The 61,232-nt window shown below is 37.8% G+C and overlaps 2 long non-coding RNA genes across 2 annotated transcripts; one reads left to right on the top strand and one right to left on the bottom strand.

Moving 5' to 3' along the window:
• Window positions 1-10,136: 10,136 nt before the first annotated feature.
• LOC140846605 (uncharacterized) lies at window positions 10,137-30,816 on the bottom strand. Its single transcript, XR_012125883.1, has 4 exons — window positions 30,505-30,816; window positions 30,273-30,340; window positions 23,100-23,229; window positions 10,137-10,359 (listed from the first exon to the last, which is right to left on the bottom strand). It is a non-coding gene; the product is annotated as an uncharacterized lncRNA (long non-coding RNA).
• A 2,957-nt stretch (window positions 30,817-33,773) lies between these two features.
• Window positions 33,774-53,591, top strand: LOC140846400 (uncharacterized). Its single transcript, XR_012125436.1, has 4 exons — window positions 33,774-33,939; window positions 42,443-42,555; window positions 51,454-51,552; window positions 53,313-53,591. It is a non-coding gene; the product is annotated as an uncharacterized lncRNA (long non-coding RNA).
• The last annotated feature ends 7,641 nt before the right edge of the window (window positions 53,592-61,232 follow it).

Raw genomic sequence — 61,232 nt, 5'->3', positions numbered from 1 at the left:
GTCCAAAGTTATGCTATAATACCTTTTTTTAATGGTATTCTCTATGGCAAGAGAAATGGCTGAGGAAAAGAGAAAAGCAATCCCAAAGAGTCAGCAAAAGTGTTATGGTTATGGATCAACTTCAGTTCTTGAAACAGTTGTGAGAATAATGTGCCAGAGTCTGTACAAAACTGAAGGAGCGGATAGGCCAAAAAAAAAAAAAGACAAAACTACACAACAGAAAACAAAAATATCCTAATATCAAAAAAATAATAAAACAAAATACACACCCGAAACCAAAAACCAGAAAAGAACATGCTGATACCTGCAGAAATTACTACTCTTGGAGAAAACTACTTCCTTATGAGTCTATGTGAACTAGAAAGGCAGTCACACTACGTGTAATAGTTAATAGAGAGAAACCTTCAACACAGGAGGCAAGAACTGGTCCACACATTGTGCTTGAACAAGGTATTTCCTAAATTGTCACAAGCCTTAGGCAAAGACAAGCTCTTGTGTCTCAACTAAACTCTTGATCATTGGAGAAATACTCAGCAGCCCAGTCTATCATTTATTCCTAAAGAGTCACGGGTTTAAACCTTGATCATCTCAGCCCTCATTAAACAGGAGACAGAGTAGTGGGATATAAAAGGTTCACAAGACTCAGGTTTGAACCCCGATGTCATCACTTCCTAGCTGTGTGAACTTTACAGGGTAACTTAGCTGTTCAGGGCTTCAGTTTCTACCCCAGGGGAATGAGGATGATGCTGTTACCTGGCTTGCCTTACAGAGTTGTCATAGACTCAAGCAGGATGGTCAATATTGGGAAGATCTTGTAAGCAGTTGGGATTGGGACTATGAAGTTGAATATAGTAGATACTGAAGTCCATATCTCACATGACTAATTCAAGGAGATATCCATAAAATTTTCCAGGTCCAAACAGTCAGTTATATTTTAATATCCCTAGTGTCTGGAGGGACTGTAGGGCCCATTTTTGTAACATTTTAAAATAACTGCCAAGATCAAATAAGGGTGTGTCTTTCTGCTGTTTAGGAGACGGGTCTTAATATTCCTTGGCAAACCCATATTACAGCTTGTGGAATGTGTTGGCTCCAAACCCAGCTGCCTGCATCCCCAGAGTGTACCATATCCTTCCAGGTGCACTTCCTTCCAGGTGCCTGGCCTCAAACTCCCGAGTCCCTTGATGCTTGCTTGTCACTCCCATCTCCTCTCACTCTATAAAATTAACTGAGAAAAAAATCCTTTCAAGAAGATATATATGAACTTCTTTAAAAGTTGCATCAGAGCCACCAGATTAGCCATATGATACCCCAATGTTCAAAGTTATAATAAAGTTTCAATTTAAGTATAGCTTGAGATGCTATATTTTCAGTGTGAATGATAATTTGCTCTAAGGCTTATTTACTATTTTGCAAAATACAAAATTAATGTCCTTTATGAGTTTTCTTCTCTCACATTCAAATTGAATAATTGATGTTTGAATTACACACTGGCTGGTTGAAATTAGCTAGCCCTCATAAATTGTTAGCTTTTCCTGTCGGTTATCAGGTCTCTGGCTCACCTTGAGAACTTGAACAAGTAATATGAGCACATCGAAAGGGCAGTTATCTGTAACTTCTCAGTAGTTGATACCTCTTTGCTGAATGGCTGTGCTATCAAAATACCATCTGTGACTCTTCGTCAAAGGAGGTTGTTTTTGCAACATGAAAAAGATGCCTGATTTATTCACTTGTCCACTGTTTACCATGCCCCCGCAACTACTATAAGTACTGGAACATAATTCTGAACCAGATAAAGTTCTTGCTGTCATGGCCTTGTATTCTAGTGAAAGAGATTTATTATAAACAAGTAAAGCAATGACTATATAATGCAACCAACTGTTGAGTACTGTGATGGTTAAAGGTTACATGTTGACTTGGTAGGTAATAGTGCCCAGTTGTTTGGTTCAAAAACTAGTCCGAGTGTTGCAATGAAGGTATTTTGATTAACATTTAAAATAAGTTGGTTTTAAGTAAAGAAGATTAATTTTGAGAATGTGGTTGGGCCCCATTACCCATTCAATAGATTGAAGATTTAAGAGTAAAAACTGAAGTGAGTCTTCAGAAAAAAGGAATTCTGCCTCAAGACTGCAACAGAAATCCTGCCTGGGTTCCCAGCCTGCTGACCTGCCCTACAGATTTCAAACTTGCCAACCCTCACAACTGCATGAACAAATTCCTTAAAAATCAATCTGTACATTTGTATGTAGATAAATTCTATTAGTCCTGCTTCCCTGAGAGCCCTTACTGACGCAGGTGCTCTGAGGTAAGTGTGGCAGGTGAGGTGGGGCAGCGACATGGGAGTGGGAGGGGGCACAGGCGGGAGAGGTTGGCAGGGCAGGGCTCCCCAGGGAAATGGCAGATCAGCAGAAGCCTGAAGCCAGTGAGGGAGTGAGCCAGGCAAGACAGGGAGGCAGGACCTTCCAGGCTGAAGGAACGGCAAGCGCCACAGCGCTGGGGAGGAACTCCGCACATCTGAGGGGAGCAAGGATGTGAGGCTGGGCAGAGAGAGCGCAGGAAAGGGGGAGTGGAGTGGCGGTCAATGAGCTGAGGGAAGTGGGCAGGGGAAGGTCATGTGGATGCTAGGTGGGCTAAAGAACCACTGGAATGTTTTGGGCAGGGAAGCAGTGTTCTCTGTTAAAATTATGAAATAATTGCCACTCCAGCTGCTGCTTGGAGAATTGACTAACAGTGAAGAATGGTAGAGCAGGGAGACCAGGTGCAGCACCTTCCAGGCCAGCTGTGACGGTGGCTTGGCTGAGAGAGCGAGGAAAAGAGATGTTGATGAGTGTTCAGATTTGAGATATATGTTGAAGGTAGAGTGGATATCACCTTATGCTTTCCTGTCTCTTTAACAGAATCTGTAGTAAAAAGAGAACTGAGGTTGATACCCAAGTTTTGAGCCAAAGCATCTCAGCAAAAATGATGTCATTCAAAAGGGGCAGCCTAAGTTTGCATGAAGTTTGGAGTGATAGGGAAATCAAGAATTCTGTTTCGAACAGGACCCCTTTGAAGACCTACTAGACATCCAAGTGGAGATGTCATGTAGGTGATTAGCTGCTCTGGAGAATTGTGCAACTTAAAATATTTTTGTAAGTTTAAATCATACAACTCTATATTTCTTTTCTGGATGTCAGTAATCCATCAGTGATCACCATGTTAGTATATTGACTGTTGATTGTTCTCCATAGTCCCAATCTAATAGTTGCTCATTTAAAGATGGGTTCTGTCCATGTTAGCTATTCAAACATTGAAAACAAGTGGTTTAGGAACAGTCATAAATTATAATTACTTTATCCTGGGGTCAGGATATCCATATCCTTTCAATATGATAAAAGCTCTTGATAAATGCAATGATTAAACATATACTTACAAGGTAAAAAAGAGCAGGGGCAATATCAGTTTGTTAATCACAGAGAGATACAGGTAATGTACATCCTACCTCTAAGCAGGTGTTTCTGAAATTTCAATAAAGAGACATTGGATGCAAATTCTAGGGGAGTGTGATCATAATTGATGCAAAAGGGGCTGCACTACTAAGGTGCTATCCAAATGTTAGTCTCAGCCATGATCTAGAACCAACTTCTCTTGAGCGACAATGTCCTTTATGAAGTGATCCCAAGAAAATTCCCAGTAAAGCAAGCTGTCTACCTAATTGACAGAGCTGTAGGATTGAGAAAAAGTTTATCTTCAACCTAAAAATAATAACACCATAAATGATCCTTTACATTGTTAGGAAGCAGGTCCTACATCAAGCCTTTCAGTGTTTTTCATGCCTGCTCTGGACAAAGGACCAGAACCAGAGTTTGTCACATGAAATACGGCCAATTGCATCACACTTTGCAGGAGTTCAGACTCACTCCCACCGCCGACTCCTTTGGAGCCACGAGCCCTGTCAGCCTGGCTGTTGTGGATGCCCAACACATGGCAGACCTGGAAGTAAATGTTATGAGAAAGGCCACAGGGCTGTCATAGACTTGTTATTAGAGCTGAGCTGAGTGCTGCAGAATGATTGGACATCCACTATGCAGAGAGGAACAGAAATTTCAGAGCCTGTTTGGGGGTACATGGCTGATGGAGCTGGCTGCTTCCAATTTCCATTTCTGCAGTAAACATCCGGAAGCTGAATAAGTGGAATGTACATTCAAATACCTTAAAAAAAATACAAACTATGATTGAGTCTAGTTTCCAGTCAGCAAAGGGTGAAGAAGAGATGATTTGGAATGCCCTTCTGCTGTGTTCCTCTTTCCTGTCAGGGATTCTGGGTTCCCAGTAAGGGAGGGATGGTGCCTCAGCTGCCCTGACAGATGAGCCAGGAGGGAGTAGGGTGTGCCCAGAACTTTAGGACTCAGATCCTGCAAAAAAATCAGTATTCCTCTATTCGATTCTTTCTTTATAAGTGGTAATTTTGAAAGGGAAGCGTGAGTTGGAGTTTTTCTTGAAGATCGACTGTTCTCTGCCAAATGGTGCACACTGTCTGCACCAAAACCTTTGAGGACCTCTTCATAATAGCTTTTTGAACTCAAAGTACTTTTTCCTTGGAGTATAGACAAGTTCTTCTTTTGCTTTTATTGGCTTCTCAGGATCCAGTTTTCAAAATAAACTAAAGCTGTTTTTGTGATCACTATACATTTTGCTGAATGTCCATCCAAGCATCTGATTGACCCAAAAGTTCTGAAAAACTAATTTGCTGACCCTTCCTTGAGTGTCAATCTTAATTCTGCCTCCTTGACACCGTGCTGACTCCTTCAGGATGCAGTGTTAGGAAGAGTGGAAGTGTGTCAACAGACAGTGTCGTGGGCGAACATGCTCCTTGGAAAACATTAAACTTTAATGGGTGTGTTTATATATTATACATGTGCAAGTCAGCACCTCTGTATTAGAAATAATCTGCAGAAGCAATACATTAAGGCTGTATTATTAGTGTTCATTCACATGTTCCACAAATGACTCCACGTTTGTGGCCCAAATCCCCCTGATCCTGAGCTACCAAACACCACCGTGCCCTGGTGCCCATTGCTTACCAAGCTGACGTGGTGATGCGCCCTTGTCAGCTCTGAAAATCTCCGTTTGCATGAAGAGTCTCAGTCTTCTCAATTATCTTTGTTTCTGTGTGGAATTGTGAAGGCTGAGTCGTGAGGGCTTAAAGAATCCTCTTAAATAATTAACTGGAGTAAACAAAGCAACATCCTGAAGAGTGAGTCTTTGTCTCTCCCTTTGGGGGAGAAATAGCAAATACCTTAAGATAACAAATTAGACAGAAAGGGGCAGGCATCCTTAAAGGATAGAGGAAGAGGCAGCAGGAACAGCACAGGCGTCAGATAGAGGGTTTTTTGTGGGCTTTATCAACCCAGAGGCAACACCTATGAAGGGAAGACTTTTAAAAAATACATGCATATTTGCTGTAGAAGACACTAAAGATACCCCATTGATAATGTAAGAGTGTGCACCTGTGTGTGTGTGTGTGTGTGTGTGTGTTTATGTGTGCACTTGTATACATAGGAGAAAATACAGTCATCTTTCTCAAAAGTGTTCAATGAGAAACAAAGAATCTAAGACATAAGGGATTTTCTGAGGTATCAAGCTACTCTCCCTACCAGATGATGAAGAAACTGCACATGAAGTTTAATCACAGAAAGTGAAAATGGGGATATTTTCTGATGTCATTAGTTTTTAGTGAAAATACTTAGGTGAAGCCAAATTTTATCTTCCAAGAGATGAAGGGGAAATGTAGACTTTCAGAACAGGTTCATTTTTGCAGTGAGAAGTACCACCAAGTGAGGTCACTCGGTATGACACCTAGGTCCAAGGGCTTTCTTCGTGCCTTTCTAGGGTGCCTGTTGGGAGCTGTGACTTTGCAAGACAGCCTCCTGTGCACTTGAACACTCCAGGCACAAGCACGTGCAGACCCACTGAGGCGTCTGTCGCTCCTTGGCATGGCTGGATTCTTCTGCCTAAGTGGCTTCATACTAAATGTCCCCCAGTCACCTCCTGTATTTGGCTGCCCTTATTTCCTGTTTATCTGAAAAGTCAGACCTTAGCTAAACAAAACAACACACCACTCTATGTATATCTTGTTTACTTTCTCATTTCCCCATGGAAAACATATCTTTTTACTCCAAACAAGGCATTCTTTAAAATTCTGCTTAAAACTCCTTCTATAAATTCCATCCAGTTTCTTTTCATTTATTCCTTCAGCATTCATCCATTTGTAGAACATTTTTGAGCACTTCCTACATACAAGGCAAAAAAATAGGTTGGGGGCCAGAGAGATGAACAGTTGCTTTCTCTGCGCCTCAGTCCAACTGCACAGGTGCATGAACTGCAGTGAACGGGAGGGCACCTAAGGGGGTGCCAGCAGGGGAGCTGACATGGTCGTTTCTGGAAAGATGCAGGGCCTGATGAGTCTTAGAAGGTGAGTAGAAGTTAGTCAGGCTGAACTCAAGGCAATGAGGTGAGTGCCAAGCCTGGAAAGAGCACAACAAGGCTCACTGATCACCATAGCTTCCAGAGCCTAAGCATTGGTGAGTCTGTCTTCTCCTTTCCCTCACACTGACGAGGCCTTTGGGCAGACCACAGATACCTGAGGGGGGAGTCAAGGACACAACACACCTCCCCCAGAGTAGTACCAGGTGGCTTCCAGAATTCTTATTACAGCAGCCCCCCCTTACCCACAGGTCCTCTTCCCACAATTTTAGTCGCCCATGGTCAGAAGCAGATGACCCTCCTTCCGGCGTGTGCTTGGAGGGTCATGAGCAGCCTAATGCTGCACCACAGCCCAGCATCATTCACCTTGCATGCCCTCATCACATAGCGATTTCGTCCTCTCACATCATCACAAGATGAAGGGTGAATCCAGTACTATAAGATATTTTGAGAGAGACCACATTCATGTAACAATACAGCATGCTGTTATAAGTTTTCTATTTCACTATTAGTTGTTGTTAACACACTATTAGTGTGTCTAATATATAAATTCAATTTTCTTATTGGTATATATGTATAGAAAAAAATATAGTATATATAGGGTTTGGTACTGTTTGAGGTTTCAGGCATCTGCTGTGGGTCTTAAACCATATCCCCCTCAGATAAAGGGAGATAACTGTATTTATACCTACTTTTCTGTTTATCTTCCAGAAATACCATTAAAGTGCTCTTGAAATGAATATTCAAATCTTGCTGTTGCTACTCTAGTCCCTCTGGTAGCAGGCAGAGCATGAGGAGGCTACTGACCCTAGAAAGAGGACTCAGTGAGGAAGTGAGAGAGGGCCATGGAATCCAACCAGGACGTGCAAACTTCCTGTTAGGAGTCCTCTTACTGTCACCAGGGCATTGACAGTAATTTCTAGGGAATGAAGAGGGGGAGGGGCAGCAGTGGGCTGTGAAAAACGCCACCGCTGGCGTCATTTCTCTGCCCCCAACCAGGCTGGAGGGAAGTGAATGCTGGGCAGGAGAAGGATGTCACCAGCGTTCTAGGGCAACTGGTTTGGAGCTCAGCTGGGCTTTGCAATGTCCTGGTGGATCACAACCTACCGATATAGGAACTCTGGATAAAATCTTTTACTTCTTTTCTAAGCATTACCACCAGTAAATATAAGTTTTGTTCTCTGGCTCAAATGTGAGGAAAAAAGAACACATATGATTTTTTAAAGTGTTAGGTTCTTGAAGTCTTTATTTCCTTTTAAGCAACTGGATTATCACCAAAATCGCAGCATTAACATGAGTGGTAAAATATACATATATAATTTTTAATATAAATCTCTGCCTCTTGATCAGTTTCCACATCTCCTGCACATTTATATCAGATCTCAGAAAGCCCACTGAAAATTAGCAAGAGAAGAAGTGTGAAAAGACAGAAATAGTCTCCAATCCTCACAGAATGTCTCATTAGCAGAGTGGGGAAGCTGAAGGGAAGAAATAATAGTACTACATTTTTTTGTGTGTGGCCCCATTGCTTTTTCAAATTATTTTCCACCTTTCATTCAGCTGTGACCTCCTGGATGTTTCTGACAGATAGAAAAACAAAGACAGGCAACACCTGATTGAGTAACACTGAGGCCACACTTCCCCAGGCGGCTGCACCCCAGGCTTGGGTCTTGCTGTTTTCTGCCAGATCCCCAGCTTTCTTCACAGTGAACCCAAGTCTTAGAATAGCCAGCACATTCCTCACTCCGGCTTTTGTGCCCAATGTTAGGAGTCCAGAAAAGCTCCAGGCAGAAGTCATTAATTCCAGAGTTCACTGGGACCAAGAGGGTGGGACCAGGAGAAGAGCAGGTGAAGATGCCATGCAGAGGTGGGAACCCAAGAGAGGGGCGCTCTGCTGGAAGACAGTGCCATGCTGGAGCTGGCTCACAGGGGCACCAAAACCCGCTGCACATCTCTCTTCCCCAATACCTCTTCCATGTTCTTGTCTTGGTAGCTCAAAATCATCTACTTACACCATGGAAATTGGCCAACACTGCTTGTCAGGGCTTCCACCCTCCCTCATTCCCAGAGCTGGTTATAAAATGTTTGTGTACTACCACCTCAGATCGTTCAAATTTGGTTTGGATCACTGCTGTATGAACCAACCGAACTCAGTTTGCTCCTGTATCCAGTCCCGATTTGACCCCTGCTTCAGGGGCTAGGCTGTGGGCCCTGTGCCAGATTTGAATCCTTGCTAGTTCCCACTTTCTTTTTCTTCTCTTCCCTTCTCTCCCCTCCCCTCACTCTCTGACTTCTGGAAGAAGACACCAATAAAGTGGCCCTACAAAATTATTACAAGGAAAACAAGTAGAAGAATCTCTACAACTTGCCAACAGGTGTTTGAATAACTCCAGGCTCGGTTACCACTCTCGGTTGAAACTTTTCAGCCCACCTCTGTTGTTAACCCCTGTGAAATTGTTCAATAAAACAATCCCACAAGCCGTGTTCTGGCTCTCAGATGTGTAGACTGTTACATTTCTTATCAATGAGGCAGCGCATAATTCATTTAGAGGGCCACATGAAGTGTTCGTGAATAAAAAATTAAGATTTAGTTCAAACATTCCTGCTGGGGGCTTGGTGCACTTACGGGCTTTGTGGATCTGTTCCATGGGAATGCACTTCACGAAGTTGTACTGATGAGTTGCTTATTCAGTGAATGTAGGTGCCCACTATATTTTTGTCACTGCTGTGCACATGAATGGAAGGGAGGAAAACAACAGCTAGACAAAGCTCTTTCAGATTATGCATGTTGAAATACAGTGTTAAAAAAATGGAATAAACTGTCCAGCACTAGACATTTTGTTGGATAAAATAAAATAATCATATATATCACTGTTTTTCTTTTTTCTTCATGGGACAATTTTCAGCCAATATTGGAAAAGCTTGATACATAAAACCATGAACCAGCTAAAAATAGATTCTTAAACTGGGTTCACACACCTCCAGAAGGTCATTAATAGAATTCAGGATGTCTGTGAACTTGAATGTGAAAACAATTCCAACATTATTTTCACTCAGCAGCAACTGAAATTGAGCACATCCTTCCATTCCGAATATGGACAAACCCTGTAGTACTATTAGCAGTACCTGTGTCTATCACCAAAGGAAACCACAGATATTTTCCTATCAAAGTACAGTTGTTGCAGATATCTGAAAACATTGTTTATACTCATCACTTCTTCAAAATTATAGCAATTATTCAATCTACTGCTAGATTTTATTTTTTAAAAGTACATTTATTATTACATCACACATTTGACTTTTATATATTTTGATAACTATAATTCCATATAATTGGTTTCCTTTTGTAATCTCCATTCATTTTATTTTATGCATTTAAAAATAACCTGAGAAGTGTTCCATAACTTTTACCAGAAGGCCAAAAGGATAGGAATCATGGCACCCAAAAAATGTAAGAATTTATGCTAAAATCAGCCCCAACTTTCATTTATTTCACTCGTTCAACAAGCAACAATGTTTAAGTACTTTCAGTATGTTCTAAATGTTACTGAGTCCAAGCTCATGCTGCTCGCTGTATGACAGGCCAATAAATAGACAAAATGTTCCGACAATGAAAGTGACTTTATTCAGAAAGTCATCAGACCAAGAGACAGCAGCAGGCTAGTGCCCTAAAGGTTGATTTCTTAACTTAGAGTTGATTGTAAGCTTCATTCATATTAGGGAAGTGGGGTGACAGTCCACCCCAGACATGTGGACATCAGCCAGGGTGTGGGGAGGGTTGTCCTAATCCTTGGTTTGCTCACTCCAGTCATAGTGTTGATGTAGGTCTGGTCATGATGTTCTAACCAGTCCTTGACAATCTAGTCGCCATCTTTGTACATCTCTCTTTATCTCCTGTGGGAGGCAAAGTTTCAGGTAAGTCTCATGCATCTTAAGTCATGAGCAAAATTCCTTTTGATGATTAACAAGACTACATGTAGGGCTGCAGGGTTGAGCAGAAGCTTTTTGACCCAAAGATTAAAGCAGCAAAGTGACAGATACAACATGAAGGCAGATATGCCAAGCTTTTTCATTCCTGTTACATAAGCACAAGGCTATAAGAACAAACAAGACACAATTCCTGCTCTCAGGAACTTTATATTCTAGAGATGCAACTTATTTTTTTTTTCAAGTAGAGGGATTTGTTAAACATTTAGTTTCAAAAGGAACAATAGAAACTCGCAATTAGTATAAATTCTTGCTACTCAAAGCTTGGTGCTTGAAACAGCAACTTTGACGTCACCAAGAAACTTGTTAGAAATGTGAAATTTCAAGCCCCCTCCCACAATCTTCATTTTAATAACATCCCAGGGAATTATAAAGTTTGAGAAGTGCTGGCTTGGCTTTTAGACCCCAGAGTACTATCCTTTCTACTCCTTCCCACTTGCCCTGAACATCTAAAAGAGTGAGTAAAGCCTCAAGGCACCAGCAGGCCACTGATAAAGTGAAGTCTAGATCAAACCGACTCTTCCAAAGCTCGTGCGAAAGAGGGTGGTTCTTGAGAATTCTATTTCTAGTAGCATAGAAGAGTAAAAATTCAAGCTGGGAAAAAAAAAAGTCATGATTGAAAAAATCTTCTCACACTCTCCCATGCTTAATTTGGTGGTTCCTTTGTATGAAACAAAACAAGCTCATCTTGTTTCATGTTACCTCAATGGAGTGAAATTGACTACACCGTTCTTTCACTCAAAGCACTATTCATAGATTTCTATTCTCAACCGTGTTATTTATACTCTGCCTAAAAGTAGGTTTCACAATTATTTAAAATCATGCAGCACTAACAGAGAACTTCTTTAATTCTGATCTGAAGAGCAAAACACATTTGAATTTCCTAATATAATATTTGGGGAGAACCCCAAAGTGTGAAGATTGAGAGAACAACAATATGTAAGAAAAAATATTAGAACCCAGTGATTGCTTAAGAGCTTGACATTGATTGAGTTCTACGTATGGTGGGAGGTTCTGAAATTATATGCAAATGGCAGAAATGTGGTGTGATAACTGAACCTTATTTACGGTCTGGGAGCAGTGTTCACTGCTTGCTGCAGTCTTTGATCCTGTCTTTATTTAAAAGTGTGATTTTTTCCCATTACAAATTTTTGGCATAATTTTTTATTTTAAAAATACTGCATTAAAATGATATTTATCTTGATGACTGAGTTTTGAGGCACCTCTTAAATTGTACACCCAAGGTCCTAGTCCCAACCCTGCTGGACATACCATGGCAGAGGTGAGGAAATAATTATAATTAGAATAAACTCTACAGAAAACAAAAAGTGTTCATTTTTCCCAAGCAATTGTCTTACTCTTCGGTATTACAGATGGCATTAGAATACTTTTCAACCATAATACTTGTGTCATACTGCATTCATATATCACTCATAAGTATAATTAAGATGTGTTATTTTCTGTATTTTATAGTCTTATTTTATAGTCAAGAAACTCTTCCATTTAATTAACAGGTAAACTGAGGCTTGGATCATTAACTTGTAGACTTGTGGTTTCTCTGAACTGCTCCCGAGTAAAATGTTTGCCAAAAGATATCCTCAGTATAATGTAAGAAGCAGAGTTTAATGTTTGAACATTGTGTGCAATGCTATTGTTATCAAAGTTAATCACCAAGAAAGCTCGGGCTAATAAATGGCTTAGATGAATTGGAAAATTTGATCTTTACTTGGATTTAAGTTAGTGAAATTATGTGGTATCAAAGACAGCACCTCGCTAGGGCAGTTTAATGTTAACAGCTTTCATAATAGTCTCAAAGGGCATTGTTAAGAGGAACTCTCTGAACTGCCTGATGAAAAATAACATTGTACCAGTATTCTTGCAAACAAAATGCAACATCAAATCAAAAGGGGTGTATGATAGGAAAACAAAAGTTAAGCCCCATCATCTCATAAAGCACACATAATCCCAAACATCTCCAATGGCACATAGCCGAATAAAAATAGTCTGATATCATACCAAATAATTCATTGAAAGACTGGAAATAAGTAAGACACTTATGAACATCCACTTGCTATTGTATGTAGCTTTGCTTGGTTGTGAGAAGCAGAACCCAGCTCAAGCTGATTCAAGGGAAGGGAGGTGTATTTTAAGGATGAATAGGACACAATAAGGAAGATAGGATATAATGGAAATATGTCTAGTCCTAACTGAGGTATGCTCTAAGTGTAAAATACACATTGGATTTCAAAAAACAGTATAAAAGAAGAATGCAAAATATTTCATTTTTGTATTGATGACATGTTGATATGATAATATTGTGGATATACTGGCTTAAGTAAAATATATTATTCAAACTAATTTCAGCCATTCTTTTTTTTTGTAATTAGAATTTTGTACCTCTTAATCTCCACCTATTTCAATTATCCCCTTACCTACTTCCTCTGGCAACCACTAGTTTGTTCTAGTTCTATGTATTTATGAGTGTGTTTCTGGTTTTTGTTAGTTTGTTCTTTAGTTTTGTTTTTTTTTAGATTCCACATAACAAGTGAAATCATATGGCATTTGTTCTTCCCTGTCTGACTTATTTCACTTAGCATAATGCTCTCTAGGTCCATCCATGTTGTCAAAAATGGCAAATTTCATCCTTTTTTTGTCTCAATAATATTCCAATGTATATATGTATCACACTTTCTTTATCCATTCATCAATGGACACTAAGGTTGCTTTCCTATCTGTTTTGTAAATAATGCTGTAATAAACATAGTAGTGCACATATCATTTCCAATCGTGTTTTCATTTTCTTTGAGTACATACCCAGAGGTTGAATTACCAGATCACATGGTATTTCTAATTTTAATTTTCTGAGAACCCTCCATATTGTTTTCCATAATTGTTGCAGGAATTTACATTCCCAGTGAAAGTGTATGAAGGATCCCTTTTCTCTACATCCTTACCAACTCTTGTTATTTCTTGTCTTTTTGATACACAACATTTTGACAGGTCTGAGGAGATATCTCATTGCGGTTTTGATTTGCATTTCCCTGATGATTAGTGACCTGGAGCATCTTTTCGTGTGCCTGTTCGCTGCCTGTATGTCTTCTTTGGAACAATGTCTATTCAGGTCTTTCGCCCATTTTTTAATCAGTTTTTCTTTTTTTTTTTGGTGTTGAGTTCTTTGTGTTCTTTGTATATTTTTGATATTAAGCCCTTATTGTATGGATCACTTGCCAATATAGTCTCCTGTTCAGTGGGTTGGCTTTTCATTTTGTTGATGGTTTCCATCACTGTGCAGAAGCTTTTTAGTTTGTTGGCCTTCTAACTTTTCTTCATGTGACTACTAGAACACGTAAAATTGCACATGTGGCTCACATCGGTGGCTACCATTGTATTTCCATTGGATGGCACAGATCTTGATATTGGGGTGTAGGTTAGGGGAAGGGGTTCTCATTGCATAAAACAAAGAGGCAGGGGGAGTAGAAAGCAGGTAGTTTCCTTTCGGAGGGAGTATGGGCCTGATGAGATGCAATTTGCTGCCGACCCACTGAAAGGCAAGAGAAGCCACGAGGAGAGAGACTGTCCAGATGCCACCAGCCTGGACTAGAGAGAAGGAATCTCCCTCCCTCCCTCCCTTTTTATACTTCCTTCCCCTCTTCTCTCTTCTCCATCCTTCCTCCTTTCCTATCTTTTTTTTTTTCAAGTAAAAGAAGAAAAGAGAAGAAATCTTGATTCTCCTGAATGGCTAAAACAGGAAAGCAAATCGTGATTAACCACCTACTATATAACACTTTTCAGAAATTCTACAAGTGAAATAAATAAAATTTAAAAACTAAGCATTTATTAAGATAAAAACTGAAGAGGACTTCCTAATCATCTCCCAGCAGTGACAATATCTGCTTGCTCTGGAGAGCCTGTTGCCAGTGCCTTACTGAATCCTTCTTACTGATCAGTTCCACGGCATTAGAGGCACTTCTTAAAGGTTTGTGGAGACCATTGTTTATGTGGATGTCAAACAGATTGCACTGGTAACATTTAATGCCCACAATAACAATAATAAAACATGCTGGCGTGTGTTCTTTGTGTAAACACTTTCTTCTGAAGATAGAGTCAGTGAAATGTTTTAGGAACTTTGACATTTATGGCTATGTTTATAATCTTTTTTGGATCATTTCCTCACAGAGTCACATGTTTCTGTATTTCAAATTCTCTGGAGAAATAAAAATGTTTAAACATGATATAATGATGTGATACGCATTTTATGAGCCCTTGCTCACCATCTAGACATGAGAAAAAGAATTGCATAGTGAATCTTGAGAGGGGTTCCTCTGTCGAATTTTCTAGATAAGTGCCTCAATGCCAAGGTAATTAGGAAGAGAAAGGGGAAGTATACATTCAGTTCTGACAGACGTTTTTTTTTTTTGGCTTGAAAACAGACTATTTTCAAAGTTGGAAAATAGACACGTACCCAGTTGGGAATATGTCCTGTGGAGAGTTCTTTGGGCAGACATGCACTTTTTCTACTTTCTAAGGTGAAGAAGACCCAGGAACTTTATTACCACTGTATTCGTACATCATTACAAATTTGCCTATGTATTTTTGAAATTTCCTGGTCTACTGCACAGCAGGTCAAGATACATCCATTATAGCCATAGACAAGTTTAATATTATGATTAAACAACAAAGAAACCCTTTATTTTCAGCTGGAGCAGTGAAGTTAACTTTTACTAAACACTTAATTTGTCAAGTATCTTGCACTAAAAAGCCATGACAAGTGCAATCAATCAGTAAGTGAGGCAAACCAGGAGATGCCTCACACCTAACGCCATTTCCACTCTCATGCACCGTACTGGAGAGAGAGAGTACAGAGAATTTTTAAATGTCTTCACATTTTTTGGCATTCCTCCTAAAGAAGGTGAGATCTGTAAGTATTCCCCTTGAATTTCAACCAGCTTTACTCATTGGTGGACCAACAGAGTATGGCAGATAAGATTCCAGTGTCGTCAGGCGTTAGGCCGTAATCAAGGGCCACTCAGTATCCACCCTGTTCATTTGAGACACTCATCTTCGGAGCCCTGAACTGTGATGTAAGAAGTACGAGGCTGCTATACTGTGAGAAAGCTCAGATTAGTTTTGGAATCCTTTCCTGTGCAACTGGAATGGAAGATTTTAAGTTTGCTGAGAGTTAATGGTCCAATTAATATAATCCTTCTCTCTTATTATTTTTAAAAGACCAATTCTTATGCATGCTTGCTTACTTTTCATTTTTATACATAAATAATAGTTATGGCTAATACTTATAAGCCAGACTTCTTTCTATGGATTTTTTAATGTATCAATGCATGACATCCTCATAGTAGTCCAATGAGGTAGCTACCATAATTATATCTAAATTTGCATATAAAGAAGCCTATACACAGAGAGGCTAAGAGCTTGCTCAAGGTCAGTCAGCTATAAAATGAAAGAGCCAAGATTTAAAGTTGGGTCTTCTGGCTCCAGATTCTGTGCTTTTAACTACCTCTCTTACTGCCACAAGTACATTTTCAAATTTAAAAAATTACTTTTCAAGACAAGATTAACAAGAAAGAAGCATTTCCCCTCTCTGGTGGTTTTAAAGTATGGCCGCAAATTCTGTACCACTCCTGCCATTGAGAGGTGGGATCTATATTCCATCCTTTTGAATTTGGGTGGACTTGTGAATGTTTCATCCAATAGAGTGCAGAGGAAGTGATGCTGTGTGACTGCCAGGCTTTGGCTGTCACAGGTCATACACCTTCTACTTTGCTCATTGGAAAATTTCCTCTTGGAGCACTGAGTGCCACATAGGAAGCCCAAGTGCCCCAGAAGTGCCATGCTAGACAGAAGCCCGAGCCACCTGGAGACATCCCAGCCCAACAGCCCTGAGCCATCCTAACCTGTCACGTGTGATTGAACAGGCTCCAGAGGATCCAGCCCCTGTCTTTGAGATACCCTCATCCCTTGAGGGCCCAGCCCAGGCTTCCACTAGGTAGGGCTGACTCAAACTATCTCTGCTGTGCTCTGTCTAAATTCAAGATCACAGAATCAGGGAGAATAATGAAACGGTTGTTGTTTTATGCTCGTGAATTAGAGTGGTTTGCTATGCAGAAAAGGAAAATTGAGATACTGTCCTTCACCAATAACTTCTAATCTCTATTCCTAGAAGGGAACTCTAAAAATAGTTTGCTGTGTCATTTTCTGTCCCTTTTCTACATGTTTAAACAGATGTACATATTGTTTTAAACATTAATAAGACCATTATCTTTAAATTGTTTGTACACTTATTCCTCCACACTCATTTAGTCAAGAGATTTTTAATTGAGAACCTTTTACATGCCAAGCATTATTTAAGGTGATGAAGATATAGAATGAATAAAACGAAGTTCTAAAGCTCATGGAGCTTATGTTTATGTACCAATGTCTTCTTTATATGTCCATATGTGTAGATCTATATCATTCTTTTTTCTGCCTGAATAGTATTCTGTTTTTTCCCACCCATATATATTATAAAATACTAGAGGTGATTCAAGTTGCCAGATACATACAATGTTTTCAATAATTGGCTGTAGTGAACAGTCACAAGTGAATGCATATTTTTCTCCTAACAGAAAACCCAAAAAGTATAATTGGGGGCAATTGAATCTTTAATTCTGATTCTGCCAAATTTGTCTTCATTAATTTACAGCCCCATCAGCAGCAAGTTGAGAGAGCCTGTTCCCTAATCCTCACCAATGTTTAAGTCATTGTTCTGGGAGCAAAAGTCATCTTAACTCACATTCCCCCACTTACTAATGAGGTTAAAATCTTTAGGGGCTGATTGCAATTATTTTTTCAGTAAACTGTTTATTCTTATCCTTTGCCATTTAAAAAAAATGGTTTGTGTTCTTTAACTATTTAAAGGTGCTTCTGCTTTAATCTGATTATGAATCCTTTATCTTTTAAATACGGTGTAAAAACAGTTCCTTTGAGTCTCAACCTGCTTTTGAGCTTCATATTGTTTTTATCATACAGATTTTTATTTTTATGTGGGCAAATCTGTCCATCTGTTACTTCACGTCTTTTGGATTTTATATCTTTCTTATGAAGGCTTTCCACGCCAAAGTTGTAAAAATATTCTCTTTGTCCTCTATATTTAAAATTTTTTTTAAACTTCATTTTTTAAATGCATATGGACTTTTCTCTTGGTGAGTGGGGCGTGGTAGGCATCTAGATTTCCTTTTCTTTTTGGTTTATTGTTTGTTTCTGGGTTCCTGACTAGTCTCACAGGACTTGAGTGACAGTAGATTATGGTTTTTTTGTGTGTTTGGCAGGGAAATTTTTCCATCATTTTTCTCTTTTACAAAAATATCTTGGCTTTTCTTTCCTTTTTTTTCTTCCAAAGTTTAAAAGTGGCCTGTTGAGTTCCTTTCAAAAGTATTCTAGGATTTTTGATTGAGAATTAATTGAATGTGTTGATAAAATACAGACAAGTGATATCTTTACAATTCAGGAACATGGTTTCCTCTTCACTTATTCTAGCTCTCTGCAGCGTTTTATAATATTTTTTCATCTAAGTCTTGGTATATTTCTCTGCTTTATTCATAAGATTTTAATTGTTTTGTTACAATTGTGAATGAGACAATTACTGAAGTTTTATTTAATTACTGTCAGGGCATGGAAAATCCATAGATTTCTGTATGTTGATCTTGGAATCAATTTCTTATCAGTTGTCACTTGATCTTCTTCAGGTGTCTGAGCATCTGAAAATAATGGCTGTCTCTTTGTTCCTCCACATTCTTAGTTATTCTTTCTTTATTGATTCATTAACAAAGACTTTTCAGCAAAGTTTTGACAGGTTGAGATGGTAAGCATGTTTTCCTTTCTCCTGAATCTAATGTTTCATTCCCAAATATAACACTTGCTTGTGTTTCTGGTAGGAAACTTTAGCAAAATAAAAGAGCTCATTCTATTTCTATCTCAGAATTTGATGAGAAAAGTGGATATGGAATTTTAGCAAATGCATTTTGGGGACATCTATTAAGATTATGTGGATTTTCTCCTTTAATCTGTTAAAGTAGTAAAATGAAAGATTACTTGATGTTCATTCAGTCAGCATAAGTTCATAAGCGCCTGTTATATGCCAAGAACTATAGCAAATGTTGGGAGTATAAATGAGAACGAGCCAGACCAGTTTTCTGCCCTGAAGTTGATCAACTTTGCATTTTTAGGATAACCCCTGTTTACTCTAGATCTTTTAATATGTTGTTGGACTTGATTCTATACTGTTTTGCTTAGGATTTTTGCATCTATGTTCATGAGTTTATGAACTTAGATTATGTTGCTCTAGGCCCCATTCAAAACTGACAGCTTTACAACTTCTCAGTAAACAAACAGAAGCAAAGTATAGTGTTTCTTTCCATTTATTCAAATTTTCTTTTAAATCCATAATAGATTTTGTAGTTTCTTGCTGTGGGCCTTAAACATTTATTATTAAATATATTCCTAGGTAATATATTCATTTCATTATGGATGAGATGTTTAAATTAAACATCTTTAATTAATTATTGCTTGTATATAAAAAACTATTGATTTTGTATATTTGGTTTATGTAAAGGGCTAATTAATTATTGCTTGTATATAAAAATTGGATTGATTTTTGTATATTTGATTTATGATTGGCCACTTAGACAGAATCTCTCATTAAGGCTGTTTTTTTTTTCCAACTGCTTCTTTCCTGTTTTTGATATTTCTGGACTGACAATCTTAACATCAGGAAGTAATATTTTTCTTGTTCCTCTTCAAGAAGTAAACTTTTTTTCTCCTCTGCCTGATCTTAATTCATGGGTTAGAAATTGAAGAAAAATACTGAATAATACTTGTTATAAAGAGCCTTATATTTGTTCTTCTTTTAGGTAAATGTTCTTAGAGTTTATTATATATTAGGTATCACATATCAAGATAAATAATTTGTGCCAACTTAAGAAAGATTTCATTGCAATTCTGGTCCTAGTTATCAGGTGCTTTTACTAAAAACGGATATTGTATTTTTTCATAGTAGTTTTTGGCATACTTTGGGATAATCACTTCATTTTTTTTCTATGACATTGATGTGAAAAGTTATATTATTGAATCATAATATTGAATTATCTTTGCATTGTTGAAACAAAACCTGCTAGGGGTTTCTTTTCATTATTTCATAAATAGCTGGATAAAATTTTACATGGTGTTTCAGATTTTGTCATCTAAATCTAAATATCTGTGAGACTATTTTGTCGTTTTCTCTTTTGGTTTGTTCTATAAGTTTTTCATGTTAAAGTCTCATCAGTACTTGAATTGGAATTTTTTCACATATTTAATGTCCTTGAAGAATTAACAAAGTCAAAGAATTATTTGCTCTTTAAAATTAGAAAAAGTTTTTCTTTAAATCCTCTGAACAGATAACTACTTACATGTGCTTTTCAATTTCTTCTTAAGAATGTTTTCTGCTTCTTCAGTAGTTAATATTCATATTTGATATGAATGAAAATGATTCATTATATCAAGATTTTCAAACGTTTTCATATCTAAGATGACATCTCCTTTCTTCTCCCTAATTTTTTCTCATCTCCTATTTTTTCCTTGATTAGAATAAAGAGGTTTGTATATTTTATGCTTTTTGTTCTATTTACTGCTTTCTTTTTACTGAAGAACCACTCTAAAATTTATTTAACTATTCCATTTCTTTTTGTTTACTAAATTTTAATTTCTGCTTTCATCTGTAACAATTTCTTCTTTATTCTTTAGGCTTCCTTTGTTTTGCTCTTAGCCTCTCAAGTTAATGGCTTAATTCATTTCTTTTATTATTTAAAAATAGCAATAGTATGTAGTAAATTTGCTGGATTATAGCTTTGACTAAACGCCATAGGTGTGAATATGTAATGTTTTGTAACTATGATTTTCTAGGTATTTGGTAATTACACTTTTAGTCTCCTATTTGACCCAAGGTTACAAAGAAGAATATTGTTTTGTTTTGTCACCTTAGAGAGCTTGGGAAAAATTTTTAAAGAATTATTGTTGTTGAACTATTAATTGAGTTGTGTTTTGATAAAAAATATGGTGTACATAAATCTGCTCTTTAGAAAATTGTGATGCTTCCCTTACAATACTATATGTTTCCCAAATATTTAAAAAGAGAATGTATCTTCTATTTATTTAATTCCATGTTTCTTTTTTTCAAATCAGCTCAATTGTTTTATTATCAGATCCTCTAATTCCTTGTTTACTGCCTATTTTAACTCTGAAGAACTGAAAAAAACCTTTATTTTATTACCATACAATTCATTTTAATCAGTCCTTTCTAGTTCTACAGCTTTGTTTTATGCTTATTATATACTCTCTTATTTGGCACAAGAAAGTTGAATCCTGATATATTTTCACTTGGGACCTTCTTTCCAACAATGAAATGAAAAGATTATCTGTGAGACATTTAAATCTTTTCCTTGCAAATCTGCTTCACCTTCAACTATTTGGTAGAGAGAGTAGTTCTTACACATTTTAGTACAATCTTAAGCTTTTCATTCTACTGAGTTACTTTCTCAAGTATTTTTGGTAGACAACTATTGCTGATTATGACCTAATCTTTGCCATTTAATATGATAAAGTGATTCTATTTGCCATAAATTGCATATTTGTGCTTATTCAAATAGATTCACATTTTATTATGTTTCAGTTTCTGTGCTATTTCCTTTGCTATTTATCTTTGACTTTATCATACATGTTTCCTTTCCTTTTCTCTCTTCAACGTAATCCTACTTTTAATTTTGCTAAAGGTTACCTTAAATAAATGAACAACTCTATTTCTCTGTCCACATCAAGGGAAAGTCATTGTTACTACTTTCCTCCTATGCACAGTAAAGGTGTTAGCATGCTGTTCCTTCCTCTCTATCTCCTTCACTGCCTTTGAGTTTAGACCTAGGTTCTTACTAACCAGATATTATTATATGCATGCTATCTATTCTTTTCAAGGATTATTAATGAAGTTTGCAATCTCTGTTGTAGCTATGGTATATTTACCCAATTTAGACTTCATCCCACATTAAAATAATTTATATTTAGTACCAATCTTTTAATAAAGCCCACCTTCCTTGTACATTAAGTTTCTGAAATTAGGCTCATTTCATGGTTGTCTGGAAAACTTTGATTTTTCTTCCATGAGGAGAAGGTGATTGATTTTGTTTTTGGCACTTGGTATCAGAGAATGATGTTTTGACTTCAATTTGAATGATAACTTGTCTATGTTTAACATTCTTAAATCCTGATCTTTACTCCAAATTAGGCCTCTGCAGATGTTGCTTTATTAACTTCCGGTCCTGATAGCTAACCTGCTAATTGTTTTTGTTTGTTTTATTTTGGTTCATTTTTCTCCTATCTTCCAGGATTCTTTTTCGAAAAATTAAAATTCCAAACTTTTGTAGGAACTGGTCTCTTTATATTAATTTAGTCTAATACAAACCAAGCTCATTTGATCTGAATATTTACTTCTTTATTTCAGGAAGTTATTGTCTACAAACTCTAGAATCAGGTTACTTGTCTCTTTGGGTGGGCATGTTTTTAGAGATGCTAGTTTTCTTCGTGTTGGATTTCCACTCTGCCTTCAGAACCTACGATCTCCTTTCTCAATATTTTATCTTATTTTCATCCTAGAAGAAAGCCCCGAATTTGTCCCGTGTATCGCTAATTTGAGTACAAGCATTGCCAATGCAGCCATTTATTGTTTCTCAGGTATTTTCAGTTCTGGCACTTCATATGCAGTTTTATAACATGCTCTCTTCTTTCATCTTGCTCTACTAGTTTCTCAACCAGTTTCCCTCTCACTACAATATGCTTTCTCCTCTCATTTTTCATCTCCTGCTTCTTGGGGTCCTTGAATGTTATTTAGATCACAAAGCATATGCTGTTCAAAATTTATTCCCATGTCCTATGGTAAATCTTTTTCAAAAGTAGGCTCTTCCTCTGCCTTCTGAGTGCTATATTTTCATTTCTTAAAGATACAATATTTTTTATATGCCTCATAATGAGGTTTTATTTTGCCTGTTTCTTCATCCTTGAATGATGACTATTTTATTTGGCCTGTTATTTCTCTGCAAAACAGAGTGAATAGATTTCTCTTGGATCTCACCATACTTGACTTAGTTTTTGTTCTAATCCTGACTTAGATCTTGTAATATATGGCATTCTATCCATTCAGTGTTTAACATCCTGATGGGAAATTTACTCTGACTTTACATGAGCTGAGGTCGCAGCTTTCTCTGTGTATGGCAAAGCCATTGTGCCAGGAAGCAGGCCTGAAATGTCTGGGCCTTGCTCTTTTGGTACCAGAGAGCAACCCTGGGAAACCGGCCCCTCCATAACCCAGCAGCTGGCCATGTGGTGCAGCTGCAAGTGCCTGGCCTCGAGCTGTGACTGCTCTCAGGTTCTGTAGGACCTGCCTGGGGGAAATTCCCTGCTAGGCCCGCAAACTGTCCTGTCCTTCTCCCACCGTGGACCCTGCATTTCAGGGTGTTATTAAAATGCCTGCAGGATCTCCTTCACTTATTTTCTCCTCAAGGCCACACCACTTTCTCAAGAAAAGAGTCCTAGTGTCTCTCATAAACTGGGTCCCTTTCGCAAACGCTTACCTGACATTTCTACATGTGAGGAATCTTCTTCTCTAGCTTCTGGGCTGATGCATGATTTCCCAACTCTTGTGTTCCCTTTGCTGCTTCAGATGGAACTTGGGAGTCTCCTGTGCTTAAATGCCATCATTACCTAGAAGGCAGGGACGTGTAACTAAGAACACCATGTCTCAGAGGCAACAGTGTCTCTCTGTTGGGGTTAAGCTTGGGGTGCTAATGCAGCTCTGGGACGCACAGGGCTGCCCCTAACTGATGGACTCCCACTGGCTCTCCTAAATTATTTGCTGCCAATCTCAGCCAATCTCCAGAGTTACAGCTAAATTCTGGCAATTCTTTTTCCTGTTTCCAAGTTGGCCTGGTCTATACATACATCTGAATATCCACCTTGCTTCTCATTTTTTCTAAGCACAATTCTATATGAGTACCTATGAGGTGCTAGACGCTTACATGTATTATTTAATTTCATCTTGACAAAATGGTAGAACGTAGACATTATTATAACCCCAAGTTTATAAATGAAGGAATTGAAGCCTAGAAAAGGATTTAAATAATTTGAGGGCACTCAGCAGCAGGCGTCAGAACCCAAGACTCATTGGCCTGTCAACCCTCCACAGCCCATGTTTGTAACCAGTATTTCAAAAGTCTCCCAAAAAAAGAGAGATTTCTTGCTTAATCGTGAGTGTTGGCAGACATCTGGATTCCCTGCCATGATGGCAGACCTCCTCCCCACAGAGCAATGGTCTACTAGATATATATTTGCATGAAATGTATTCTTAACCTTCTACTCAGAATAAAAGACATCTTTCCCCCAGGGCAGCTCCCTCCCTGGGTTCCCTTTGTTCTCTTTCCATTCTTTGCCCTTCCTGCTTGTTCTGTCATCTCAGCATGTAAACATGTTTTAGTCTCTCCTGTCTCAGCTCAAAATCACATTGATCTCTACTCTGTTTTTCTTTCCCTTTACTGTCAGCCTTACCCTTCCCCTGTCATGGAAATGAGTTTGCACTAGCTTTCTCTGTGTCCTTTTTGTTCCCAGTCTACCCAGTTTTCACCCATGACGGCCCCACTGAAGCACCCAAGCCAGGCGGCTGCGAGATCCCATGAACGCGCCGCCACCTTCCGGGTTCTTCTGCCGCATGTGGCCGCGAGGACGGCTTTCTTGACAGAATTTTCTTCTGCCTTATTTCCACGGCTCCACTCTCTTCTGTCTTCCTTCCGCCTCCTTGACCTTTATTTTTTCAACTACTTTTCTATTTTTCTCTTTTTCCTTCTACCCAAATGGTAGGGCAAACTGTCCCAGCATCTCGTTCTCGGGTCTCATCATGAAACAATCTTATTCATGTCCGATTCTTCAAAGAACACCTGAGTGCTGATTGCTCCCCAGAAATGTCCAGAGCCTGGCCCTAGAAAGACTTCTAGCAGGGACAGAATAGCTGCAGGAAAATCTTCTGTGGGCACCTCAGTGATTTTATTTCTCCTCCAATCTCTAACGTTTCTGATTGGAGGGACCAGTAGTGCCACCCTCAGAATCATCCTTCTCTCCCACAAACCCTGAATTTAATCAAGTTCAGCCTTTTCTATTATTTTGTCATTTTTTTTGAGTTCTGTCATTTTCTTCCTCTCTGCTTAGTTCAGGCTCCCATCCTCCCTGCTTAAATTGAGTTTCTGACCTCCTAGTGGAATTTCCACTGTGTCATAATTCTAAACGAGTTGTTATGTTGAATGGTAAATGTGACTGTGTGACTGCCTTCTTAGAATCCTACCACCTTCTGGAAGAGAGTCACGTTGCTTAAGCTTCATATGGAGCCGGCTGAAGTGTCCGGAATGCGCACACACTCTCTCTCATCTGCCTTTGCATGTGACACTTTTTATTGCTGAAATTTATCCTCCTTCTTTTGCAACCTTGTCTTTCAGGGAAATTCACAGTTGTTCATCAAGATTCAACCTTAACATCACATCCACTTTGAATTTTGATCTTGTTTTCCGAAAACATGTAATACAGCCTTTCTCTAGGCTTCCACAGAACCTGGCACACACGTTCCTATGCCAGCATGAAGCATATGGCTTTACAGAGGGCTCGTGTACTCCCTGGTTCCCATCTGAGGCTGTAAGCTCTTTGAGGAGCAGGAAACTAGTGCTAATGACCCAGCTGACTCACCAGGGTCAGTCGTGACAGCTGGGCCAGGTATTCCAGATGTCCTGCCTTGTCTTGAGCCACATCTGCAACCTCACTTCCGCCTCTGCCCAGCCCTACCCTGACTAACCCATGATGCTCCATGCCTGTGTCCAAGTCATTTCACAGCCAACTCTCAGAGAGACCTTGCTGTTATCTAAGACTCAACCACTAACTCATAAAAGAGACTTCTTCTTTCTCAAAACTGTACACACTCATATTAAGCATAAGTAACAACATGAAGAGAATATATGGTGTCATTAGGAATCAAAATACTCTAATAGAGGCATTTTCCAGGGCATAATTTATTGATTTTCCAATCTGCTTCTATGTGTAAGTAGAAGTGTAGGCCAAACACAACCAATGAAGGAGTACTGGCCAAAGATTCTAAAAAACAAGTTTACTTCATGCCAATGAGGTATCGACATTTGATTGAATCTGGAGACTTCTGTGAGGAACTTGCTGTGGGATTGGTTTTTTTGTCAAATTCTCTTTCTGCAATGGAGAGCTGCCCCCGTTTTCACAGTATTTGTCCTTGTTGTTGTACATTTGCCTTCTTGTTTACATCTATTCGTATTTGCGTCCTTGGTTACCACTTATCTCCGTGGGTTCTGGATTCCAGTATTTAATCACTTCCATGACAAGCATTTGTTCACCTTTCGATGTCTCTGAAATTGGGATGTGTCATACGATTACTAACATCTGATAGTCACTGACTGGACCACTCATGACTTTGTTGTCTTTGTGCAAACCTAATTGTTATTTGTTAGGGAATATATGTGGGGACCCCACTGGAGAGATTGCTGGGCAGAGCTGTCCCCAAGCTATGCCTTCCAGAGTCATCTGAATCTATTTCTTTCATTTGTTGTCAGGAAGCTTCTTTGCCAGAAGCTGCAATGTCTACCAGCCAGAGGACATGTGAGCCGAGGAAAATGAGAGAAACTGTCCTGTCACCATTATCTCAGTGTAAAGATAGATGTCTTTCCATGAAACAGGAAGGCCAGCTCACCTCAGAGTTCCTCCTCTGTACCACAGAGATTAGGAGCAAACAGTTCTGTGTTTTACCAGTGCAATATGAGTGTTAGCCTTCCCACAATCCAGGGTTACCACGTGTGTTTGGACGAAAAGAATGTTGCCTCGTGGTGGTCTCCCAAACAAACCACTCAGTGGCTTCTACTCTATCAGCTTCTGCCTACTACTTTCAGCTGTAGTCTGGGTATATCTGTTGGGTTCATTCAGGAAAGAGATTCCATAAAAGATAGTCGAACAAAACGGATTTAATACAAGCAATTGGCTATACAGGTGTTGAAGAAATGAAGGAATTCTGGGTCAAATACCAAGTAAAACTGAAAGCTGATCTCTTCTCCCACTTTGGAAGCCCTATGTTGAGGCCTCTACCATATATTAACCAGCATGTATCTCTTCAGAGCCCTAGGTTGTAATGCCTTTGTAGGCTTATAGAAAGAATGAATTGGAATTATTCTTCACAGCATGGTGCAATTCTAGATAATCCATCGCTTTTATCCCAGTGTACCCCATTTACTCTCTCTGGACTCAGTGTTCTCATTCATAGTAAGAAGGGAGTGGATGAGATGATCTCTAAGTTTATTTTTTACTTCCATAATTCTGTGACCCAAGGATCACTGTCTGTAAAACATGGATAAAATAAAAAAAATGCTTCCCCTAAGGCAGGGACAGCATTAGTCACTTCATTATTCAAAGAGAAGTCATCTCATTGTGGGGAGAGCATGTAAATCTTTATCTGGGACTTGGGTTCACGAGCCATCCAAATCTGCTGTCACTGCAGACACTGCATTAGTAGGAACAGCCAGGTAGTAAACAGAACCTGGGCAGTTCTCTCCTTTTTAGGCTCACTCATTCATGAAGAGATTTATACAGTACAATATTTTTCTTCAGATAAGCTGTTTGTGTTGCAGTGGTAAAAATAAGAGATGATGAGATGAAGCAGTAATCTAACACTTTAGTGGAATAAACTTTTCTCCAAATCAGTGAGAAATCTTTATTACAAAGTATTCTCTTCTGGTATGAATAAAAAGTTGATCAATATGTAAACATTGAGATTTCTTTCCATAAATTGTGGATTTCACAGAAATAATTGGTATATGCCTAAGTAGTATTTGTTACTCTAGCTCATAATTACTCCATTTATTTCCCCATTCTCTCTTCACCAGTTTGATCATTTTTTTTCCTCTTTTGAGACCCCAAAATACAGTTACAAGAAGAGTAAGAGCAAGTTTGTGAAAAACAGCTTTACACGAGGGCATGATTATATTTTTAATCACTAACAAAGAACTTAACAAAGATTTGAGTGCCAGCAGAGCACCACAGATCACCAAGTCAGCATCTGTTAGCCAATCTCTTGTTTGCTAAAACTGAGAAGGATTTTAATGTAAAGTTTTATCATTTCCTTGACTCTTTAAACACAGGAAACTCTCCACCTTTATACTTATTCCATGTATACCACAAAGTTAATTACAATCAAACCATTTATACCCAATGATTATATCTTGGAGACTCAGAGCACCCATAAAGGTTTCTGTCCTTTGTGTATGTAATAGTATTACATTGGAACTACTTTTAGCTGTAGTCTGGGTCCTAAGAAAATGGAGATCACATTCCATATCAAAGTATGAGACACCCATGTAGGACATATAAAGGAAATGTTTGATCACCAATTTTGCAATTCTTCCTTGACCATTCTCCTTTATCCCATGAAAAAGTTGGAGAAGATAAAAAAAATTCAGATGGAAAAATAATATTTTTGGAAGTGTTCTTAGTGTGCTGTGAAGGCCACCCTATCCTTTAAAGGGAGGCCATTTGGAGCAGTGATGGGTTTTGGGAAAGCCACTTGGAAAGTTCAGTATGTATTCTTTGAGCTGGTGTCACAGTGGCTTGTGTCTTCTTCCTTCTAGAAAACACCTAATATATGAAAGGCTGTCTGGCAGTAGACAAATAAAGGTGGTTATGTTGGAATCAGTCTGCACGCCCAGTTTTTTGTTACCTATTTTTTGTGAGTTTTCTATGAACCAGAAAGGGACTCCCTTGCAAAGACAGAGAGCTGACATAGGGGTCATCTTAGTTACTGTCTGAGAAGATTCTGCAAATGAGGCAAAAATATGTTTGCAGAAAGAAGTTGAAACTACCCATGGGATACCAAGAAGCCATTTACTGGTATCAAGGGAACAGAGTTCTCTAATAATGAGGTGCCTTTGTATGGGTTGCCCTGAGACAAAGGTTTGCATACAGGTAGCTTCATGTGAAAAGTGAATGTAAAGAAGAGTGGGGAATGGGCAAGTATGAACAAAGAAAGAAAATTCTACATGTGTGTCACTGAACTGGACTGTGGGGGGCTGCACTTGAGCCTAGCATGACTCACTGGGCTATCTGGGCTATCACATGCTTCAGAACTGTTCACATGAAATAACAGCATTAATCCATAAGACATGAGCTCCCTTGCATTTGCATGTGAGTTTTCAATGGGTTCTCAGAGGGTCCTACACAACAGCATCAAAATATCTTCAGTGCAGAAAGGAAGAAATGCATGGTACACCAGCAGTGGAGTCCCATCAAAACTCCAGATAGGGGGCAAGATCATGCCAAGCATTCCCCTTTCTGACCATTCTTGAATTCTTCCTCTCTTCCATCCTTCACAGCCAACCTACCACGAGCTATGACAGTTCTGCCTTGAGAAAACATAACTTGTGTACGTCAACCTCTCTATTTACTCCTTCATGTCCAATTCTTTCTATTTGTACTTTTGTCTCCAGACACCAAGTTACCCTTCTATAATCCTCTGAGGTCCCCATCACAGCTTCTAAATGATTTCTTCTTCCTACATAAAAAAAAAAAAATTCCCCTGAGGATCTTAACATTTGGCTATCCTATCCTTCTTCCCGTTATTTCCATTATCTCTGTCTCTTGCTCTGATTCGTGGAACACACATGGGCACCTCGTGCAGGGCTCTCCAACACCCTCACGGCTTCCAGCACTTTTGGTGTCTTCAGTATCTAAGTAAATGAGCCTGACTTCTTAGTTCCTTGAGCTCCTCACCTCAACTCCTTCTCGACCATCAATGCAGTAGACACTGTATCTTCTCATCACTAAAACTTTCTCTGATTTTGACACTGAAATATTCTATTCTTAGGTTTGGGGTTTTCCTGATCACACACTCTAGTTCCTGATCTTCTGCAATTCTTCCACCACATTGAATCCTCCAGCATATTAACCCCACGGACTCTGGTTCTTCTTGTCTGTCTTCCTATCTTCCCTTACCTTTTTGTCCAGAATCCATGGTCCAGCATTAAAGTTAACCATCATTGTCTTCACAGACGTTGCTAGAGAGCGCAACCAACCCGACTGATTTCGCTTTAAAGATTATATAAGCCAAATGGGCTTTTACAACAATATAGTTATGTGTCCTCTTTAAACTCACTTTACCATGATAACGGCTCTGCTGGACTTAACATAGCTAGGCTGCAACTATGTTTCTCAGACTGACCTCTGCATGGGTGCAGGTTACAGTTGATCATGAGAAATGTGAGATCTGGAAGGTGGAAGTGAAGCAGCGGCCACTAAGCCTAAAGGTCAGTGCGCCACTGCAGGCATATCACTGCTCAGACACGATACCTCTCAATGCCTGGCTCCTCTTGCTGGCTCACCTGGCTCACCTGTGGCTCACCGAACACTTGGACCCGACCTAGTGCAACTCCCACGGGATCTCCTTCTTCAGCTCCCCGGGCCAGTTCTCATGCTACTGTGCACTGGGGTCCAGTTTGTTCTTGGTCTCTCCTATTTCAGGTCGTTTTCTAACTGTCTTTCCCAAGTACCGTCCCTGTTGACCTAAAATTATTTCAGGCCTGATCCCAGTTACAAAAGCTACAGCCTTGCAAGGGCTTCTGCTCTGGCCCCACATTTTGTAAGACTCACTGTAACTAATTCCTTGTTTTCTATGAGCCACGTAGTCCTACCTCCTTATTGAAGCCTACCTGATAACAGCATGCTCTCCTCAGCACTCCTCACATCTCCTGCTGTGAGCTGATGAGCATTCTTCACACTTCATTGCAAAAACAGAAGCCATCAGAGAGGAGAGCCCCTGTGTCTATCGCTGTGCCCACAGTCTGCAGGAGAGGAGTTACTCCCTCCCCTCTAGGACTGATCCCTCCCAGACTCCATGCCGCCCACCTCCTTCTCTCTGTTGAGTCCTCCTGCAACACTGACCTTTTTGTATCTACTGGATCACGTCAATCAGCTCTTGAACCTCTTATTTTTAATAAACTTTTTTCTTGACCCCACAACCTCCTCTGTAACCCCACTTCCACAACTCCTTCATAGAAAAATTTCTCAAAAGCTTTCTACATACTCTTGCTCTCTTTCTTTCTCTTCTGGATACTTTTGAATCCACTCCAAGGTGGCATTTTACCCCTCACCTCGTCCTGAATTGAAACTCTACATTGCCAAGTCCAATGAGTATTGTTTTGTTCCTGCCTACTTGAATACTAAGCTCTAGTCGCTCTAGCCTGATGAAATGGCCACTTCCTCCATTCTGGAGAAGTCTTCTGTGACATCACACTTCCTCAGTTTTTCTCCCGCCTCACAGACTGTTCCTTCTCACTTTCATTTTGGCTTCTCTGCGTCTATTCCACCATTAACTGCATGAGTTCTACAGTGATCACTGCCAGGCTCTCTTCTGATGTATGCACGCTGCATCCCTCTCCTCTGTGTGCATACTCCATCCCTAGGCGGTCTCAACCGCGCACATGTCATTAATATGCTGTCAACTCTCCATTTTTTTCTCCTTACCAAACTTTGCATTTACACTGAAGATTCATATATTCTAAATACTTCACATTTCCTTTGGATGTCTCATCAGAACCCTGATCTTCCCCCATAAACCAGGGCCCCCCAAGTGTTCCCTATCTAAATAATGACACTATTAAACATACTACTTTAAAGTGTAAACCAGATCATGTCACTCCTTGTTAATATTCTTCAGTTGCTCCCCATTGATCTTTGAATAAAATATAAATTCTAATCATGGCCAAAAAAGCTCTACATGATCTGGTCTCTGCCTATATGCCCAGCTTCATACTGGGGTCTTCTCCCCTCAACACAGCCCGTTAGGCCCAAAAACACAGGTAATTCTCACCCAGTCAGGGAGGATGTCCCTGGTCACACATTCTCAGTAAGTCCTGACTTTTCTGTGTTATACCATGCCGGTCATTTCCTTGTTAGACATTAAGAAAATCTGTACCTATTACATACATATTCATTTTAAATGAATTTATTAACTTGTTTATTCTCAGCCTCACCCATTAGAAGGTAAGCTCCATGACGACAGGGGTTGTCCTGTGTCTGTGCACCTTGCATAGTGTTGGGCATCTAGTTTACATGTAATAAACATTGAATTAATGAATGGATGATAGCTGATAATCTTTTGGGGAGGTGGGGGGAACACCGGGTTAAACCGGACTGTATAGGAGAAACTTCTTGGAGAATTTTGAATGCCTTTTCAATTGTGAATTATCATGAGAGCTGCAGTAACAATTGTAGCCTAAACATAGAATCCTTTCTTAAGGGAACATCTCAAAGGCTAATGCTTCGTATAACATGCTTATACACCTACAATGGTCAATCAGCTTAATCTTTCATCACTAATAGCTAACACTTTTCTCATGAAGAATTAAGAATCATAAATCCATTGAGATTTTTCCAGTGCATGTATATTTCTTTTTCTTGAGAATTGGAAGGCCTCTCAATCTCCCAATCCACATACCACCACAGCTACTGAAATAGATCATCTTCACAAGATTTTGTTTGTGTGCTTGTTTATTTTAGATTTGTTGATTAACTTAAACTTTAATTTACTGGATGGGACAAAGTGCCCCAATGGTGTGCTGTACTGGTACATTAAAATTGCATCTCATCTTCAAAAAGTTAAGGAATTGTTTTTATGGCCTTAAATATATGCAAAGAATAATTTGGTTTCCATTTCGTCATAGAGCTTAACTATTGTCATCCACTGGTAGATTTTATCCAATTTTATCTTTTAAAAATATTAACAGATAATTTGTGAGGCCTTTAGCAGACAAAACAAATAGCATTAAGTTTTACTTTAATGTATCATTGAAATTATGTCACTATTCCCCCCCACCACCCCAAATAACTTTGTCCCTATCTCAGTTTTAGTTGTATTAGTTGGAAAATATTTTTCATTTCTTTTATTTATCAGTCATTATTTATTTATTTATTTGATAATTACTTTTTTAAATTGAAGAATAATTAGCATACAGATTGCCCTTGTTTCAGGTGTGCACCACACTGATCCAGTATTTATACATATTACAAAATGCATATTACCTCTTTTTAACAAAAGAGGTCTTTGGTCTTTTTGAGGAGTTTGCATGCCTAAACTGATAATCCCTGACATGAATTGGTCAGACAAAAGCTGGAGCATTATGATGCATATTTTTTGGAAATCTGACCAAACACATTTATCACCACTTGTCATTCCAAAGGGAGATGGTGAATAGGCTAATGGAAAAGGAGAGAGCAGGAAAAGTGGGAACAGATCAGAGAAGTATTAAAGTGAAATAGGAAATTTTAAATCACAAAAAAGTGCTTCAAATCTTTGACTTTAAAAATGTTAAAATTTTTTTTCAATTTAGTGACATTTATAGCATTTGTGCCATGCTAACATTAGTTTGCCAGCATATAAATTTATGCTAATTGCCAATTTTTAAAGTGAGACTTCAACTCAAACCTCTAGGACTAGAAGTTTTGTAAACTATAGTCCTAAGCAATACAATGCAGTTTTCAACAAATATCAACCAAGTAAAATTTACCTAAAATCCACTTAAGATGACAATGATAACATTCAAAATCACTTTTCATATTAGCAGACTGAAACACCAAAAAAAATCAGACTGAATCCACAAAAATTAATGGATATTATCATCACTCTTATAAGCATACTAAATTTTATCAAGATGCTGCAATCCTCTGAAAATCCTCTGAAGAGAAAGATTTGAAGTAAAGGGATGCCCTGTAAGTTGGGTTTAAAATTGGCTACCTGTGGAGCAAAGTTCAAAGCAATTGGCATAAGCACACAGGTTTTGTTTTCCTGTGAAGATGATGTTCAGGGCTGGTGCTGCTGCTCCACTAATTTATCAAGGGCTCAAGAGAATCAAGAGTCCCCTTGTTACTGCCATGACTATGAGTGGAAAGGCTTTTGGAGCACAGTCGTTATGCTCACATTCCAGAAGCAGGAAGAACAAATGGGAAGGAGTGGCAAGTCTCCTCTCTTTAAGAACGAATCAGGGAAGCCACACCTATTGCCTATACTTGTATTAGTCGTAGGCCGGTAGCTCAAACCTCCTTTTGAATCTAGGCTGGCATTGTGACTTGTTTTGCTAATAGAATGCAGCTGATGTAACTTCCTATTTTACCCTTATGGAATCTTGTGACTGCCACGTTCTGAAGAAGCCCCGTTTGGTCCTCCCTTACTGGAGGATAGGAGACCATATAGAATATACTAAGGATCCCAGCTGACAGCCACCACAAGTGTCAGACATGTGAGCAAGGCCATCTCGGACTTTCCAACCCTCCAACTGATGCAGCCCAGTGAATAAACCCAGATAACCAGCAATGGAAGCAGTAAGCTGACCCACAGAATAAGAATTAACAAATAATAATTTTTTAAGACATGAAGGTTGGGGTGGATGGTTACTCAGAAATAAATAACTGAAACAATTGCTTATTTCCAGAAAAACAGGGATGACAGAGGACAAAGGCAAAAAACATAGTTTTATTTTTCACTTACAGCCTTTTTGTAGTTTTTGACTTTTGAACCATTTTCATATATTGTCTTTTAAAATGTAGCTCTTATTTTATTTTATTTTTTGCTCATTGTTTTATCCTATGAATAATTTTTTTATTGAGATATAATTGACATACAATATTATATTAGTTTTAGGTGTACAACATAGTGGCTTGACATTTATATACACTGCAAAATGATCACCACGGTACGTCTGGTTACCCTCTGTCACCACCCAAAGTTAATACGATATTATTGACTGTATTCCCTTTTGCTGTACATTACATCAATGTAATGTAAGGAAACTTATCTTAAAGAGATTATTTAATTTCTGAGTGAGTGTATTTACCCAAATGTGTTCATGACAGCCTTATAATATCTAAAATTAAAAAAGTAATCTAAATACTCAACAGCAGTACACTGATTCCTTATTAATTCCTTATAGTGGAATACTATACAGCCATTTTACAACATATTGTGTAACCTCATTTATCCATTTAAGAAAATAATTGTGATATATATTTGTAAGTTTTAAAACATAATAAGAGGATGTATACCATACTGTACCCTGCACAACTAGGTATATAATATATATATGTGAAAACATTTTGCTAGGAGAAATACCCGATGGGCATAGAAAGAGGTCAACCCTGCACATTTAAGTTACCACTGACTTTAATTTTCTTAGATTTTTTTAGGGGCTTTCCAGAAAACAAAACAAACAGTGTCTTTTACTTTCAAAGATTTCTGCATTTAGAATGAATTACTTTATAAAAAGAAATACATAAATATTACAAGTAATAAATATTTAATCCTACATACAAACTATGCCAACAGATTTGAAGTGGTTTGTTGAATTTAACTAAATGGGGAAATATTTTTTTCCATCAACCTTTAAAAAAATACTTTATGACACCAAATGTAGAGTTTAACTGAAACAACTTTTTTAACCAGACAATGATGGCATCCTGGAAATCTCATCAACACAAACATTCATGGCTGTGGTGTAAGGTTGTGTATTTGTATCTATATCCATATGTTTGTACTATATACATACTCTAATATGTAGAAATTTTGATTTATAAAGAATTTATGAAATAATTTATAAATAATTTTACTCCTTAAACCATTGCTGAATCATGCTTCTTAGATTCAAGCCATATGTTAGTTACTGTAAGTCAAGAACAGCGGCAAGACTCCTTGGCAAGAAGAGTTACAGGCTTTTCTAACATCAATGGACACTACCCAAGAGCCATCCCCTCTGTCCTCACTGACAAAAGCCCAGGTCTGTTCAGATATTGGATAGCCTTGTGCTTCACGGAAGGGTGGGCCCACCTCCAAGCCCAAGGGGTGAATGTTGGTAAGACACGGCGATTCCACTTCTATTGCTGGTTATTGGTTTAATAATGAGCACTTGACAAAAATTCTACCCAGAGAGACATGAATGGAGACAACTAAGGGAGCTTCTGAGGAAGGTTGTCTTGTTTTTGAAGATGGATGCAGGGGAAGGCCATGCTCTCTTCCCTTCTTCTAGCCGCTTGACATGCCTCTCATGGTGGCAGCCATTCTGTGGCCACAAGAAGTATAGCTGATACACTGAGCATGATGGTATGAAAAGCTGGAAGTTGGGACCTTGATGACATTACTGAGCTACTGAATTAGTATCCATCCTGGAACTTTCCTACCTTGAATTCTCACTAACTGACAGAATATTTTTGCCCTATTATTTAAGTCACCTTGAGGTGGATCTTCTGTTATACACTGGTGAAAACACTCCAGCTGATACGTCTAAGAACACCTATCCCTCACTTTACTTCAACTTCTCCCAAAGCCTCACGGCTGTGCAAACACATTGAAATAGAATGATACAGGACAATACTTATATTCATTTTCACGGGGAAAATTATGATTCACTCCATCCTGACACAAGGATCCAAAGAATTTCACAGATTGAAAAAATCTATCAAACAATGAAAGTAAGTTCATATAAACAATGAATAAGATGACAAATACAGTGTATACAGAAAAGGTAAAGTCTATGCTGAAGGTCACTGTGCTCATCAGGCTGTGAACAGCGGAGGTTGCTGGCACAGGAGTGAGAGGCTTCTGCAAGCGCTCTCTTTCCCAGGAGAGCATTCTGAAATAGGGATTCATGTGCCAAAAGTTTAAGGAGAGGTCTTTGCTATGAAGGAGAATGAAAAAAATAAGATTAGGCTGACTAGTCTCAACAAGTTCTTCAGCCTTTGGTAGTTCTGGCATTGGGAAGGCCCTTCCAAATTGCCCTGAATTAGACTGAACCCCCACTTCTCCAAGTCATTGGGTTGAGGCTGCTCCTGGGAATATGGCAATACTCCGGCCAAGGTAATTCTCTTCAGTTTAGGGCAATTCCCAGAGAAGACTGTGAGTTGAGGTGGTCTGTCCATGGCATCCCCAAATATTAGGTAATAAATTATTTGGTACTAAAGGGAAACCTAGTCTGTGCGTCACGAAATCTACTACAGAATGGAGGCTTTTATGGAAGGTGGTGGAAAATCAGGACACTGGTTCTCATTCACACTTTCAATATCAGAATTACATGGCCTTGTATTAATATTTTTTTCTTTGAAAATTTGACCAGAAAATGGTAAAGTTGAGCTTTGAGACCTGTGAAAATAGCATCACAGAGAGTGTTACATTTTCCTGCCTTTCACTTGGTTTACACACACAGTGCAAAACTTTGGGGTTCATCTGAATATGGCATGAAATTAAAATTTGTTCCACATGCCATTCTTTGACTAGAAATTTGTGTTCAGTAAATGAGTTTGTCTTTGCCTGAGATGATAATGTCAAAACATGCTTCTCATAGAATGCTTATCTAGTGAAATTTGGGGGTTAAAGGTTTTTATACCAAAAAAAAGTTATTTGGTAAATAGTATAACTTTACAAACATTATTGTGAAAATTCATTAACTGGACAATTGTTATGTGCAATAAGTTTGTATATAATATACCCTAACCACATATTCACAAAATAAATCTACCTTAAAGATAATTAAATTTTCTTAAATTTTCTATAGCTGTCCATAAATCAGCATATACTTCCATGCCAATGGTGTTGAAAGTACACAGTAGAAAACTCCTTTGGAAACGGTCATTTTCTTTGACCATTTAGAAAGTTATCAGTCTGTGGGATTTTTTTAAGCAGCAAGATACATTCAAGCATAACATAATTAGGTTTGATCAGTGACAAATCCACTATCTTTAGATTACATTACCTTGATGCTGAACATTGTAAACCATCAGGTTGTCCAAAAAATGGACCATGCAAAGCCAATAAAAGGATGGTGCTAACAAAAAAACTAACCATCTAATCACAAATATCTGTCTTCTGATATTATAGACTCAAGGTCTAGGAGACCCACTATATGCAAATTTTATAGAATCAGAGCCCACTGGAGACCCCTCCTCCCTGACATAAATCAAAGGGTGATTAGCCTGTGGAAAAGGCTGGACTGGGGACAAGAACATGAAGACCAGAGTTTAGACACCAAGATTGCAAAGAGAGAACGTTGGCAAGAGAGAGTTTAAATAACAGCCTTGTACCCAAAAGCCCTGTCTCACTTTTACAAGATTTAGTCCAGCTTATAATGGAAACAACCTCCAGCAGCTAGTTGGTATTGTGGCTCTTCTGAGCTGTGACCTAAAAGACAGGGAGATGCAGAAGCCAAGTAAGTGACATAAAGAAATTCCCATCCTGGTCCTAGAGTTGCCTGGCAAGCTGTTTCTATACTGCATGTGTGTAAACTGCTCTTCTTGGGTGGTGGTTTAATGTCGCTATACCTTCACTTGCAATTACACTGAATAGAGCTGCAACAAATCTTCATAATGCCAATCCCATCTTTCCACCTCATTGACAGCTCAGGAAATGCATCTGAAATTCATAGTAGCCTCATAGCCTATGGCAAGAGAAATCCATGCTGCTAAAATTTTATTTTAGAATTCAAGCTGGTTTTCCTCAGTTTAGGAAGCTCCGTTTTTTAATCTTTTGCTGCCTACCACACTGTATCAAAATAACCAGCCAATATTGTTCAACTGTCAGGGGCCTCAGCTGCCTCTGAATTTTATCAGTACAAATAAATACTGGAACATGTTAAGAATAATCCTAATAGATGGGAGCTCACATTAATAGAATTAAAAGCAGGGAAAAAATGTATATAAACTTTGGTTTGACTACCCCCCCCCATCCTTTCCATTACTGACTCAAAAAAAAAAAAAGGTTTAATAGATATTCAGACTGATTTAATGTTTAGGCTGATAGGAATGCTAGGCTGGGTCCCAAATTTGTGCAATGTTCAAAGGGAGAGAGATTCTAAAATCCCAGAAAAAGAGATATTTCCAAATTAATGGCAGTGCCCGAATGCTTTGGCTCCCTGCACCCCACCAGGAAGGTTTATTATTTTCTGGTAAAATGTTGCTCGGATGGGGAGTGGTAGTCAGCGATGCATCAGAGCTGCTCTTTGAACACATTAAAAAGCTGAATGCACAACAAAGAACAGATGTTCCAGCATGCCTTATTTATGCACCCATCAGCAATCTTCCAGTGACCACAAAACACAGCCTTTTTTCCCTCCGCCTCCCCATAATATTATTTTCTGATAAACTCACCCTCTTTATTAATTTATTTATTTTTGACCCCCAACTGAACTCCTAGGTAATTGTCTATGTGTGTGTACACAAGTGTGCATGTGTGTGTGTGTGTGATTTGAAAGTCTGCCTCCATCAAAGCTGAATTCTATTGAACTGTGGAACAGGTGTGGATTCTGCAATTAGATCACATTTCAGAGAGAGAGACACTGAGGGTAATAATGGCGGTGAATTCTTCACAGTCAAATGCAGCACTGTAGCGACCAGCAACAATGAAGGAGAGGAGGTATTAGTATTAGGGGTGATTATTTTTAGTTTATGGGATCATCTGATGGAATACGGCCATAAGGCACTGTGAACGTGTGTTTGGGGCTCACCAGCTGTAAGGCAAACTTGTTTTACTGGCACTTATCTGAAATGCCTCACTCACCTACCCTTTCTGCCTACAATTGGAATGGAAGTAGCAATTAGGAAGTGAGATATAATGCAGATTAAATGTTATGATGGCCCAAGATCCTGTTGGGTTATTATAACCCATTTGCTTGCACTGGTTTTAAAGGCATACCACCTTTATTTAAACCTCCAGCTCCTGAGCTCCAAGCTTTAAAGGTGGGAGGTAGAGAAGTGAGGGGAGGTTAGGTTGAGAAAAATAATTCAGAATTTAAAAAGAAGTAAGAATATTTCCTCTTCCTACACAGGAAAGCTGCCTTTTTCAGTGAGTGAATCTAATCTGTGACCTCAATTTGAGTTTCAGAAAAACATGATACATTAATACAGAAAATACTCAATGCCACAAATTGATCTAATAGACTAAAAATAAATAGTGCAAGCCACTCTCACAATATTTGGTCAATTTTGGAACTTCTCATTGTAAGTGGTATTTCCTTAACATATTTTCCATGAAGTGGGAAATATTTGATACCAAACTCAGTGGTGTTGAATCAGCCCTTGGGAGAGTTCCAGCCATTCCCTGAGGCATCCCAGAACGGTGCTGTGGGCTGGGTGGCAGCAGCTGCTGTCCCTGGAAGAACAGAGGCAGCTAGACAACAGAGGGGAGGGGTTTGCACAACATGAAGTCAGGGGCATCCTGTGGCCACATCAGGAATCAGCTAGAGGAAAGAGACATCAGCAGGTTGATAGGATATAGATTCCTCTATCCCATGGGCCTGACGGCTCAGCATGAGAACCTCTGCTCTTTGTCCTGATGACCAAGGGATTATTAGCACCTAGTATACTGGATAATAGCCAACATATTGCCAAGGGCAGAATTCTTTTTCTGGCACCAAAATGAGCTCTTCAGATAAAATACCTGAGGGATGGGAAATGATTCTATTGTCCACAATGCTACCTCACAGTGAGAAATCTGTTACCAGGACAGGAATTTTCTATTTTGTATACTGGCCTAACAAAAATGCCTGGTAGAAAACCACATTTTCTGGCTAAGAAGCAGTAAAGCAAGAGTAAAAAGCAGACATGAATATCAAATTAAAAAATGTGTTTTTTCTGTTACTAATTCATTAATTCTCCAGCCACCAAGTTCTACCCAACATTTAACATTTCTTTCTCAGTTCAGCAAAGTAATTTCCATATTATTAAGCACCTAATTCTACCATGTGGCCTTGATTTTGCATAAATCACACCCCTCTCTGGCATAGGTTTTTGTGGAATGAGGGGTGAAATTGGAGATGTAGTTTACAAACTTTAGCAGTAGAACCCCTTTTATGATGGAAAATAGTAGCTAAGAACTGGATCTGCTATATTTTCAGTGGGAATGGGACGCACTCACATCTCAGTCTCTTCATGGGGCTTAAACTGCCTTTACTGAATTTTAAGACTGCTCAGGACCACATATAAGATGCCTGAACTAGATGGTATTGAACATTCCTCCCAACAGAAAGTGTGACTGAGTATCTGGGTCTTCCCCAGAGTATTCCTAGATGGAGTGAGTGGGTTAGTGGCAAGGAGCCATGAACCCAGTAACTGTGCACAGTAACCCCTAACCTGGTGTCGCACGGTCTCCACACACCAACTAAGTCTAACTTGTGAGTAGATTTTTTTGTCTCCTTTGTGGTCAGGCACCTCATTTGACAGCACTTGGTCATGGTATTGTTTGAAGAGGCTGACTGAGTTGTCCTGAAGACATGGGTTTATGTTTCCTTTCTTTCTCCAAATCTGGTAGAGGCTCAGAGGTATGCAGTGAGGTCTGACCTTTTCATTTGTGTTGTCAGTCATTTTAATAACCATGTCGAGAACCTAAAGTTTAGGTGAGATTTTTATACCAGGTTAATTTTATAATTTCTCTCATTCAAGGTCCAAGCTCCCTGATTCTACTCTGGGTCTTGACCAACCATACTGACAGTTTATCTTTAAATATTTGAATATACTTTCCTTTGTTTTGCAAACAGTCTTTTACAAAACCTGGAATGAAATATAGGCACATCTCTTCCATACTGGCTCTGTAATTGTGTTCTTCTTAGCTGAGGCAATGGCAGGGAAATGGTATTACTTACTGTTATCCACATGAAAATGACTCGTTTGCAGATGTTATGATGTCAATGTTTTGTGACACATTTGCATTGTAGTTCTGACATGCATTGATGCACCTCACCATTTAGTCCTTCGAGTGAACACTGACAAGAAGCATGGCAACTCTGTATTGGCAAAATATAGGAGATGCTGCCTGCAAGCTGTGAAAATGAAGTCAGACCATAGAATTTTGATTGAAGGCTTGACATCACAGGACCAAGTAATCCAAACAAGATGTAAATCATAGCCTCTGAAACAGAAGAATTGATTAGCTCTCTGGTATTCACTATAGCAGTAAGTCAGTAATGGAATTAGCTTGGAAACAAATTTTCTCAGCCCAATAAAGCAAATTGGATTTTTAAAAGAGCAAGTGCTTTGTTTGAAAAACAAAAACACCCTTTTTTCTTTAAAAAAATATTCTTTCATTAAGCCTACCCTTCCAAAAGACCAGACCTAATGATAAAGTAACATTCAAATTATATTTCCAATGCCAACTTAATGCATAACAAAGTAAATGGCTGGTTATTGGAAAACAACTTTCAAGTGGATGCAAACTAGGATTTCTAAATGTTGTTCTTACCACTACACTTGACTCCATTCAAGCCTGGGAGAGAACCTCAGTTTCAATATGTTTTGTATTAGGCCAAATATAATAAGTGCAACCTAAATATAAGGTACCATTTAAATAGAAGGTATCAGTAACATGTAATTAAGCTCTGACTCCAAATTCTAAACTTTGAGTAAGCCATTTCATTCATGCACATTGAGATGAAATCAACAATACACAGCTAAGTCATTTGTTCAAAGGGTAAACTTTTTCTCTGGCTTTCAGGGTGTTTAATAAATTATACTGGTGACCTTCATGGCAGAATGCTGACCACATGGGTCATGCTTGCTGATAGCCATCACTCCAGTTCTTATTTCCATCACTGACAATATAATTGCTAAGGAGCTATTTTTCTCTTAAAATATATGTAGAGGAAAAAAAGGGAAATTTCTGTATTTATGACATGATAATGACATTGTGAAAATAAAATGGTGATGACATATCCACTGTGGGAATAATATGCCCTCAGGCTAACAAAAGAAGCTCACCTGTTTAACTTAGTAGAGCATTTTATAAACATATTTGAAATGAGCAGCTCAGCTCATCCTGAAATAAAACAATGCTACATTTTCTTTTATGTACAAGAAAAGAGAAGATGCTAATTGCTCACCTAAAACCCACCTAAGAAACTGATGGAAATACATCTACAATAAAATCTGAACAAGATCATCACCAGGACCTGCATGACTCTCATTCTGGTGAGCCATCCCCAAAGACTTTTTAAAAGAAAATAGAGTTCTATGTCTGTTTGCTGTTAATTTCATCAGATTTGGATAACCAGTTGTTCCTCAGTTCCTTTCCATCAAAAACACTCAAAAGCAATTATTTGAGTGGAGTGTAAAGTGGATACATTTGAGTTAAAGAACTTTGGAATTGCAGATATAAAAGGTTTTTTCTCATGGAATGCCATTATTATTAATATTATTGCCATCATCATTATTTATGCTCCCAGCACACGTATTGTGAAAATGTGTTATTCGCAAAACTGCTATGCCCTCACCATGTCATTTGCAAAATCACCATGTTCTTCTCACAGAAATGTCACCGAAATGTCATTTTTACAATAGCTGCATTATGAATCTGCTATAACTTGAATTGCTTTACAATGAAAATGCAATTTCTTAGCAATTAAAATTATTCCACCCACCCCAGTCAAATAATAGAAAATCGCCTCCCTGTCCAATGTTGCTTATAGTGCACTGCAGAACACAGCAGAGAGAACAGAGGGTGGCTTCTCACAGGCCCAGGAAGGTTTATGTCTTTGCCACACCAGTGGCTGCATTATGCCATATATGGTTAAATGCTAAACCTGATCTTAAATAGTTTCACATATTACTGAAACGTTTATAAGATTAGAAGATTGCCCTCACTCAGTCAGATTCTTAAGTTCACTCCGGACGGGCCCAACCACATCTAAGCTTGTAGGTACATCAACATATATAAGAAACTAGTGTTAGTTTCATTATGGGAATAAATTCTTTTTATAAATGCAACTCATTATCATTAGGTCTACTTAAATCCCCTTCTGGTATTGAAAGTTTTCTTCCTAGTGACTGCCTCTCAGAAACTGTTGACATGCAGTGGTATCATCATTAATAAGAATAGAGAAATATAGATAGCATAATACAAGTTATCAGCAGGTTGCTCATAGGGTGTAATTATTAATAGATATAAGATCATGTTTGGGGAGATTTTTAAAAGCTTATTTACTAATCAGCTGTTTTCAAGTGAAATTTTACATGAAAATTCAAAATGTAAAAAGTAAAATGTAGGGCAATAGAGATTGAGATGAGAATCTGGGCTTAGACCCCCTAGAAATAAAAAAAAAGATATACCTAACCAGACTAGAAAATAAAGAACAGCAGGGGCCATGGGATAAATAAGTGTAAGTAGACAAGAAAATGTTTATGGGGCACCATGGCATGTTGGCTTCTCACTGTAAGCCTTCCTTGAGTTAAGCAGTACATGTGGTTGACATTTATCTACAGACTAAAGTAAATGGTCTGGATATTTGGCCAAAGATGCAGAGTACTTCCTCAAATAGTGAAATACTCAGGAGAAGAGGGGAGACTTCCACATATGAAAGATAAGTTATAGTTTATCCCATCTACAAGACCATGCAATCCATACCTGAACACCATAGGAAATATGCTTCTCTATGAAGGCCAGAACCTTCACAGAAGCAAAGAGTTGTTTTCAACACAAATGTGAGCAAACAATCAAAAATTGACAAGCATTTTAGGAAATCCCGTATAGTAGAAGAGATGAATTAACAGAAGAACTAATTCTTGAGAAAATAATGTTAACAAAGTAAGCAAAACCAAAAAAAAAAAGAGCTTTAAGATAAACATGTTGGATGTCCTTAAAGAGATTCCAAAAGGTGTTACAAATATGAAAAATAAACAACTCTATAAAACCAAAAGAATTAATATTAAAATTAATATATCAATATATGAACTGAATAACAGAATCAATACAGATGAAGAGCAAATTAGTGAGCAGTAAGAACAAAAATAAAGACAGAATTAAGACTTCAGGTTAAAAGGCTCACTGAATGCCAAGAAGAATAAATCACAGTTTAAAAAATACCTATAAAAGAAAAACTAGAATACAGAACACAGCTTCTAGAGGGGATTTGGGAAGATAAAAATGGAAACAAAAATCAGATTGGAGTCTTAGCTCTCATTTGCAAAAACAGATGCTAGAAAAGGATATAAGATTAAAGTTATGAGATAAATTTGTTTTGTACTTAAATTCTATGTTTAGCAAAATTAGTATTCAGTAACTTTATCATCCACAAACCACCTCAGAAAAAAAATGTATGCTGGTGAAATGTAAAATGAACCCAAAAAAGAATAAGATGTTAGACATAAGAAATGGTAATGAGCAAAAAACCAATCACACTCCTGCTTGATTCAAAAGATGTACATGGAAAAGATGGTTACTAACAATATGGAACTAAAGTCCCAAATGATCTCAGCACGGGGGGATAGTAACAAAGAATCTGACTCCCTTGTTAATATTTGACTCTGAAAGCCCAACCACTTCCCCTTCCCCTTCTGTTCCACAACAGGACAAGCTGATAAGAAAGCCCAGGTTATCCCTCCTTTGCTACTGGCAGGAAATTCAAACCACAGAAGAGTTAGAGTCCTTAAAAAACAAAACAAAACCATAAGCAATGTACAGTGAAGAAAAAAGGAACTTATTATTTCTTGTTGCTTAAATGCTCTGCCCTCCTTCCCCATGTCATGCTAATGGTGGTGCTTTATAGTGGTGGTCTCTAGATTTTGAGAAAGAGTGAGGCAAAATAAAAATTATTTTGAAGGAAATAAAGGGAACTCAATTTTGACAGGATTCAAGTAAATCTACATCCTTGGAATATACTGCCAAACATGTTCTTTTAGCAATAGGTGCTGTGTTTGGAATGACAGCAGAGTTGGAGGTGGAGGAAACTTCACTAAAACACTGAAAATCTGAAAGAAAATCCTCATGTTCATGGATGTAAGAGACTAGCAATTTAAGATTTCCATGGAAGCAAAAATAACTGATACAAAATCAGTAGAGGAGGACTCTTCAACAACCAAAGTTTTGGAGAATTTAAAGATAAAAACAGAAAGAACTGTACATGCTCCCAAATTTTTATAAATGAAGGTTTAAGATATTTAGAGATGACAATCTGGATGAAAAAGGAGGCCAAGAGATTTATCTTGAAGCTGTGTTTGCAGAGTGAACACATGTTTTTAAATTAGATTTACATTTATTTTTATTGACTGAGGAGGTAGGTTTGATAGTGTGTGTGTGTGTGTGTTTAGTGAGGGGAAAATGAGGTGGTCACCGATTTTCTCAGCCAACCTTGGGCTTTGGGAAATAAATGGAAGACAGAGTGATAGTAATATATTACTAACATGAACTTTGGCCATTTTTACATATAAACTCTGTCTAGAACATAGGAGGAAAATTAAATGAACAAATCAATGGTAACAAGTTATCATACATCCTTAAATATAAAGAAATTTTCCCCAAAACTTACAGAAGAAATCACTTGCTATTCAAATGACAAGTCTCTCATGTTAGAAGATTCTATCATGACTTATTTTGAATAACAAAGTACAGTTTGTATAAAGACATCATCCAGAAAATACATAAATCCAGGGAGAAGTGTTAGTCAGGAGGCAATAGCTTCCCTGGAGATACCTGCCAACACTGGGTGGGTGATAACTGCTCATCACCCGAGACTTAAGGAGCCAAACAATGGCAGGCAGGAGACAAAGCCCGTGTGGTCACACCAGAGAGTACCATGCAAAAGTTCAGATCCCTGAAAAGTTGAACTGGGGAAGACCTAACCCACAACAAGAGGCAGAGGGGATAATTGTCAATCTTGGCTTTGGATTTCTGTTAAATAAAAAGAGAAAAATGTCTCCTTTGAGAATTGTCAACTACAAAACTATACTTATGCATGTTTGAGACCTTTTCCAACAATTCAAGCTGGAAACTTAAAGTTGTCCCAGTTCAGTAGTATCTGTAGGCACCAAGCATAAGCAAACACAAATGTTCCATGAAAAACACTTAAAAACCCATATGTCAAAAAGTTCCCATGTTTCCATGTTGTATATCAACATGAGTTGATATACAAAAAATTACAAAAGATATGAAGAGACAAAGCACAATGAGTAGAAGTAAATAGAAACAAAGGTATACTCAGGCACTCAAAAATCATAGATATTAGGATTATCATATATACAATATAAATAAGTTATTTAAATCTTTAATGAAAATTTTAAAGATAGTAAAAATATAACAAAATAATAATTTCTCAAAAATTAACCAAACATAATTTTTAAAGAACCAAATATTAATTCATAAAGTTAAAAATATAATAATAATATAGCTGAGAAGAGAATGAATTAGAACAGTTCTGAAAATATTGTCCAGAATGTTACAGAGACATAGTGGAGAACAAAGTAAAAGAGTATCATAATATCTAATTAGAGTTCTAGGAGGAACTAATACTGAAAATGGGGAGAGGCAGTTTTCCAAGGACTGATAGTTGAGCATTTTCTAGAATGGTTGAAAGATACCAGAATCAGGTTTTGAAAGCCACTGTACTCTGAACAGAATAAAAAAAACAAATCTAGATCAATCAACATTGAAAGTATAAAACAGTAAAGACAAAGAGCAAGTAATAAAATCAGTCAAATAGATTTTACTGAAGCACGTTAATTAGAATAACAGATGACTTCCCAACAGTGAAAATGGAAGTCCAAAGACAGTAGAAAAATATCTTCAAAGTACTGGGTGTAAATAAACTGTTGATTCAAAATTGTATACCTGGTTAAGCTGACCTTCAAAAGCAATAGTAAAACACATTCTCAGACATTAAAGAAAAGTACAAACCTTAAGTGTACTTTATTAAGTGTACAATTAATCAATTTTTACAGTTTCAATTCAAACTACTGCCAAGATATAGAACATTATCATGTCACTAGAAAATTCTATCATGACCCTTTCTAGTCAATCCCCACTCCCTCACTCCTACTTCAGGGCAATCATGTTTTTATGCTTTTTTCCCTGAAGACTAGTTCTGCCAATTCTAGAGCTTCATATAAAAGGGATCCTATTCTTTTGCACTTTTGTGTACGTAAGGCTTCCCTCAGTGTAATGTTTTTGAGATTCATTCATGTTTTTGCATGAATTATATGTCACCCCTTTTTATTGTTGAGTGTAGTTGAATAGTATTCAATTGTGTGACTATTACATCCTTTATATCCATTTTTCTATCAATAGATGCCTGGGCTGTTTTCATTTTGGGGCTATTACGAGTAAACATAATATATAAATATTCTTAAGCATCCACCTTTCTATGGGTGCTTATTCTTTATAAGCTCACATGACACATTTGCAGAAGGTGTTCTGTGCTTTGTTACAAGCAAGGGTCAACAATATTCAATGAATCAATATCAACCACACATATTCTCTAAATAACACAGAGTATAAACTAAAGAAAAAAAATTCAAAAACATATATTTGTACATGTAAATACACTTCCAAATAATTCATGGTCAAAAAGGTGAGCTTCCTTCTAATTCTACCCTTTTCCAAAAGGGACAAACTCTGTTCCATCATTATATCTATTGCAGAGGTGGTGCATGTGGGATGTCCTTCTTGTACTGAGGTCCCAGAATTAAGAGAAGTTTAATCCAGACAGGAGGTAGATCACTAGATCATGGACTTAGAACCTAAAAGAGAAACCATAATGGTAATTAGAAAGTCTAAATGAATTTTTAAACTGTATATTATACCATGAGATGCAGCTAAAATGGTACTTTAGGGGAAATTTATAGGCTTCAATGCATGTATTAGTAAAGAAGAAAGATTGAAAGGAGAAAGTTTCCAACTTAAGAAGTATGAAAAGAACAACAGGATTAATCTAACAGAAGGAAATTGTAAAAATAAGCACAAAAATTAATGAAATGGAAAGTAAATATACACTAAAGAGAAACACACTCAAAGTTGGCATTTTGGAAAGATCAATAAAATTGACACATCTCTAGAAATACTGATTAAGGAAAGGGAAGATAAAGCACAAATAAGTATTATTAGCAGTAATGAATAATTTTGACCCCTGCAGAGATTAAATTTTTAGTAAAAGAATATAAGGAAAATGTCATAAAAATAAATGTAAAATCTAAGTAAACTGCATAAATTATGTAACACACAGACACATTAACTTATCAAAACTGACCTCAATGTTCTTTCTGGAGACATGCTTTGTCTCAGAAACTCTCTGCCCAAGTTACAAGCTTATTAGGTATATTTTCAAGCTATTGAACAATAAAATGTAAAATGAGAATCAAGAAATTCCAGGAGAGTGAAGATTGAAAGTTTCAGGTATTGCTCATCTCCAGGTGGTAGATCATTTTCAAATTTGCACACAGTCATAGGACTAAGTTTGTGGCCATTAAAATATAGTCTAGGGGGAAAAAGATATTAAAATTCTGGCTATCATACCTTTGTTAAATCCTTTGGTTGGACTAAGATGGTTCTCTGTAAACTCCCTTCAAATGGACAGAATGTTCAAGAACTAAGACTAAGGCAAGAATCTCAATAATTAGGTTTAGAGGGAAGTTTCATAAAGAAAATAATATACCTCATTTTGCACAGTGAAATGAGTCATTTTTTTAAAGTGTCTGAGAAAATTTTGTTTCCAAAATTTCCAACAGCCTGGATTTAGAAAGACTGTGATTCTTCAATATAGCCTGACAACAAATCTCTTATTACCAGGAAATAGATACTGATAAATCCCCTCTTCAGATGTGGCTGAGGAAACTCATGAGGAAGGATCATACAAAGAGTACAGCCAAGAGCCAGCAGGGAGATGGAGAACCGCTCCCAGGAACCAAGACCAGAGTCTAATCAGGAAATTCTTCCTCTCCGCAGAGCAGTGGGCCCCATCATATTATCCCAGAGGAATTTCAAAATTGCTATGGACTGGCGAAAAAGATAAATTTCCTTATAGTTCTACCCCTTTCCAATGGGGAAGAACTCTATTCCACCACCATGTATATTGTAGGGGAGGTGCAGGTGGATGTCCTTTTCATACTGAGGTCCTAGAATTAAGAGGTTTAATCCAGACATGATAGAGATCACTAGATCCTGGGCTTAGCCCCTAATACCATAATTAAATAAGATTTTTGGATGTCTTGGTGAGCAGGTGAATATTTTTTATCTGTAGAAGAAAAGGAATGTCCATGGGGGTTAGTATTTATTAATTGCTCATTTACACTCTGTCATTGTCAAGCTTTTCTAAAGTATAATGTCTTACCTCATTGACTTTGAACTTGCCCATGTGACTTTGGCAAATGAGAAATAAGACAATGTGGTATTTCCCACATTTGGTTTGGCTCATGCCTCCCACCCTTGGTCATAAACACAGCATGTGCCAAATGTGAGCTGCTTTTTCAGCCTGTGTTCTAAAATGAAAATTCTCTAGAATGATGGAGCAGAGCCCAAGCCCAACCATTCAGAATTAAAATAAAACGTGTAACATGAGCAAAAAATTAAATGATACTGCAAGTCATTGAAATAATGCAGTTATTACTACAGCAATAGATGACTACTCACCAACTTATGTTATGGATTAGTATAAAACTTATTATCAAAACCAGGAAAGAAAAAGAAACAAGAAAATATGCAGGTTATCTCATTCATAAACATCTATTAGAAATCCTAAACAAAATATTGTCACATGGAATGTAGCATTGCATAAAACAGATAATACCTGATGACTAGTCTGGATTTATGCCAGGAATGCAGGTCTGGCTCAACAAGAGAACATGTATTTATGTGACTATGACATTGAAAGAGTATAGGATAAAATCCTATGATCATTATAGGTGTAGAAAAGGCATTTAATAAAATTCAACCATCATTTATAATAGAAAGCTAAAAAAAGCCTCTAGGAAAGAGGCTGTCCTTGATCTGATAAAAGATGTTATGGTAAACCTGCAGTAAACATCCATGCAATACTAAATATTAAAATTAATTCTTTTGATATCAGGAAAAACATGTTTGTTGGATGATCTAGTGCACTGTACACAAATATTTGTAAGATATAAAGAATAAGGATTGCTAAAAAGGAAATAAAAACCTTATTTCATAGATGATATGGCAAACCATAAGAAAAATGAAAAATATTGTTTTCCTTTTTAAGTTTCACCTAAGAGTGTATACATAGAAAGAATGCAAGGAAGCTCCAAATAATATGCTACATTTTAAAAGAGGATTAAACAAGTTTTCTAAATATAAGTTTGATAAACAAAAGCCAATTGTGTTTTATATACCAGTAACAAACATAAAATATAATCTAAAAGATAAAATTTAAAATATCAATAAAAATGTAAGATATGTAGAAATAGATCTAAGGCAATATGTGTAAAGCCTTTATGTAGACAATTTTAAAATTTGAAAACCATAAAGGAGATCAAATAAATGGAAGAACCAATCATGTTCATAGATAAAAAGACAATGTTTTAAAGATGATAATTCTCCCAAATTAGTCTCTAGATAAAATTCAGTTCCAACTGGAATCCTAAGAGGATTTTTGTGGAAGTTGGTAAGTAATTCTAAGATTATAAAAGGAATAACAACTGATCAAGAATAATCAGTACACTACTACAGAAACTAGCCTTACCAGATATCAAGACATTTTATGAAGTGTGGCAATGAAGGTAAGGTGATGAAGGTGGTGTTGGTGTGGTGACAAATTCTACTACATGAACATGAAGAATTTATGTTTATAATACAATAGAGTGTGGAAAAGTGACTCACAAACTGAGTGAAATATTACAACATAAATAAAATAACAGGAATTCAAATCTAAAATACACAATGTCCTTATATTAATCCTTTCACAGAAGAAAAATCATGCCTTTCTCATAAACATGAAAAAAGTGATCAATATACTTAATAATCAGGAAAATCCAATTTAAAACCTCAATGAAATACTATTTCACAGCCACCAGATTAGTAATAGTAATAATGTCTAACAACACCAAATTTTAGGTGGAACATGAAGAAATGTTGTATCTTGTACACAGGTGGTGGATCATGAAATGGTACAACTACTTTGAAAACTACTTGGAATTACCTCTAATGTTGAAGATGCTCTTTTCTATGACCTGACTATTGCTCCCTAAGTAAGTATGCAAAGAAACTTAAGCTTGTGCAAAAAAAATGGAAACCATCTAGTTATCAACATAGAATGCATAATTAAACTGTGTGTCATAGAATGGTACAGTATATATAGTGTAAATGAATAAACTTCACCTATGTACATTAATGGGAGTCTCAAAATTCAGTATAAGGAAGGACACTTGGAAGGTTCAAAAGCACTGAAATTGTTCTAGTTCTTACACATGGTCACTGCAAGTTAGCTAGTTTTATTATTTCTATTATTCTTTAAATTGTATTTATACATTTTACATTTGTGTTATATGTATGCTATCTCTCGCATTTTTAAAAAAAAATCAAAAAGAGCTTTTATAATGTGATATGAACAGTTACTTGTTGTTTGGAATAAAAAAGTGAATTCAGCAATAGCATTTTACATGGATTCAAAAACTGCTTATCAGTTTCCAGGGAGAGTCTTGAGTATGCCACGGTTTCTCAAAGTAAAATTTCTATTGTATTACTTAGGATTCTTTTGGTTGTAAATGATAGAAACCTAAAAACCCATCTTAAGCAAAAGAGTAAAATGTGTTGGAAGATTCATGGGACTCTGGGAAGGGGAGAGTTGGAGCCAGCCTCACAGATCTGGCCTCCACCACAGAGGCAAAGAGGTCTATTTCACTCTTTTACTTCAGACAGTTAGGTTTTTCTTGTTTTAATACTTACAATCAAAAGAATCCCAAATAGTAGTGATTTTACTCTGAGCAAAAGACTCTTTTGCTGTCCTTTGCCTCTGTTTAACAGTACGTGCCAGTTTTCCTCTTTGGTATCAGTGCCCTTTACAAGGCAAGACTCATCATTGATGGCCACTCCAGGGCTTCATATTTCCAGTCCTCAGCACCGAAATGGAAACACTTCCCTGGAAACCAAATTTATAATCCCAGGGAAGGGCTCTGATTGGCCCAGCCTAAGTCAGGTGTCCATCCTGTGTAATCAGTTTGTAAGCAGGGAATAGGATCTGTAAGAAGATGGTGACACCAAATCAAGCCCCACGGACTGAATGAGGCGAGGTTTTACTCTTGTCCCTCAGGGCTCAGCTTGCGTACCACCTTCTCAGAAATGCCTCTCCTAACTGCACTGCTTACAGCGGGTGCCCTACTTTTACCTTCTACCAAGCACCCTGCTTCTTTTGCAGCACTCACCACAATATGTAACCACTTTATTTTTATTTATTTGTCCATGCTGTAATCCTCAGAAGCTGTAAATACATAAATTACCTGATATAACAAAAAGAAACTTTGCAGATATGATTAAGGCTATTGGAACACGAGAGGGGAGATTATGCTGGTGGGAACCAATCTAATCACATGAATCCTAAAAACAAATTACCCCTCCTGGCTGTGGTCATGGAAATACGATGCCAAATGAGGGTTTAAAGAAATGTGACATGAGAAGGACCTGCTCTGACTTCACTGGCTTTGATGATGGAGGAAGGGGGCCACGAGCCAAGACTGCTGGTGGTTTCTAGAAGCTGGAAATGGTAAGGCAATGAATTCTCTTTTACTGCCTCCAGAAAGAAACACACCTTGATTTTAGCCTTGGTGACAACTGTGTTGGACTTCTGATCTACAGAATTATAACATAATAAATGTGTACAGGTTTAAACCACTAAGTTTGTGCTAATTGTTACAACAGCAATAAGGAACTATTATCTCTGGCTATTGTCTCTTACTAGAATGTAATCTTTGAGAGAGAGAGACTGCATTTATCTTTTTCCTTGTATCTCCAGTTTGTAGCACAGCACCTACCACATATCTGTTGAATGGAAAAGCTGATGAATAAGTGAATGAACTAAGAAATCTGTGACTCACATCCAAGAGTTCATCCTGCAGTCTTCTTATGAAATGTTTATCTTCTCTCTATGGGAGTCACAAATGTGAGAATAAAATAGAAAATGAAGCTGATGATCTCAAGTTTCTCTCTATGGTTCAGAAGGGAAAACTTTAGCTGAGAGAATGCAAAAAATGAGCCCTCTTCTACAAAGAGAGAAGAATTATGCAAAGCCAAGAGAACAATCAGAGATGCTAGCACATCACAGAGCTGGGATTGCATTTACTCTCTGTTTGAGATACCACCGTTAAACTTGGTAAAATGTTGGGTCATCCACATCAACTCCAAAATGGTCTTTATTCTGCTACAGTTAGATTTTATAATTTATACCCATTAATGGAAACTAGTAACTTTTCCAGAAGAAAAATGATAGCATCTGTGGAGGAATGTATCCTTCCCATGCAATTTTTTTAAGAGAAAGTTCAAATGACTCATCAGATAATTCGTCATCACAGTGGCTTCAGTAATAGAATACTTTTAATACTCAAAACCAACAAAATTGGAAGCTCTCTTCACCTGGAATAATAAAGTAAGATGTGTGCCAAAAAACAGGCAAGCCACTGCAAGGAAAGGGTTAACATAATGTCATCTGAGATGGACTCAGGAGCACTGCAATACTGAGAAATGCATGACGCCTCAGACAAGTCATCAGAGGGAAGAAAGAATGGTCCTTGATGATTTTCATATAAAAACTTCACTTCTAATATTCCTCGCCAAAGAATATATATATATATACACACGTATGTGTGTGTATGTGTGTGTGTGTGTGTGTATATATATATGTACATATATATATATATATATATAATTAGCAGTAGCTGACATGTAATTTCTTGCTCAAAACATGTATGTATGGAATGCTTCGCCTGGTGGCCCAGCCAACCAGCTGAGCTTCGGGCAGAGAAACGTGCCTTACCCAGGAGTCCAAGAGCTTTCACTGTTGGCAAATCATTATTCCCACATCTGTACTACAAGCCTTACTCTCATTTTCTCCCTCCTTTCCCCCCAACCAAATATTCTTAATCCCTGGATCTCGTAACTCTTCATGGTAACCATGGAGGAAGTGATTTTTAGATAGAATTAAGAGGGCACAGGAGATACTAGATTACATACTAGCTCCCAGGTCATCTGCTTCAGATTCTTCAAAGCTTCTTATTTTTAAAACAGTCCTCTTTGTCTTTTCTCTTTCTCATAGTTCTCCAAGGATTTTGTTCTTCCTATTTCAACTTCCTGGAAGAAATAAGTGGGGTGGAGCACAGAGGAATTTCCACATGCTTCATCATAGGGCAGCATGCAGTTATGTTTGTCAGTAGATGATGCCAGAGCGCTGGTCCTCTGTGCACCAGCGCTGTCCAGCATAGCCTTCTGTGGTGATGGAAATGCTCTGCATCTGCCTTCGATCTGCCTACTAGCTTCGTGTACCCACTGAGCACTTAAAATGGGCCTAGCCTCAGTATAGCACAGAGAAGTCAAGTAGTGACTCTATAGCATCTTACTACGCTGATGGACAGTGACAGTAATGGGGTGGGGGGGACTTGATAATGGGGGGAATCTAGTAACCACAATGTTTTTCATGTAAGTGTATATTAATGATACCAAAAGATAAATAAATAAACAAATAAATGAATGAATGAATAAATAAATAACTAAAATGGGCCCAGTCTAATGACTAATTGAATTTTCAATTTTGCTTAATTTTAAGTGATTTAAATTTAGCCATCTGTAGCTAGAGCCATGATATTGGGCAGCATAGTTCTAAACATTTGATGAGTGTTAGAATTCTAGTTTACTTTTTTCTGTATTTTGCATTATACTCGAAATATTTAAAGTAAAATCCTTTAATGCTAAAGTTTGCATCTCAAGACACTGGTGTTTTCCTAAGCATGACCATTTTCTCTCTCTCTGTCTCTCTCTCTCTCTCTCTCTCTCTCTCTCTGTCGAGTTCATTTCACCTTGCTTCCTCTATAATTGTTATTCTTTTCTCACTTTCATATCCAATCACTGATACACATACAAACACAATAGAACACTGGGTGTCATGAAGATAGAGGTGTTGGTCATTGCTGCGTATATAACTTCTGGAAAAAAACATGAGAGATCGAAAAAGGGGGAATGTGTGACAGTTTTATAACATTTTCAAATGTAAATATTAAGGAAAGTTATAAATACAGCACAATGTGTACATGCACAGGCATGAGTTATAGCTCATTACAAAGTACTTTCATAATGATGATGCTTTGTCCAAAGTGAAATGTATAATGAAATGTTATCATTAACAAGGGAAGGAAAAGCAAAACAGAATTGGAGATTTTTGAAAGGCTTAGACCTTTAATAACTTCAGAGTTTGGTGAAACATTTTTTCCCCTTCAGAGAACATTTTTCTTCTTGTAAGCTGCTGTTGGTCAAGTGACTGTTTAATAAATAACTTGCTTTTACTCCTAAATGGTAGGCTGGACTGTGTAACTAATAAAGTCTGTTGTTTAACAATCTTGCTGACTGTCTTTCTATTGTAGAAATAAAAATGGTGTCATGCCATTATGAATCTAACCATACCCAAAACCTCCCATCAGAAGTTAAGGTTTGGTTTCCAAACTTAGTATCCATAGTTCCTTAAATGGACCACTAACAAGAACAATCTTATTACAACAATATGTTTTTAGAGGGACATAAGAAGTAGCACGCTGTACCAGTGTCCTTTCTTATTGAATGCTGTCTTCATGAGCAAACACAACATGGCAGGTATTCACCATGACCCTTCAAAGTTGGACCCTGATCTTAATTCCACTAGGAAGCAGATCTGAAATAAAGATTGGTGTACTTGGCTTACTCAAGAGGTACAGACATATTTGTACAAGGATACATTATAAAACACTGGTTAAGATACAAGGGAATTGGGATACTTGTACCTCCAAAGCCATTAGTCATTGGTTAAGGAATACCTCAGAGGTTTGCTAATTCCCAGACACATCACTAGGGTGAAGTTGTGCAAATATGCAGGACCTGGCTGTGTTAGAAGTCAGGCTGGCATGCACCAGCAGGATGAGCAGGTCTGAAGGCATACACGCAGAGCTTTGATAGAAGCTGCTGCGTAAATACTATACAATATTGAATCTTCTTATGGTAAAGAATAATTCTTTCATAGAGTTTCTTTTAGTTATTCCAAAGCTTGTATTTTCTAGCTACAAGATGGAATAGTCTAGTATTTGGTGATTCTTCCATATTCAGTTCAAGATTTAATGAATTTCAATAATGACCTCCTCATATTTCTAAAATTAAAGAGAGCTAGTATTTTATTTCACACAGAAACCACTCTATATCTTTGATTGTTTCAGCAACATGATTTGTCTTAATCTACTTAAAGTTTTCTTCATATGGAATAATCTGAACTTTTAAAACATTCTAGGCTTGGATCCAGTAATGGCTGTGTCCTGTATAGAAAAGGCACAGAATTCCATGGAACTCCAATTATGAGATATATCAGGAAAGACAATGTAAACAGCATGAAGCTTTCATCTAAGTTATGTGTATATGTTGGAACATGAAATAATTAAATAGTAAAACCCTATGGTTTTACTCAGGCACATACAAAATTGTAATGGAATCTATTTGTCATAGATCACACTCAACAGAGAAGTTTTTCTCTCAGAGAAAGTCGGGACTTAATGTAACACTCAAGGGAAGCACTTTGAGTCCAACCGCCCAAGCCCCACCCCTGAGGATGGTACAGGTTTGGCGAAGGGTGCCTGTGATGGTGGAGTACAGAAGGGAGTTAGCATGGAGTCCACTCACAGAACCGCAGGGCGGAAGAGAGGGGTGTGACCAGGAGGCAGAGAGAGAACCGAGGCGCACCCAAGCACCCACCTGAGGACAGGCATTGCAGGAAGCACGGTCAGGACAGGAGGCCAGACTGAGGATCTCCAAGGGGACAAAAGAAAGGCAATAAGGGACAGAGGCAGGGGAGAGAACTGGGAGAGGTGTGATCTGAGAAGAGTGGTGCAAAGCTGTTCAGAATCTCACTTTGGAATCCTGGCAACCACTGGGGACTCTCGAGGGCTTGGCATGTCCTCCAGCTGGAAGCAGTTCTTCATAAAACTCTCCTGAGAAGAACACATTGGCACCTGTATTAATAGCAACGTAAATGACAAGGCTCATTCAACTTTGTATCCCTTCCTCTGGCATGTAAAATTTAATATATCTTTGGAACTCTACTCATTTGGTTAATAATTTTTAAATATTCATTGTGGAAATTTTGGAACATGCAGAAAAAATAAAAGAACATTAAAGTCTTCAACAATCCACCTCCTCAGAAATGTTCAAATATATTCTATAGTTTGAACAAAATTTATTATATGACATAATATGATATGTGCAGCTTTGTAATTTTTTACCTTAATACTTCAGAGTATTATTCCCTTAAATTACAGTTTATCCATATGTGAAAATTATTCAAAGAACATAATATTTGGGGAGGTAAAAAATGCCATCACTACCATCACGTCAGACACAAAAGACAGGAAAGAGCAAAATGTTGATTTGTACTGGGAATGTGCCTTCCTAACATGTCAGGGTTATTGTGTAGTTCACACTGGTAATGCTTCACTACTAGCAGGAAACCATTTGAACATTCAGAAGAGAACACTTCAAGGAAGGTTTGGGAAAGGGCGTAGGGAAGCTGCCAGTGGCCAGGAGGCAGGAACAGCAGGGCCACTGATGAGCAGAGAGGCCGCAGTCGCTGGGGGCTGGAAGGAAAGGCATGTGCAGTGGGCCGCCTTGGCAGGGCCTGGGATCTGGGTCAAGGGCCAGAGCCACCCTAAGATAAACCTGCTGGGAGGGAGCTGGGAAGAAACAGCCATCAATCCTACCCCTCTCTTCCTTTGACCTTTTTCCAGTGCTCCCACTCCCCTTGCTAAGCCCACCTGGAAATCAACTACCAAGGAAGTCTTTTAATGTAGTCCAAATGGGCCAGCTTTCTGTGACAGAAAGCAAGGTAGAGAAGGCTAGAGAGTGGGAGTGCTCAAGCCCTGGTGCCTAAGAAGATCTACTTCTCTTGTTTCTACATTCTGAGTAGGAGAACCTGTCCATCTTTCATCCATTAATTTAATCATTTATGTATTCAACATCATATTGATACCAGCAAAAAATGGGGAGGGGATGAAGATAACCTAAATATCCAGTAATAGGGGAATGCTAAATGTTGGTACATTAAAAGATAGAGTTCCATGCAGGTAGTAATGATATGCATTATTTAAATAATTATGTCATTTCTCCTTTTCATTTTTGTGTGCTGGCATTGTCACATTTGGAAGGAAATCAGATTGTAAGTTATTGAACCATGGGTATAAAAGGTTGAAAGCATTTCATTCAAAAAAGTGTGGGTAATTTTCCAAGTTTTTGTGCCAATTCTTTTCTATTGCTTATATTGGAAAAAAAAATTCTCTACAGTTTGGTTCAGGGTTTTAGTTTAATTTTAATTTCTGTCTTTTCCTCCAGGCATTCAACACACAAATTTGATATCAAAGAAGAATGTTTGAGCACAGTCAATAGAAACAGTCTTCAGACAAAGGTGTGAGCCATTAAAGAATAAAGATAAAGCCCAACTTGCCTGTTTCCATTTACTCTATCTGCCTAGTTATTTTCTTCCTCCTACTTTATAGTATTTTTATCAAGTTTTCTTTACAGTTAACACCTGACATAAGGTGTCAATTAACCAAATCTTAATACAATAGCAGGCTATACACAACACATGTAAAACAGTATCTCTGCAGCTGCACAAATGAGATTAACTTTGACCTCACTTAACCAGGTCATTTTTCAGGAAGAATAAAAGATATCTCTCTCTAATCTAGATCACAATGACCTTCATAAGGTCTCAAGCTAGAATTGCTTCCAATTGTTCTTTGTAGCAACCTGAACTGACCAGCCATGTTTCTATACTAACTAGAAGCACTTTCTGGAAAGTTCGCAGAGATTAAACTTCTCTTTCATATCAAGAGACTTGTCAATTCCTGGTATTTTCTATTTCAAAAAGGCAGATTAAAGTCTTAATATTCTGTTGGATTAAATAACCCACATTGCATTATGAAAAAAAATATGTGAGTTTGTATGTTTCAGCTGACATAAACGCTCTTCTTATAAGCCAGCACAGTTTATTTAGGGCCATATAAATGAGATGAGATAATTTGCAATAAAAATAAACATGATATTCACTATTGTTAACAATCTCAGAAAAATTGGTATTTGCTTTTTATAGCATTTGTTCAATACTCCTTCAACTGACAGAGGGTTTTACTCTCCCCAGAGGAAAAAGAAAAATCTTCCTGGGGAAATAGTATGTTTATTGCGGATAGGTGCCTCTAATTTTTTAGCCTAGTAAAATACTGTGACAAATTTCCTTCTGCCAGTGAAAACTGGCATTATGTATACAAAACCCAGGTAATAGTGACTATAAATCATCCCGCCTTAGACAACATGCTGCTTGTGGGTTACTCAAAAAGTGAGTTCACAGAGCTATTTTTAAGAAATTGATTTTATTACATACCAAGAAATCATTTTAGGTATTTAAACTAATTGATACTTTTCAACATTATACCCTAACCAATGCAAGTTAGTTTGGGACAAGCACTGTGCCAGTAGGTGAATACAATAAAGGCTCCTCAGGAAGCACTCACAGGCTCCTGTTTATGTGTCTCACTGTCACCTGCAAACTTTGTCCCTGTTTTGCTGCTCCTTGTATATCTTCTAACAAGTTCAATACATTGTCAATAAGCTTTTTTTCTGAGTTAATTTTTTTCATGGCACATACTTTGCACATAAAGGTGGGGTGTGGGGGAGCACATGTTTAGGATTGCGGCCATTTTAAACTAAAGGGACGCCAAATCACAAACAGTCATGCAGCTGATCTACTTTGCAATGTTGTCACACATGCCTAACAAAATATCGTACTACCGACACTATCATTGTATTCTGCACTGGTAATTAACCTTGTAGAGTTATTTTAAATATGCCTCATGCATATGTCATAAAGCAAATGACAAATTAAATGTTCAGATATGATTATGAAAGCTATTTTCCTTTTTTATTTAATTCTTTTCCAGGCAAAGCTTTTGTTAAAGAGCATTCTAATAGATCATAATGCCAGAAAGAACTTTAAAGATTTCACATACACTTCGTGTTTTTCTTTTGGGGTGAGGCCTCAGACAGCAGTGGATTCACCCAAGGGCACACGGTTAGTGTGTGATGGAATCCATGATAGCTTTTCCTGACCTTGAGGTTAACATTCCTTGTTTGGGTTTTGTCTTGGTGGATAAACCATACAGCCCAGTGTGGGGAGAGGAAGTATTTGACCTTATGGATTAAAACAAGCATATGTTTTTGCCTCTGAAAAATAGCCAAGATTCACTCCTATTCTATTTCATCTTTGCCTTTTCATTTACTTTCACGTCAACCAAACCTTGTCTAGAAACAGTCTGTTTTTCCAAACTCATTAAAACCTCGAAATTCCTTGTATTTGAACTAACAGAGTTTGGCTTGCTTCATGCACTTCAACGCCATCCCTTGTGTCACCTCATTCTTTTATTCTCTAGCCTACTAGGTTGAGATGATGAAAAGAATAGTTTCCTCTTTGAAAGGGCACATGAAGATGTGTTCCAGGCAGGCATAATACAAGACATACTATTTCCAGTCTAGGAGCCAATACACATGGGCCGAATATCATGGTCACCTATCTCTGCAGAGGAATTGCTGCATAAGAACCAACTGGAAAAAAAAGAGACTTTTGTTTCTATTAAGCTTGCCACCTATTACATTTAAGACCTAGAAC

The sequence above is a fragment of the Manis javanica genome, chromosome 15 (assembly GCF_040802235.1).
Source record: "Manis javanica isolate MJ-LG chromosome 15, MJ_LKY, whole genome shotgun sequence".
Lineage (NCBI taxonomy): Eukaryota > Metazoa > Chordata > Mammalia > Pholidota > Manidae > Manis > Manis javanica.
This window is presented reverse-complemented; position numbering and strand designations above follow the sequence as displayed.